Here is a 72,089-nt window from a genome sequence, read left to right as displayed (position 1 = left end):
GCTATATCTCTCCATTACTCTCCATTTCTCCTGTTTCTCTGTCATTCGTGTAAAACCTCTAGTCCGAGGACTTACATCTTTTTTATACCCACCACCGAAGGATGGGGGTATATTCATTTTGTCATTCCGTTTGCAACACATCGAAATATCCATTTCCGACCCTATAAAGTAATATATTCTTGATCAGCTTAAAAATCTAAGACGATCTAGACATGTCCGTCCGTCTGTCTGTTGAAATCACGCTACAGTCTTTAAAAATAGAGATATTGAGCTGAAATTTTGCACAGATTTTTTTTTTTTGTGCATAAGCAGGTTAAGTTCGAAGATGGGCTATGTCGGACTATATCTTGATATAGCCCCCATATAGACCGATCCGCCGATTTAGGGTCTTAGGCCCACAAAAGCCACATTTATTATCCGATTTTGCTGAAATTTGGGATAGTGAGATAAGTTAGACCCTCCGACATCCTTGGTCAATTTCGCCCAGATCGGTCCAGATTTGGATATAGCTGCCATATAGACCGATCCTCCGATTTAGGGTCTTAGCCGCATAAAAGCCACATTTATTATCCGATTTCGCTGAAATTTGGGACAGGGATTTGTGTTAGGCCCTTCGTCTTCCTTCGTTAATTTGGACCAAATCGGTACAGATTTGGATATAGCTGCCATATAGACCGATCCTCCGATTTAGGGTCTTATGCCCACAAAAGCCACATTTATTATCCGATTTTGATGAAATTCGGGTCAGTGAATTGTGTTAGGCCCATCGACATCTGTCTTGAATTTGGCCCAGATCGGTTTAGATTTGAATATAGCTGTCATATAGGCCGATTTCCTGATTTAAGATTTTGAGCCCATAAAATGCTCATTTATTGTCCGATGTCGCTGAAATTCGGGACAGTGAATTAAATTAAGCCGCTAGACATACTTTTGCAATATCGCACAGATCGGTCCAGATTTGGATATAGCTGCCATATAGACCGATATCTAGGTTTTAGGTTTTGGGGCCATAAAAGACGCATTTATTGTCTGATGTCGCTGAAATTTGAGACAGTGAGTTTAGTTAGGCTCTTCGACGTCCTTCTTCAATTTTGCCCAGATCGGTCTAGATTTGAATATAGCTGCCAAATAGACCGATCTCTCGATTTAAGGTTTTGGGCCCATAAAAGAGGCATTTATTGTCCGATTTCGCTTAAATTTGGAACATTGCTTTGAGTTAGGCTCTTCGACATTTTTATGCAACTTAGCCCAAATCGGTCCAGATTTGGATATAGCTGCCATGTAGACCGATATCTCAATTTAAAGTCTTGGCCCCATAAAATTTGCATTTATAATCCGATATCACTGAAATTTGACAAAGTCTTATGTTGGGCTTTTCGACATCCGTGTCGTATGTGGTTCAGATCGGTTTATTTTTAGATATATCTACTGTACTTATTAGTATTTGGTCCAAATCGGAACATATTTTAATATAACTGATATGGGACATAAGTTATAAATTTGTCACCGAATTTTGATGAAAGGCGGTTTACATATATACCCGAGGTGGTGGGTATCCAAAGTTCGGCCCGGCCGAACTTAATGCCTTTTTATTTTGTTCTTCTCCATTTCTTTCTGGGGTATCACAATCGGCCAAACAAACTTACGAGTGAACTCACGTATGGTGAGCTACCCATTCAACCTAACCTAACTAAGGATTCACTTCCGATTCTTTAGATCGCTGATGAGTTTCTTATGAACCCCTAAAGATTTAGTTACATGTAGCTCCAATAAAATTAGAGTATTTTTTAAAGTAAAAAAAAACACATAAAATTCAGAAAAATGTTAGAAATCTTTATTTGAATCGATAGTACGGTCCATATAATTTATTGATTGAAGATTATTTCATGCAAATGTTGGTCGAGACTGCGCCTCAAATAGTCCATCCGCTTAGTCCAATTTTGGCATACTATCTCCATTATTTCGGCAGGTATCTCACAAATAAATGCTGTCTTCTAATGCGTCAATTGAAGCGGGCTTGTCGGTATAGACATGAGCTTTAACATAGCCCCCCGTTAAATCACAGGATCTAGGCGGCCAATTAACCGCTACCGAAAGTGAAATAAAATGTTCACCGAACTCGCCTCCCAATAAATTCACTGTTACAAGTGCTGTGTGGCATGTGGCACCATCTTGCTGAAACCACATGTCATGCAAGTCAAGCTCTTGTATTTTGGGTAAAAGAAAGTTGGATATCATCTCGCGATAGCGCTTATCATTCACAATTACGTTACGATTCGAATCATCTTTGAAGAAGTACGGTCCAATAAACCTAACCTAACATACGATTCGTATCATCTTTGAAGAAGTACAGCCCAATGATGCCACCAGTCCATAAACCGAATCAAACTGTGACTTTTTCTACTCTCGACCATAGGATTGGGGGGTATACTAATTTCGTTATTCTGTTTGTAACTCTTCGAAATATTCGTCTAAGACTCCATAAAGTATATATATATATATATATTCTTGATCGTCATGACATTTCAAGTCGATCTAGCCATGTCCGTCCGTCTGCCCGTCCGTCTGTCTGTCGAAAGCACGCAAACTTTCGAAGGAGTAAAGCTAGCCGCTTGAAATTTTTCAAAAATACTTCTTATTAGTGTAGGTCGGTTGGGATTGTGAATGGGCTATATCGGTCCACTTTTTGATATAGCTGCCATATAAACCGATCTGGGATTTTGACTTCTTGAGCCACTAGAGGGCACAATTCTTATCCGGTTTGGCTGAAATTTTGCATGAGGTGTTTTGTTATGACTTCCAACTACTGTGCTGAGTATAGTTCAAATCGGTTCATAACCTGAAATAGCTGCCTTATAAACCGATCTGGGGTCTTGACTTCTTGAGCCACTAGAGGGCGCAATTATTATCCGATTTGGCTGAAATTTTGCATGAGGTGTTTTGTTATGACTCTCAACTGATGTGCTGAGTATGGTTTAAATCGGCCCATAGCCTGATATAGCTGCCATATAAACCGATCTGGGGTCTTGACTTCTTGAGCCACTAGAGGGCGCAATTATTATCGGATTTGGCTGCCATTTTCCATAAGGAGTTTTGTTATGACTTTCAACTAATGTGCTGAGTATTGTTCAAATCGGACCATAACCTGATATAGTTGCCATATAAACTGATCTGGGGTCTTGACTTCTTGAGCCACTAGAGGGCGCAATTATTATCCGATTTGGATGAAATTTTGCATGAGGTGTTTTGTTATGACTCTCCACTGATGTGCTGAGTATGGTTTAAATCGGCCCATAGCCTAGTATAGCTGCCATATAAACCTATGTGGGATCTTGACTTCTTGAGTCACTAGAGGGCGCAATTATTATCCGATTTGGCTGAAATTTTGCATGAGGTGTTTCGTTATGACTCTCAACTGATGTGTAAAGTATGGTTTAAATCGGTTCATAACCTGATATAGCTGCCTTATAAACCGATCTGGGGTCTTGACTTCTTGAGCCACTAGAGGGCGCAATTATTATCCGATTTGGCTGAAGTTTTGCATGAGGTGTTTTGTTATGACTTTCAACAACTGTGCTAAGAAAAGTTGAAATCGGTTCATAACCTGATATATCTGCCTTATAAACCTATCTGGGATCTTGACTTCTTGAGCCACTAGAGGGAGCAATTATTATGCGATTTAGCTGAAATTTTGGATGAGGTGTTTTGTCATGGCTTTCAACCTATTCAAACGCAGCAGTTAATGCTTCCAATGACCGACCCTTGAGCATACTGAAATGCTTGCTAATTCTCCATATTTTTCGTAGCTTCAAGAAGTATCTCTACTTGGGAAGCCAAGAACCTCCATTGTTTTCGCTTTCCCTTTTGCAATTTCTCGCGCTTTAATTTTTAATATCAAATTTACTTGTTCTTATTTCTAATTCCTACCAACCGTTGCTACCTCACAACTCAAGGTATGTAAAGGTTTTCGCTCCATCCCTACCCGACCACTCCCTACCACACCGATGCCAATGATGGGTGCATGTTTGTAAACCTCATTAGAATGCCACATACATGAACATAATTTGCTAAGACAATAAAGAGTAATAAAGTAAAACAGTTGCCATTTTTTTCAACGCTCCCCTCTCATCACCTACTCATACAGGATAAATATGAGGGAGTGTAGCTGGAAAAAAAAAATATTTGCCATAAAACACACAACAACAATGGAGATGAAGAATGTAAGGAGTCGAAAGGATAAAAAAGGAGGAAAAGTATGAAAGGAGGAAGTAGAAGAACGACTAAAACACACATTGCCATCAATGTTTGTTAACAGCAGCACTACAAAGGAGACGCACGTGATAATACACATAGCCACACATACATGGGCACTTACACACTCGTAAGCGTATAAAAGGATTACATTTAATGAAATAAAATGAGCAAAGAATTAACACAATAGACAGACATGACAGTACTTTTTGTTCCATTTTGTTGTCATTTTTACTTTTCTCGTAAAACTCATTCACTCTCGGCTAATATATGTGTGTGCGAACGTGTCAGTGTGTGGGTAAGAAACGCATCATAAGATTACATTTTTATGATGATGGCAACAATGGTGGCTGGCGGAAGTGTGCACGAATGTCGTGGTTTTGAATGTTGTAGTCTAAGTGCTTTTATATTGCCACCATTGCCAACGCCATCATTATCAGCTTCATGTGTGCGTGTGTGTGTGTGTGTGGCGTAACAAAACGCTCCTCTTCGTCCTTTATATTGAAAATTATTGCGAATTTTGAAATTATTTACGTTCTATGCCCATCTATAAATCCTTTTCAGGCATAATGATGTTGCCATTATGCACACAAGTTTAGCAATAAACATACATAAAATTATTATTGTTTGCATTTTGCCGCAAACAAAGCCTTTGTGTTGGTAAATGTATGTATGCGAGAGTGCGCATGTGTATGTGTGTGATATATGTTGGCCTCACGTTTAGTTGGTAAATTCTTGGTAATGGAATAAATCGAGTATAAATCATGAAAAAGCGGTTACAGGCGTAAGAGTTAAAAGCATTGGCATATATTTGCGCAAAAAGGAGGTGTAAGACTACCTTATTTTGGGCTCAATTTTGGCTTATGATAACAAAAAGATTTATACAAGAAAATGTTTGGGAAAAAATGTTTTTTTCGTTAAATTGTCATTCAAAGGATATATATTCCGTATCGTCTCGACATTTTGCGTCGATCTAGCCATGTCCGTCCGTCCGTCTGTCGAAATCACGAAGGCGGTCCTTAATGCCCTCAAGTTAGCCGCTTGAAATTTTGAACAGAAAATTCTAATTGATGTAGGTCGTTGGGGATGGTAAATGGGCCATATCGGTTCAGATTTGGTTATAGCCCCGATATAAACCGATCCACGAATTTGACTTCTTGAGCCCCTGGAAGCCTCGATTTCCATCTGATTTGGCTAAAATTTGGAAAAATACACGAATTACGACTTCCATCATCCGAATCGGTCTATAAACAGATATAGCTCCCATATAAACCGATCCCAGCGTTTGACTTCTTGAGCCCTCAGATGCCTTAATTTTCACCTGATTTGGCTGAAATTTGGAACTAATACCGATGCATTAAAATTTTGTCTTTAGACTGAATATAGGGGCTCAAGAAGCAAAATCGGGAGATCGTTTTACAATACATGGGAGCTGTATCAAGCTGAAGATAGATTCATACCATATTGGACACGTATGGTGAAGGTCATTGGAGAAGCTGTTGTACAAAATTTCAGTCAAATCGGATGAAAAATGCGCCCTCTAGAGGCTCAAGTAGTCAAGATCCCAGATTGGTTAATATGACAGCTATATCAGGTTATGCACTGATTTGCGCCATATTTAGCACAGCTGTTGGAAGTCATAACGAAAGATCTAATTCAAAATTTCAACCAAATTGGATAAGAATTGCACCCTCTTGAGGCCTGAGATGTCAAAATCCCAGGTCGGTTAATATGGCGGCTATATCCGGTTATGCACCGATTTCGACTATACTTAGCACAGTTGTGTGGAAATCATAATTAAACACATTTTTTACCCACCACCGAAGGATGGGGGTATATTCATTTTGTCATTCCGTTTGCAACACATCGAAATATCCATTTCCGACCCTATAAAGTATATATATTCTTGATCAGCGTAAAAATCTAAGACGATCTAGGCATGTCCGTCCGTCTGTCCGTCTGTCTGTTGAAATCACGCTACAGTCTTTAAAAATTGAGATATTGAGCTGAAATTTCTTTTTGCACAAATTCTTTTTTTGTCCATAAGCAGGTTAAGTTCGAAGATGGGCTATATCGGACTATATCTTCATATAGCCCCCATATAGACCGATCCGCCGATTTAGGGTCTTAGGCCCATAAAAGCCACATTTATTATCCGATTTTGCTGAAATTTGGAAAAGTGAGTTTTGTTAGGCCCTTCGACATCCTTCTTCAATTTGGCTCAGATCGGTCCAGATTTGGATATAGCTGCCATATAGACCGACCCTCCGATTTAGGGTCTAAGGGCCATAAAAGCCAAATCTTTTATCCGATTCCACTGAAATTTGGGACAGTGAGTTGTGTTAGGCCCTTCGACATCCTTTGTCAATTTGGCCCAGATCGGTTCAGATTTGGATATAGCTGCCATATAGACCGATCCGCCGATTTAGGGTCTTAGGCCCATAAAAGCCACATTTATTATCCGATTTTGCAGAAATTTGGGACAGTGAGTTTTGTTAGGCCCTTCGACATCCTTCGTCAATTTGGCCCAGTTCGGTTCAGATTTGGATATAGCTGCCATATAGACCGACCCTCCGATTTAGGGTCTAAGGGCCATAAAAGCCACATCTTTTATCCGATTCCACTGAAATTCGGGACAGTGAGTTGTGTTAGGCCCTTCGACATCCTTTGTCAATTTGGCCCAGATGGGTTCAGATTTGGATATAGCTGCCATATAGACCGATCCGCCGATTTATGGCGGATTTTGCTGAAATTTGGGACAGTGAGTTGCGTTAGGCCCCTCGACATCTTTCTTCAATTTGGCCCAGATCGGTTCAGATTTGGATATAGCTGCTATATAGACCGATTTCTTGATTTAAGGTTTTGGACCAATAAAATGCTCATTTATTGTCCGATGTCGCCGAAATTTGGGATAGTGAGTTAAGTTAAGCCCCTTGACATACATCTGCAATATCGCACAGATCGGTCCAAATGTAGATATAGCTGCCATATAGACCGATATCTAGGTTTTAGGTTTTGGGGCCATAAAGACGCATTTATTGTCCGATGTCGCTGAAATTTGAGACAGTGAGTTTAGTTAGGCTCTTCGACGTCCTTCTTCAATTTTGCCCAGATCGATCCAGATTTGAATATAGCTGCCATGTAGACCGATCTCTCGATTTAAAGTCTTGGCCCCATAAAAAGCGCATTTATAATCCAATTTCACTGAAATTTTACATAGTAACTTATGTTAGGCTTTTCAACATCCGTGTCGTATATGGTTCAGATCGGTTAATTTTTAGATATAGCTACTGTACTTATTACTATTTGGTCCAAATCGGAACATGTTTTGATATAACTGATATGGGTCATAAGGTATGAAATTTTCACCGAATTTTGATGAAAGGTGGTTTACATATATACCCGAGGTGGTGGGTATCCAAAGTTCGGCCCGGCCGAACTTAACGCCTTTTTACTTGTTTTCCAATATTTCAGCCAAAGATGTCAAAATTCCAGGTAGGTTTATATGTCAAAATCCCAGGTCGGTTTATATGGCAGCTATAACAGGTTATGGACTGCCAAATCTGGTGACAATCGCGCCCTCTAGTGGCCAGATAGATACATTTAAAAGGGGGAAGATAGCCGTCCAGGACAACAGAATGCCTACAGAAAAAACAAGTTAAAGTTCGGCCGGGCCGAATCTTATATACCTTTCATCATGGATCGAATTTGTCAAGTTCTTTGACTGACTTCTTCAAATCTTATGAACTGACCGATAGTTACCGTACTTGTCATGGCTGTTAGAAGCCATAGAAATATACCACCTCCAAAGTTTCAGAAAGTCAATTTGGGAGATCGGTTTATATGGCAGCTATATCAAGTTATAGACTGATAAGGACCATATTTGGCGCATTTGTCGGAAGTCATACTACTGTAAAACGTCATGTTGCAAAATTGCCGCCAAATTGGGTAAGAATTGCGCCTTGCAGAGGCTCAAGAAGTATAATAGGGAGATCGATTTATATGGGAGCTAAATCAGGTTATGTGCCCTTATGCTTTTTAACAACTATATTAAGTAGAGTCCAAATCGGTTTATAATCTGGTATAACACCCATATAAACCGAGTTGCCGATTTCACTTTTTGAGTCCTTACAAGATGCAATTTTTATCCGATTTGGCTGAAATTTTGCATGCGGTGTTCTGTTAGGACTGTCAACAACTGTGCCAAGTACGGTCAAAATCTGTTTATAATCTGATATAGCTGCCATATTAACCGATCTCCCTATTAGATATCTATAGCCTCGGTGCATATCGGTGCTTATAGTATTGGGTTGCCCAAAAAGTAATTGCGGATTTTTTAAAAGAAAGTAAATGCATTTTTTAATAAAACTTAGAATGAACTTTAATCAAATATACTTTTTTACACTTTTTTTCTAAAGCAAGCTAAAAGTAACAGCTGATAACTGACAGGAGAAAGAATGCAATTACAGAGTCACAAGCTGTGAAAAAATTTGTCAACGCCGACTATATGAAAAATCCGCAATTACTTATTGGGCAACCCAATATAAAAAAACTCATTATTTTACTGAAATATTTTTTTTATTCCATTGACAGTCACGGATTAGCAAGGCTAAATAACTCTAAAATTGCTATCGTGTCCTTATAGTGCTATTCTGTCTTCTAAATATTATTTCACATTTGAAAAACTACCGAATTCAAAATCTCAAACCCGAAGTCAGACATCATTAAGCCATAACTAAGCTACGAATTTTGACCCTGTATTATAGATTTAGCTATGACATAAGGTTGTCCGTGAACTGAATTAAGAAAAATATTGATTCATGACACGAGCTAGTATCCAAATCAGTACATCTCGTACACACACACACACACACATTTGTTTATTTCTAAGCCTTCGTACTGCGTTTCTAGTTCCTAAATACAATAGTGTTTGTGTATGTGTTTAATGTGGGAAATTTTTAACTTATTGAAATGTTAGACTTACAGTCAATCTACAAAGTTTACGTATACGTGTGTCTAGCTAAAAAAATGGGTGCATTACGTCCGCTAATATATGGTAAGGTTAAGTTAAAAAGTGGTTGTAGATATTAATCCGCCTAATGCGACTATGGGCATACACCTAATCCAGCAATAGGCTAGTTGTGAGCTCTAAATATTAGAAAATTAACCTCGAAAAAGAAAATCTAACTTAAGAATTTGGTGCTACTTACAAAATCCTTATTTGTTTTCCATGTCACGACCCTAAGTTGGTTCATATCTGGTATTGTGGCCCCACCTAAGTAGCGGAGTCTTTTAGGAGCGAAAGCCGGACAATGACAAAGAAAATGCTCCATCGTCTCATCATCTTACCCACATGACCTAAACATGCTATCACTTGACGCACCGATTTTGCATAAGTGAGTTCGTATCCTATGTGTCCCGGTTTGATACCAGCATGCTAAACTGTCCTCATTCTTGCTTCCACTAATATATAGATACATAATTTTTTTTACACTGAAATTCAACGAAATATAGATCATTAAATATGTAACAGGTTTCACGACATTAATTTTAACAAGTAAAAGCGGGCAAAGTTCGGCCGCGCCGAATCTTATATACCCTCCACCATGGATCGCATTTATCGAGTTCTTTTCTCGGCATCTCTTCTTAGGCAAAAAAAGATATAAGAAAAGATTTGCTCTGCTATAAGAGCGATATCAAGATATGGTCAGGTTAGGACCACAATTAAATTATATGTTGGAGACCTGTGTAAAATGGCAGCCAATTCGAATAAGAATTGCGCCCTTTGGGGGCTCAAGAAGTCAAATAGAGAGATCGATTTATATGCGAGCTGTATGAGGCAATAGACCAATTCAGACCATAATAAACACGTATGTTGATGGTCATGAGAGGATACGTCGTACAAAATTTCAGGCAAATCGGATAATAATTGCGACCTCTAGAGGCTCAAGAAGTCAAGATCCCAGATCGGTTTATATGGCAGCTATATCAGGTTATAAACCTATTTGAACCTTATTTGACACAGTTGTTGAAAGTAAGAATGAAATACGTCTTGCAAAATTTCAGAAAAATTGGATAGGAATTGCACACTCTAGAAGCTCAAGAGGTCAAGTCCCCAGATCTGTTTATATGACAGCTATATCAGGTAATGAAACGATTTGAACCATACTTGACACAGTTGTTGGATACCATAATAAAACACGTCGTGCAAAATTTCATTCCAATTGGATAAGAATTGCGCCCTCTAGAGGCTCAAGAATTCAAGACCCAAGATCGGTCTATATGGCAGCTATATCAGGTTATGCACCGATTTAAACCATACTTGGCACAGTGGGATATCATAACAAAATACTATGTACAAAATTTTAGTCAAATCGGATAAGAATTGCGCCCTCTAGAGGCTCAAGAAGTCAAGACCCAAGATCGGTTTATATGGCAGCTATATCAAAACATGAACCGATATGGGCCATTTACAACACCAACCGACCTACACTAATAAGAAGTATTTGTGCAAAATTTCAAGCGGCTAGCTTTACTCCTTCGGAAGTTAGCGTGCTTTCGACAGACAGACGAACGGACGGACGGACGGACGGACATGGTTAGATCGACATAAAATGTCGCGACGATCAAGAATATATATACTTTATGGGGTCTCAGACGAATATGACGAAATTAGTATACCTTCCATCCTATGGTGGAGGGTATAAAAATTGGTTCAGATTTGGATATAGCTCCTATGTATATGTTCGTCCGATTTGCAGTAATAATGCAATAAAATGGTAATTTGTTAACCGATGCTCTCGAAATTTGGAGGAGGGATTTTTTTATTACTCTCGATACTATGGGTAAATTTCACAGAAATCGGTTCAGATTTGGATATAGCTCACATATATATGTTCGTCCGATTTGCAGTACTACAGCAATAAAATGGTCATTTGCTATCCGATTCTCTCGAAATTTGGCGGGAAGGAGTTTCTTATGATTCTCGATATTATTGGTGAATTTCATAGAAATCGGTTCAGATTTAGATGTAGCTTTTATATATATGTTCTGCCGATTTGGAGTAATACAGCAATAAAATGGTCATTTGCTATCCGATTCTCTCGAAATGTGGCAGGAAGGATTCTTTTATGACTCTCGATACTATTAGTAAATTTCATAGAAATCGGCTCAGATTTGGATGTAGCTCATATATGTATGTTCGTCCGATTTCAAGCAATACAGTAATATAATGGTCATTTGTTGACCGATTCTCTTGAAATGTAGCAGGAAGGATTTTCTTATGATTCTCGATATTATTGGTGAATTTCATAGAAATCGGTTCAGATTTAGATATAGCTCTCATATATATGTTCGTCCGATTTGGAGTAATACAGCAATTAAATGGTCATTTATTATACGATTCTCTCGAAATTTGGCAGGAAGGATTTTCTTATGACTCTCGATATTATTGGTGAATTTCATAGAAATCGGTTCATATTTGGATATAGCTCCCATATATATGTTCGTCCGATTTGCTAAAATACAGCAAGAAAATGGCCATTTGTTATCCGATTCTCTCGAATTTTGGCAGGAAGGAGGAGGAATTCCACAATATCCATAAAGTTTGGTCGGAATCGGTTCAGATTTAGATATAGCTCCCATGAATTTGTTCGACAGATTTTGGCGAGCATTCAGAATTCGATGTAGTCCCCCTTTTGTGTTTATAGGGTAGATGTAGGGTATTATAAAGTTGGCACCGCCCGACTTTTGTCTTTCCTTACTGGTTTTCTAACATTTCTAATTGTTCTACAAAATTGACCAATGACTTGTACTTATTAGACCACACAATGTCCGTGTCGACTTTGGTCCAAATCGGAGCATATTTCGATAGAGCACATATGGGGGCATAAACTATGCATTTTTCACATGTATACATTTATTCCCGAGGTCGGCCCGTCTAAACATAACGCCTTTTCACTTGTTCCTAGATCTAAGGGCGCAAATAAGAATTATATCTGAATTTTTGTTATACAAATTGGCTAGATTAATAATGTGATTCAGCAATGTAGAAAGAGTCATATTAAGAAAATTCACGTCATGAACATTTTAGCTGGTTTTTTGTTGAATAAATGAAGTGTACGTATATTAAGTTGATTGACTGTAAGCGAAGGCCATTGCAAGGTTACTCGATAGCCTTAAGTAAAGATAACAGTTTTCAAAACTTTCTTCTCTGAAACACTTGTGGTTTAGCGTCTAGGCAAATTCGCAAAATTGTGTGCCTGATCTTCTTTACCAAATATTAGCTCAAATGTTTTTCAAACATAACCCCATAGAGGCTAATAACTCATATAAAAAGCCATTGAATTCTATCAAAATCAAATAATTTCAATTTAGCATTTCTTCTTAAAAGTTCACAAAATAAAAGAAAAATGAAACTCTTACTAGCCATATTCATTGCGGCGGCTGCAACTTTCCTTCATGCCACGAATGCCCAACGAGTTTGCGTTATCCGTGCTGGAAGCTGCAATAGCACAGTGAATGCCTGTGGCCGCTACGGCAACTCAAATTTGTGTATGCGCTTCCAGGATAATTGCTACTTACAAGCGAAAAATTGTGCAGATGCTGTTGGTAAGTTGAAATTCTTTAAGGAGATGAAACATTTTGAAAAATTACATATTTTATGACGTTTGTTTTTTTTTTTGGAATTCTAGGATATACTGCTGTGAACCTTTCCCGCTGCACCGGTATTAGCCTTAATCAACGTTCAACTTGCAACGGCTTATCATCTACAACAAGCGGTGGTGGCCTGCTATCTAATCTACTGAGTGGTAGTTTGTTTGGTAGTAGTTCGAATACCGTCGTAAGACCCATTATTATAAATAGAAATGGATAAATGTTGCATTTAGGGTACTAAGCATAAGACATTAAATTACAAATAAAACAAATTTTATAGAACTGAATAATTAAAGAATTTTACTATTTTCTTAAAAGGTATATCGATCTGAAGTGGGTAAAACTGGGAGAAAAGAAACTTTCTCTGAACATCCTTGAGCTTAAACTTGAATGGAATTGATTTCATTAATACGAAAGAAGTCTCTATGCAGTTCCTTCGCTGGATTAGCAGTACCAAAGCAAATTTTAGACAAGGATATCCACAAAGCTAGCGGAACTACAAACTTTGAAAAGATTAAAAAAATAATTGTTAACCCAAGTTTGATTTGAAGCCGCCATAGCATCGAGGTTTGCATGAATGCCTGGGTTCGAATCCTTCCCCTCCCCACTACGGCACATCGTTGGGACTTTTTTCCCCTCCTTGTGCTGACGACATATGCGGGGTACCATGCCGTGTAAAAACTTCTCCCCAAAAAAAGCTGTAGCACTACGGCACGCCGTTCGGACTCGGCTATAAAAAGGAGGTCCCTTATCATTGAGCTTACACTTGAATTGGACATCACTAATTGATATGTGAGAAGTTTGTCCTTCTAAATCCAAAACCAGTGTTTGGTGAGGACATAACAAAATGAGTGGTGAGAGTATATTCGCTACAAGAGAGCAAGAGAGTTTGGAAAAGCGTGTCCCCTAAAGATCACAAGGATGCCTTACCATCTGTGACCAGTCAAACCTAACCTAGCCGTAAGAAAACGCTCATGCCCTGTAATGTGATGCGTTAGGACATTTGCCTTCAAGTTTATAACGATGTCCTGAAAGTATAAATACATGGTTGAAATGGTGGGCTAGTATCCACCCTTGCAGATAATACCAAATGAATGAAGAGACAAGTAAAAAGGTGTTAAGTACGGCCGGGCCGCACTTTGGATACCCACCATCTCGGGAATATATGTAAACCACCTTTCATCAAAATGCGGTGCAAATTGCATACCTTATGTCCCATAGCAGTAATAGGTACAAGTCATTGTTCAATCGTGTATAACAAAATATTGGAATTTTTTAAAGCCATAACTAAAAATAAACCGATCTGAATCATATGCGACACGTATGTCGAGAAGCCTAACACAACGAACTGTCCCAAATCTCGGCGAAATCGGACAATAAATGCGCTTTTTATGGCCCCAAAACCTAAAACCGAGAAATCGGTTTATATGGCTGCTATATTCAAATCTGGACCGTTCTGGGCCAAATTGAGGAATGACGTCGAAGAGCCCAACGCAACTCACTGTCCCAAATTTCGACGAAATCGGACAATAAATGCACTTTTTATGGGCACAAAACTTAAAAACGAGAGATCGGTCTATATGGCAGCTATATTCAGATCTGGACCGATCTGGGCCAAATTAACGAAAGACATCGAAGAGCCCAAAGCAACTCACTGTCTCAAATTTCGGCAAAATCGGACAATAAATGCGCCTTTTATGGCCCCAAAACCTAAAACTGAGAGATCGATGTATATGGCAGCTATATACAAATCTGGACCAATCTGAGCCAAATTGACGAAGGACGTTCAACGCAACTCACTGTCTCAAATTTCGGCAAAATCGGACAATAAATGCTCCCTTTATGACCCCAAAACCTAAAACTGAGAGATCGGTCTATATGGCAGCTTTATCCAAATCTGGACCGATCTAGGCCAAATTGACAAAGGATATCGAAGGGCCTAAGACAACTCACTGTCCCAAATTTCATCAAAATCGGATAATAAATGTGGATTTTATGGGCCTAAGACTCTAAATCGGAGTATCGGTCTATATGGCAGCTATATCCAAATCTGGACCAATCTGGGCCAAATTAACGAAGGATGTCGAAGGGCCTAACACAACTCACTATCCCAAATTTCAGCAAAATCTGATAATAAATGTGGCTTTTATGGCCCCAAGACCCTAAATCGGCGGATCGGTCTATATGGCAGCTATATCCAAATCTGGACCGATCTGGGCCAATTTAACGAAGGATGTCGAAGGGCCTAACACAACTCACTGTCCCAAATTTCAGCAAAATCGGATAATAATTGTGGCTTTTATGGGCCCAAAACTTAAAACCGAGAGATCGGTCTATATGGCAGCTATATTCAAATCTGGACCGATCTGAACCAAATTGAGGAAGGGCGTCGAAGAGCCTACCACAACGAACTGTCCCAAATCTCGGCGAAATCGGACAATAAATGCGCCTTTTATGGGCCCAAAACTTAAAACCGAGAGATCGGTCTATATGGCAGCTATATTCCAATCTGGACCGATCTGGTCCAAATTGACGAAGGACGTCGAAGAGCCTACCACAATGAACTGTGCCAAATTTCGGCGAAATCGGACAATAAATGCGCCTTTTATGGCCCTAAAACCTAAAACTGAGAGATCGGTCTATATGGCAGCTATATCCAAATCTGGACCGATCTGGACCAAATTGACGAAGGATGTCGGAGGGCCCAACACAACTCACTGTCCCAAATTTCAGCAAAATCGGATAATAAATGTGGCTTTATGGGCCTAAGACCCTAAATCGGAGGATCGGTCTATATGGCAGCTATATTCAAATCTGGACCAATCTGGGTCAAATTGATGTGCTGCAAACGGAATGACAAAATTAATATACCTCCATCCTTCGGTGGTGGGTATAAAAATTGGATTCTGCTAATGTTGACTACGCCTGCACACTAAGAACCATGATTTGCGTCTGAAATTTCCGACCTATATATAAAATGAGGGTGCAGCATACGAGCTGGCGGATGTATTGGACTATAGACTAACAGGAAGTGCGTTGGATTGGGAGAGGCATTACAACAGCATCATAAGGTGACAAGTCCATCTATACATCTGCATTAATACGAAGTTTGAGTCGGAGACTGAAACAAATTCAGATTTACTCCGGTGGTTAAGGGACATTACTTTGAATAAACGAAGAAAATAAAAGAAAAGAAAAGAAAAGAAAAGAAAAGAAAAGAAAGTAAAAAGAAAAGAAAAGAAAAGAAGAATAGAAACGGACTTCCTAAGTTGAGACTAATAAACCGCTCCAAATCCCCGCAAACATTTTAAGGACCATGATTTGTGTATCTGCACCTGTAATATCCGCACTCTTTATAGAGAGGGTGCTGTACGCACTGGCGGATGTTTTCGAGAGGTACAGTGCAGGAGGCCACCGTAGCGCAGAGGTTAGCAAGTCCGCCTATGACGCTAAACGCCTGGGTTCGAATCCTGGCGAGAGCATCAGAAAAAATTTTCAACGGTGGTTTTCCCCTCCTAATGCTGGCAACATTTGTGAGGTACTATGCCATGTAAAATTTCTCTCCAAAGAGGTGCCGCACTGTGGCACGCCGTTCGGACTCGGCCATAAAAAGGAGGCCCCTTTTCATTGAGCTTAAACTTGAATCGGACTGCACTCATTGATATGTGAGAAGTTTGCCCCTGTTCCTTAGTGGAATGTTCAAGGAAAAAATTTGCTTTTATTTCAATCAAACATTTCTGCCATACAGGAAGTGCGATGGCTCAGGAAGGGCTCCAAATCAACATCGACTGGTGACGCCCTATATTATAGCTGCCATGAGACGGGGCATGCATTTGGCTGTGGCTTTGTGATTAGTCGGGGAATGAAACACCTTGTCTCCATGTTTACTCCGATGGATGAGAGGCTAGCTATTGGGTTGCCCAAAAAGTAATTGCGGATTTTTCATATAGTCGGCGTTGACAAATTTTTTCACAGCTTGTGACTCTGTAATTGCATTCTTTCTTCTGTCAGTTATCAGTTGTTAATTTAAGCTTGCTTTAGAAAAAAGTGTAAAAAAAGTATATTTGATTAAAGTTCATTCTAAGTTTTATTAAAAATGCATTTACTTTCTTTTAAAAATCCGCAATTACTTTTTGGGCAACCCATACGATTTGCCTAAAGGGCAAATTCTTCAACATCAGCCTTATTTGCAACCATGCCCCGACGGAATATGACCCAGGGAATATGACCCCAGCCCCGCCAATGGTCATCGTCTTAGGATATTTTAATACAAAAGAAATAAAGAGCGCTAAGTTCGGCCTGGCCGAATCTTATATGCCCTCCACCATGGATAAAATTTGTCGAGTTCTTTTCCCGGTATCTCTGTTGTGCTGTTTCAGGCTATAGACCGATGCTGTTTCAGGCTATAGACCGATTCAGACCATATTTGACACGTAAATTGAAGGTCATGGGAGAAACCGTTGTACAAAATTTCAGCCAAATTGGATAATAATTGCGCCCTCTAGAGACTCAAGAAGTCAAGACCCAGATCGGATTATATGACAGCTATATCAGTTTATGGACCGATTTGAACCATACTTAGCACAGTTGTTGGAAGTCATAATAAAACACGCCACGCCAAATTTCTGTCAAATCGGATAGGAACGGCGCCCTCTAGAGGCTCAAGAAGTAAAATAGGAAGATCGGTTTATATGGGAGCTGTATCAAACTATAGACCGATTCGGATCGCATTTGACACTTACGTTGGAGGTTATGGGAGTAGCTGTTGATCAACATTTCAGCCAAATTAGATAAAAATTAGGCTTTCTAGAGGCTCAAGAAGTCAAGATCCCAGATCGGTTTATATGGCAGGTTATGAACCGATTTGAACCAAACTCAGCACAGTTGTTGGAAGTCATAAAGAGACACGTCATGCCAAATTTCAGCCAAATCGGATAGGAATTGCGCCCTCTAGAGACTCAAGAAGTCAAGACCCCAGACCCCAGATAGCTGCCATATAAACCGATCTTGGGTCTTGACTTCTTGAGCCTCTAGAGTGCGCAATTCTTATCCGATTGGAATGAAATTTCGCACATAGTGTTTTGTTATGATATCCAACAACTTTGTTAAGTATGGTTCAAATCGGTCCATATCCTGGTATAGCTGCCATATACACCGATCTTGGGTCTTGACTTCTTGAGCCTCTAGAGTGCGCAATTCTTATCCGATTGGAATGAAATTTTGTACGACGGATGCTCTCATGGCCATCAACATACGCGTTTATTATGATCTGAATCGGTCTATAGCCCGATACAGCTCCCATATAAATCGATCACTCTATTTTACTTCTTGAGCCCCCAAAGGGCGCAATTCTTATTCGAATTGGCTGACATTTTACACAGGTCTCCAACATATAATTTAATTGTGGTCCAAACCGGACCATATCTTGATATCGCTCTAATAGCAGAGCAAATCTTTTCTTATATCCTTTTTTGCCTAAGAAGAGATGCCGGGAGAAGAACTCGGCAAATGCGATCCATGGTGGAGGGTATGTAAGATTCGGCCTGGCCGAACTTATCACGCTTTTACTTGTTTTTTTTTTTTTTTTTTAATGTGGAGGCAACAAATATTGTTTGGTGCAAAAAATGTTGTGCATATGTTTAGGAGACATATGAAGTAAATAAAACATAAGTTTGAAGGGGACATCTATTCATTGCATATTGAGAAATCGAGGGGTTTTTTCAATTTAAAAAATTATATTTTGAAGTACATATGGTACCAGTTTAAATTGACATATCTTGTTCAAGCTTTACTTTATACGCATCTCCAATGTGTCTTCTCAACAAAAAAGGAAGAAAACGTTAAGGTATTGAGCAACTTTTTTCAATAAAGTTTAATCAATGAAACTACTTTTTTGAGCAAGATATGCAAAAAATTCGCTTTTCACATTTTTATACCCACTACCATAGGGCAGGGGTATAACCATTTAGTCATTCCGCTTGCAACACTTTGAAATATTTGTTTACGATCCTACAAAGTTTATACATTTCGGATCGTCGTAAAATTCTAAGGCTATTTAATGATGTCCGTGTGTCCGTCTCTCAGTCTGTCCGTCCGTCTGTTGCAATCACGCTTCTATCATCTAAATCTTCTACAAATTGAGATATTGAGCTGAAATTTAGCACAGATACGTCTTTTTGCGGTACGTAGGTTAAATTTTTGAATGGACCAAATTGGACCATATTTGAATATAGCACCCATATGGACCGATCTGCCGATTTAGGGTCCGACTGCCATAAAAACTGCATTTATTATCAAATTTCGCTGAAATTTGAAATAGAGGATTATTTTATTCCTCCCGTCATCCGACTCACTTAAAGTTCAAGTCGAACTATATTTAGATGTAGCTGCCATATAGACCGATCTGCCGATTAGGGGTCTGAAGACCGTAAAAGGTGTTTTTATTATTCAATTGCGCTGAAATTTTAACCAGTGAGTTGTTTTAGGCGTTGTGACATCTGACTAGAGTATGGCATAGATCGGAATATATTTAGATATAGCTTCCACATAGACCGATCTGACGATTAAGGGTCTGAGACCGATTAAAGGTGCATTTATTATCCAATTTCGTTGAAATTTGAACCAGTGATGATTCAGATCCTACTTTGTTAGATATAGCTGCTATATAGACCGATCTGCCGATTTAGGGTCCGAAGCTCATAAAGGGTGCATTTATTATACGATTTCGCTGAAATCAATACATTGCTTTAAGCCTTCCGAGATCCGAGTTACATATGGTTCAAACTGGACTTCATTTAGATGTAACTGCCATATAGACCGATCTGCCAATTTAGGGTCTGAAACCCATAAAAGCTACATTTGTTATCCGATTTCGCAAAAGTTTGAAATAGAGAGATTTTTTAAGCCTGTCAACATCCGACTCACATGTGGTTCAAATCGGACTGTATTTAGATATAGCTGCCATTTAGACCGATCTTCCAATTCGGAGTCTTAATCTCATAAAAAAGAGGATTTATTGCCTGATTTCGCTGAAACTATGACTTGTATAAGAGTTCTCGGTATCTGAATCAAAAATGATTAAGACCAGTCCCTATTTTGATATAACTATGGATATGGTAGTGGAGTTATAATAAAATAGCATGATTAATATATCTCCAAAGTTCGGCAACGCCAAACTTAACACAGGGTGGGGGTATACTAATTTCGTCATTCTGTTTGCAATACATCGAAATATGCGTCTGAGACCCCATAAAATATATATATTCTTGATCGTTATGTCATTTTAAGGCGATCTAGCCAAGTCCGTCCGAGCCATTAGAGGGCGCTTGTGTCTTGAATTCTTGAGCCACGAAGTGTTTTGTTGTGGCGTACAACCGCTGTGCCAAGTATGGCTTAATTCGGTCCATAACCTGATATATCTGCCATATAATCCGATCTGGAATCTTGACTTCTTGAGCCTCTAGAGGTCGCAATTATTATTCGATTTGCCTGTAATTTGTACGAAGGATCCTCTCATGACCATTAACATACGTGTTTATTAAGGTCCCAATCGGTCTATAGCCTGATACAGCTCCCATATATAAATCGATATCTCTACTTTACTTCTTGAGCCCCCATAGGCCGCAATTTTTATTCGAATTGGCTGACATTTTACACAGGTCTCCAACATATAATTTAACTAGTCGAACCGGGCACGCTCCGATCCACCCTATATCTAAAAAAAAGAAAATCGGTTCAGCCAAGTATCATATAGTCATAATGGGTCTAATGGCGTTTTTGAGGGGTGGAGTGACCCCCTATACTTCGCCATGAATTTGTATGCCAGATTCGTTATCTACTTCCGAATACCTTTCATTAGAGCTCCGCATTGAATTGAACGTCCAATATGTCTGTTTGGGATAGTTGTGGGTTGGGCGGCCCGATGGGTACTTTGAATTGAATTTTACGTATAAGATTGTGGTCCGAACCGGACCATATCTTGATATCGCTCTAATAGCAGAGCAAATCTTTTTTATCTTTTTTTTTTGCCTAAGAAGAGTTGCCGGGAAAAGAACTCGAAAAATGCGATCCATGGTGGAGGGTATATAAGATTCGGCCCGGCCGAACTTAGCACGCTTTTACTTGTTTTCTTTTCAACTAGGGAAGTTTCGAAATATGGAATGTGGAATTCAAAAATAAACAAAAATAAATTCTATTGCAAGGTAAGCCCATAACCTTGAATTCAAATTCGCAAATGTTCTTCTTTCACAAATCGTAGTGACGTGTGACTGTTCATTTCTCTCAAATATTAACTCAAATGTTTTTAAGCTAACCCCCACCAAAGCTAGAGATTGTTGCTTATAAAAACCCAATGAATATAACCGGAATTAATTACTTTTAATTTAGCAATTTGTCTTCAAAGTTCAAACAAGAAAAGTGATATGAAATTGTTGTTTACCCTCTGTTTTGTGTCAGCAATAGCCCTTTTTCATGTGGTGAATGCCCAACGGGTTTGTGTCATTCGCTATGGAACCTGCAACAGCACTGTGAATGCCTGCGGTCGTTATGGAAGTTCTAATTTGTGTATGCGTTTCCAAAATAATTGCGCTTTACAAATCCAAAATTGCCAAGATAGTGTTGGTGAGTGGAAGGGCTTTGTAGAAAAGTCGAGAAATATTGAAAAAGTATTTTTTTATGACTTGTTTTTTTGTGTATTTTTTAGGTTATACTGCTGTTAATATTGCCCGTTGCTCTGGTATAGGCCTTAATCAACGCAGAACTTGTAATGGCTTAACATCTACGACGAGCAGTGGTCTATTTTCGAATCTGTTTGGTGGCAATTTATTTGGTAACTTGTTTGGTAGTAGTTCAGGTGCTGTAGTAAGACCCATTATTATAAACAGGAATAGAAGTGGTTAAATCTTGTATTTGGGAGACTAAGAATAAGATATGAAACGAATAATAAACAAGATTTTAGTTTTAAGGGGGTTCATTAATACTCCAAATGAAATTTAAAGTTTGGCCGATCCGAATTGGGGCATCATTTTATTCTACATACCAAACTTCTGTCAAACCAGCAAAAATTAAAGCTTCTAGGAACCGAACAAGGATGATCGAGTGACCGGTTTATATGGGAGCAGTATCTGGTTATAGACTGACTTGAACCGTGGCACAGTAATTGAAAGTCGTAACAGAATACCACATGCAAAATTTCAGCCAATTCGGACAAAAAATGCTGCTTATAACGACTCAAGAAGTCAAATCGGGAGATCGGTTTATATGGGAGCCAAATCAGGTTATAGACCGATTTGGACCGTACCAAGCATAGTTGTTGAAAGTCAAAATAGAACACCTAATGCAAAATTTCAGCCAAATCATACAAAAATTATGGCTTGCAGGGGCTCAAGAGTTTTAATCGGGAGATCAGTGAGTATGGGAGCTATATCAGTTTATAGATCGATTTGGAACGTACTTGGCGCAGTTGTGGAAAGTCATAACAGAACACCTAATGCAAAACTTCAGTCAAATCGGACATAAATTGCGTCCTTTAAGGGCTCAAGAAGTCAAATCGGGAGATCGGTTTATATGGGAGCTATATCAGCTTATAAACCGATTTGAACCAAACTTGGCACAGTTGTTGGATATTATGACAAAACACGTCGTGCAAAATTTCACTTTAATCGAATAAGAATTGCGCCCTCTATAGGCTCAAGAAGTCAAGACCCAAGATCGGTTTATATGACAGCTATATCAGGTTATGAACCGATTTGAACTAAACTTGGCACAGTTGTTGTATATCATGACAAAACACGTCTTGCAAAATTTCATTCCAATCGGATAAGAATTGCGTCCTCTATAGGCTTAAGAAGTCAAGACCCAAAATCGGTTTATATGACAGCTATATCAGGTTATGAACCAATTTGAACCAAACTTGGCACAGTTGTTGGATATCATGACAAAACACGTCGTTCAAAATTTAATTCCAATCGGATAAGAATTGCGTCCTTTATAGGGTCAAGAAGTCAAGACCCTTGATCGGTTTATATGGCAGCTAAATCAGGTTTTGGACCGATTTGAACCATACTTGGCACAGTTATTGGATATCATGACAAAACACGTAGTGCAAAATTTTATTCCAATCGGATAAGAATTGCGCACTCTAGAGGGTCAAGAAGTCAAGACCCAAGATCGGTTTATATGGCAGCTATATCAGGTTATGGACCGATATGGCCGATTTACAATTCCAAGCGACCTACACTAATAAGAAGGATTTGTGCAAAATTTCAAGTGGCTGGCTTCACTTCTTTGGAAGTTAGCGTGCTTTCGACCAATAGACGGACGGACGGACAGACGGACAGACGGACGGACGGACAGACGGACGGACATGGCTAGATCGACATAAAATTTCACGACGATCAAGAATATATATACTTTATGAGGTCTCAGACCATTATTTCGAGTAATTACAAACAGAATGAAGAAATTAGTATAACCCCCATCCTATGGTGGGGGGTATAAAAAGGAGGCCCCTTGTCATTGAGCCAAAATTTGAATCGGACTGCACTCATTGATATGTAAGAAGTTTCCCCCTGTTCCTTAGTGGCATGTTTATGGGCAAAATTTGCATTTTATATCCAAATCTGAACCGTTATGGCCCATTTGCAATCCCCAACGACCTACATGAGTGGTAAGTGTTCCGGCAAATTTTCAAGCGGCTAGCGTTCGACCGCTATCGTGATTTCGACAGACGGCTCAGAACGTCGAGAGGATCAAGAATATGCATGCTTTATGGGGTCTTATACGAATATTTCGAGGTGTTACAAACGGAATGACTAAATTAGTATACCTCCTTCCTATTTTGGTGAGTACAAAAAGTAGCCTTGAAAAGAGAAATCTAAGTTACAAAATCCCAAATTATTTTCCATACCACACCCCTGAGTTGGTTCATGCCTGGTAATGTGTCCCCACCTTAGAGCTGGTGTCTATTAGCCGCGAAAGCTGGGCAATGACATAGAACGTGTACCAACGCACAGTGAATCAAAAAAAAAAAAAAAAAAAAATTGGAAAAAATAAGGCATTTGGGACAGATGAAGTTAACATTTTAAAATTAACAAGTAAAAGCGTGCTAAGTTCGGCCGGGCCGAATCTTATATATCCTCCACCATGGATCGCATTTGTCGAGTTATTTTCCAGGCATCTCTTCTTAGGCAAAACAAGAAGTAAAATAGAGAGATCGATTTATATGGGATCTGTATCAGGCTATAGACCGATTCAGACCATAACACTGATAAGAAGTATTTGTGCAAAATTTCAAACGGCTAGCTTTACTCCTTCAAAAGTTAGCGTGCTTTCGACAGACAGACGGACGGACGGACATGGCGAAATCGACATAAAGTGTCACAACGATCAAGAATATATATACTTTATGGGGTCTCAGACTAATATTTCGAGTAGTTACACACAGAATGACGAAATTAGTATACCCCCATCCTATGGTAGAGGGTATAAAAATGATTAGAGCTTAGATGTTATCGTTGTATGGTGCAAAATTTCAAGGCCCAAGTGGTCCTGGCGCCCCTCGGTATCGCCATTAAATTGGCATTTGGAAGAATTGTTCGGACTGTTAAATCTTCATTTGTAGTCCCATTTCCAAATTTCTTTTTATACCCAACACCACCGCTGTGGTACAGGGTCCGTCCGTCCGGCTGTCCGTCAGTGAGTCCATGTATTCTTGTAATCAAAGTGCAAGTCGTATTTGTTGTCCGATTGTCACAAAATTTTACACCTGTCACTTGTTTGGCCCAAGGTCAAACGCTATTGAAAAATCGGTTCAGATTTAGATATAGCTCCCATATATATCATTCATTCGATATGACTGCTTAAGGCTGTAGAATCCACAATTTTCGTCCAATCTGCACCAAATTTGGCATTGGGTATTTTATTTGAGGTCTACGTATGTGTGCAAAATTTCATCAAAATCAGTTCAGGTTTGGATATAGCTCCCATATATATCTTCCATCCGATTTGAACTATTAAAGCTGTAGAAGGCACAATTTTCGTCCGATGTGCACCAAATTTGGCGTGGAGTCGTTTTTGTAAAGTCTCAATGTATGTGCAATATTTCATAAAAATCGGTTCAGATTTGGACATAGCTCATATATATATATCTTTCATCCGATTTGACTTTTTTGCATGAGGTGCTTTATTTGGCGTCTTCATATGTGTGCAAAATTTCATAAAAATCGGTTTAAATTTAGATATAGCTACCATATATATCATTCATCCGATATTGCCTTTTTAGGCTGTAGAATCCACAATTTTCGCCGAATTTTACATGAGAAGATTAAATTGAGGTTCCAGTACATGTGCAAAATTTCATTAAAATCAGTCCTAATTTAGATATAGCTCCAATGTGTATATTTCATCCGATATGGGCTTTTAAGGCAGTAAAAACCACCATCAATATAACTCCCATATAATCTTTTGTCCGATATGGCCTTTTAAAGATGTGGAAATCCAAATCTTTTGTCCTATGGTAGGAAAATCTTACAAGGTCCTAAATTGCTATTTCAATTGGTATCCAAATTAAAGTCTGACTAGATTTCGAGATAAGTCCGCTGCGCCTTCTCTAACTTTTTAATAATTTTTTAGGGTGCGGACACTTCGTCCTGAATGCGGATATCGCCATTGTAGCCTATGACGCTGAACGCTTTCAAATCCTGGCGAGAACATCAGACAGAACGGTGTTTATCCCCTCTTAATGTTGGCCCCTTTTCGGTTCCTGGTGGTAATATTGGGATGGTACCTCAGACACTTCGACACAAAAATGGATATGAAATTCGTGCTGCATTTCCAAATCCCTTTAAATTGAGCCCCATATTTCCATGGCCGTTAAATATGAACCGTTTGGAGAGTGTTTTGGGACTGGGGCGGCCACCGGCACTTTGCACGGAAAATAGATATCAAATTCGTATTTTATTTTCAACGAAAATGAAGTTCTGTTTAGGGGGTGCTTTAGGGGTACCCCAAAAAACTTGGCTCCAAAATTGGATATCAAATTCGTTTTCTATTCTCAAATGCCTTTCATTTGAGTCCCATATTATCGTAATGGGTCAAATAACCCATTTGACGTATCTTTAGGAGGAAAAGCGCCACCTAGACTTGAACGCAAATTTCAATATAATATTCGTAATCTACTCCCTTATACCTTTCATTTGAGTCTCATATAGCAATGGTCGGCTAACCACCCGTTTGGGGGTGGGTGACCTCCCATTACTTGGACCTAACGTTTTATGCCATATTTGTAAACTACTGTCTAATACTTTTCATTTGAGCCCCATATTGACATGAACTTCGAATATATCTGTTAAGAGGAGTTCTGTGGTGGGGTGGGGGGGGAAGTCCAGTTGGTTACTTTGACCCAAATTTTAATACCATATTCGTTTTCTAGTCTCCAATACCTTCCATTTGATACCTTTATTGTGCCCATTGGACCACTTTCGTATATGGGTGGCGTTGTTGGGGTAAGGGGGAGGGTCCGCCTCCACCTGATATCTAACAAGTAAGAAGGCGTTAAGTTCGGCCGGGCCGAACTTTGGATACCCACCACCTCGGGTATATATGTGAACCACATTTCGTCAAAATACAGTGAAAAATGCATACCTTATGCCCCATAGCAGCTCTTTAGATATCATCCGATTTAGACCAAATGCTTATAAGTACAAGTCATTGTTCAACCGAGAGATCGGTCTATATGGCAGCTATATCCAAATCTGGACCGATCTGAGCCAAATTGAAGACAAATATCGCAGGGCCCAACACATGTCATTGTCCCAAATTTCGGCGACATCGGACAATAAATGCGCTTTTTATGGGCCCAAAACCTTAAATCGAGAGATCGGTCTATATGGCAGCTATATCCAAACCTGAACCGATCAGGGCCAAATAGAAGAAAGATGTCGAAGGGCCTAAGGCAAATCACTGTTACAAATTTCAGCAAAATCGTAAAATAAATGTGGCTTTTATGGGCCTAAGACCATAAATCGGAGGATCGGTCTATATGGCAGCTATATCCAAATCTATACCGATCTTGGCCAAATTGACGAAGGATGTCGAAGGGCTAAACGCAACTCACTGTCCCAAATTTCAGCAAAATCGGATAATAAATGTGGCTTTTATGGGCCTAAGACCATAAATCGGAGGATCGGTCTATATGGCAGCTATATCCAAATTTGGACCGATCTAAGCCAAATTGACTAAGGATGTCGACTGGCCTAACGCAACTCACTGCGCCAAATTTCATCCAAATCGGATAATAAATGTGGCTTTTATGGTCCTAAGACCCTAAATCTGAGGATCGGTCTATATGGCAGCTATATCCAAATTTGGACCAATCTGAGCCAAAGTGACGAAGGATGTCGAAGGGCCCAACGCAACTCACTGTCCCAAATTTCAGCAAAATCGGATAATAAATGTGGCTTTTATGGGCCTAAGACCCTAAATCGGCGGATCGGTCTATATGGGGGCTATATCAAGATATAGTCCGATATAGCCCATCTTCGAACTTAACCTGCATATGGACAAAAAAAGAATCTGTGCAAAATTTCAGCTCAATATCTCAATTTTAAAAGACTGTAGCGTGATTTCAACAGACAGACGGACGGACATTTCTAGATCGTCTTAGATTTTTACGCTGATCAAGAATATATATACTTTATAGGGTCGGAAATGGATATTTCGATGTGTTGCAAACGGAATGACAAAATTAATATACCCCCATCCTTCGGTGGTGGGTATAAAAATTATATAGCCTATGTTTCCTTCCAGACAAACGTGCACAATCTGTGAAAATTGCAAGGTAATCGGTTCAGCCGACAAACAAACACTGGTCTATATGACAGATATCTTAATATAGCGCGATCTGTATCATATTTGGGTCTGAAGTTGGGAGGATTAAAACAGCGCACTATTCCAAATTTCAGCGAAATCGGATAAAAAATAAAGCCTTTACGGCCTTTAGACCCTTCATCGGGAGATCGGTCTATATGGCAGCTATATCTAAATATAATCCGATCTGAACCATATTTAAGTCAGATGCCGGGAGGCTTAAAATAACCCACTGTTTCAAATTTCAGCGAAATCAAGTAATAAATAAAGCTTGTATGTGGCTTTTATGGGCCTAAGACCCTAAATCGGAGGATCGGTCTATATGGCAGCTATATCCAAATCTAAACTGCTCTTGGCCAAATTGACGAAGGACGTCGAATTGTATAACAAATTTCAACCAATTCGGATAAAAAATGTGGCTTTTATGGGCCTAAGACCCTAAATCGGAGGTTCGGTCTATATGGCAGCTATATCCAAATCTGGACCGATCTGAGCCAAATTGAAGAAGGATATCGAAGGGCCTAACACAACTCACTGTCTCAAATGTTAGCAAAATCGGATAATAAATGTGGCTTTTATTGGCCTAAGACCCTAAATCGGCGGATCGATCTGTATGGGGGCTATATCAAGATATAGTCCGAGAATCTGTACAAAGTTTCAGCTCAATATCTCTGTTTTTGAAGACTGTAGCGTGATTTCAATAGACATACGGACGCACATACCTAGGTGGTCTTTCGAATCTTGAGAAAGTCGCTGATGGTTCCATCGTCGGTTCTCGTCACTGCACTGCCTGATGTTTCAACATGGGGATATTTGTATATCCTCGTCTTCCTAACGTGAAAAAGACAGCCTTGGACCCGTAGTACGCCATGCCTTTCGTTCTAGCCAAACTTGTCACTGGGATCTTTGGATCAATGCATATCCAAGACTTCCCAATTTGAAATGCTAGGAATCCACCATGCGTTCCATAGTGAATTTGCTGTCCCAAAACTTGATTAAGGCTGCCGCCTCTGTGAGCTACGGAATGTCAATCTTTCTTACCAGATCGAGCTTTGCGGCCTCCCAGGGAGTATGGATACTTCCGAGCTATTTGACGGTATCAATAAATTCTGTTGATGCAAAGCGCACAATCAAGATATTCCCTCCATACTCGCAGCTCACAATTTGTTTCAGTGTACCCCCTTCAGATTTCAGCACATAGGAGATACGGCCATTTTAAGTTTTTCAAGTGAAATTTCGACTTTTAATGGATTTTCAATGAAATTTGAATTTTTTGATAGAGTCATGGATTAAGGTAAATTTCAATCTAGGACGCATAGTTTAGAAGATACAGCCATTTCAAGTTTTCCAAGTGAAATTTTCGACTTTCAATGGATTTTCAATGAAATTTTGAATTTTTTGATGGAGTCATGGATTAAGGTGCATTTCTCTCTAGGACGCATAGGTTAGGAGATACAGCCATTTTAAGTTTTCCTAGTGAAATTTCGACTTTTACTGGATTTTCAATGAAATTTTGAATTTTATGATGGAGTCATGGATTAAGGTCCATTTCTCTCTAGGACGCATAGTTTAGGAGATACAGCCATTTTAAGTTTTTCAAGTGAAATTTTGAATTTTAATGGATTTTCAATGAAATTTTGAATTTTGTGATGGAGTCATGGATTAAGGTCCTTTTCTCTCTAGGACGCATAGTTTAGGAGATACAGCCATTTTAAGTTTCCCAAATGAAATTTCGATTTTTAATGGATTTTCAATGAAATTTTGAATTTTGTGATGGAGTCATGGATTAAGGTCCATTTCTCTCTAGGACGCATAGCTTAGGAGATACAGCCATTTTAAGTTTTTCAAGTGAAATTTTGATTTTTAATGGATTTTCAATGATATATTGAATTTTTTGATGGAGTCATGGATTAAGGTCCATTTCTCTCTAGGACGCATAGTTTAGGAGATACAGCCATTTTAAGTTTCCCAAATGAAATTTCGATTTTTAATGGATTTTCAATAAAATTTTGAATTTTTTGATGGAGTCATGGATTAAGGTCCATTTCTCTCTAGGACGCATAGTTTAGGAGATACAGCCATTTTAAGTTTTTCAAGTGAAATTTTGATTTTTAATGGATTTTCAATGAAATTTTGAATTTTTTGATGGAGTCATGGATTAAGGTCCATTTCTCTCTAGGACGCATAGTTTAGGAGATACAGCCATTTTAAGTTTTTCAAGTGAAATTTCGACTTTTTATGGATTTTCAAGGATGTATTGAATTTTATGATGCAATCATGGATTAAGGTCCATTTCTCTCTAGGACGCATAGTTTAAGAGATACGGCCATTTTAAGTTTTCCAAATGAAATTTCGATTCATAATGGATTTTCAATGATATTTTGAATTTTGTGATGGAGTCATGGATTAAGGTCCATTTCTCTCTAGGACGCATAGTTTAGGAGATACAGCCATTTTAAGTTTTTCAAGTGAAATTTTGATTTTTAATGGATTTTCAATGATATTTTGAATTTTTTGATGGAGTCATGGATTAAGGTCCATTTCTCTCTAGGAGGCATAGTTTAGGAGATACAGCCATTTTAAGTTTTCCAAGTGAAATTTTGATTTTTAATGGATTTTCAATGAAATTTTGAATTTTTGGATGGAGTCATGGATTAAGGTCCATTTCTCTCTAGGACGCATAGTTTAGGAGATACAGCTATTTTAAGTTTTTCAAGTGAAATTTCGATTTATAATGGATTTTCAATGATATTTTGAATTTTTTGATGGAGTCATGGATTAAGGTCCATTTCTCTCTAGGATGCATAGTTTAGGAGATACAGCTATTTTAAGTTTTTCAAGTGAAATTTCGATTTATAATGGATTTTCAATGATATTTTGAATTTTTTGATGGAGTCATGGATTAAGGTCCATTTCTCTCTAGGACGCATAGTTTAGGAGATACAGCCATTCTAAGTTTTTCAAGTGAAATTTTGATTTTTAATGGATTTTCAATGAAATTTTGAATTTTTGGATGGAGTCATGGATTAAGGTCCATTTCTCTCTAGGACGCATAGTTTAGGAGACACAGCCATTTTAAGTTTTTCAAGTGAAATTTCGACTTTTAATGGATTTTCAATGAAATTTTGAATTTTGTGATGGAGTCATGGATTAAGGTCCATTTCTCTCTAGGACGCATAGTTTAGGAGATACAGCCATTTTAAGTTTTTCAAGTGAAATTTCGATATATAATGGATTTTCAATGATATTTTGAATTTTGTGATGGAGTCATGGATTAAGGTCCATTTCTCTCTAGGACGCATAGTTTAGGAGATACAGCCATTTTAAGTTTTTCAAGTGAAATTTTGATTTTTAATGAATTTTCAATGAAATTTTGAATTTTTTGATGGAGTCATGGATTAAGGTCCATTTCTCTCTAGGACGCATAGTTTAGGAGATACAGCCATTTTAAGTTTTTCAAGTGAAATTTTGATTCATAATGGATTTTCAATGAAATTTTGAATTTTTTGATGGAGTCATGGATTAAGGTCCATTTCTCTCTAGGACGCATAGTTTAGGAGACACAGCCATTTTAAGTTTTTCAAGTGAAATTTCGATTTATAATGGATTTTCAATGAAATTTTGAATTTTTTGATGGAGTCATGGATTAAGGTCCATTTCTCTCTAGGACGCATAGTTTAGGAGATACAGCCATTTTAAGTTTTTCAAGTGAAATTTCGATTTATAATGGATTTTCAATGATATTTTGAATTTTGTGATGGAGTCATGGATTAAGGTCCATTTCTCTCTAGGACGCATAGTTTAGGAGATACAGCCATTTTAAGTTTTTCAAGTGAAATTTTGATTTTGAATGGATTTTCAATGAAATTTTGAATTTTTTGATGGAGTCATGGATTAAGGTCCATTTCTCTCTAGGACGCATAGTTTAGGAGATACAGCCATTTTAAGTTTTTCAAGTGAAATTTCGACTTTTAATGGATTTTCAATGATATTTTGAATTTTGTGATGGAGTCATGGATTAAGGTCCATTTCTCTCTAGGACGCATAGTTTAGGAGATACAGCCATTTTAAGTTTTTCAAGTGAAATTTCGATTTATAATGGATTTTCAATGAAATTTTGAATTTTTTGATGGAGTCATGGATTAAGGTCCATTTCTCTCTAGGACGCATAGTTTAGGAGATACAGCCATTTTAAGTTTTTCAAGTGAAATTTCGACTTCTAATGGATTTTCAATGAAATTTTGAATTTTGTGATGGAGTCATGGATTAAGGTCCATTTCTCTCTAGGACGCATAGTTAAGGAGATACAGCCATTTTAAGTTTTTCAAGTGAAATTTCGATTTACAATGGATTTTCAATCATATTTAGAGATACAGCCATTTTAAGTTTTTCAAGTGAAATTTCGATTTACAGTGGATTGTGATGGAGTCATGGATTAAGGTCCATTTCTCTCTAGGCCGCATAGTTAAGGAGATATAGCCATTTTAAATTTTTCAAGTGAAATTTCGATTTATAATGGATTTTCAATGAAATTTTGAATTTTTTGATGGAGTCATGGATTAAGGTTAATTTCTCTCTAGGGCGCATAGTTTAGGAGATACAGCCATTTTAAGTTTTTTTCAAGTGAAATTTCGATTTACAATGGATTTTCAATGAAATTTTGAATTTTGTGATGGACTAATGGATTAAGGTCCATTTTTCTCTAGGACGCATAGTTTAGGAGATACAGCCATTTTAAGTTTTTCAAGTGAAATTTCGATTTATAATGGATTTTCAATGAAATTTTGAATTTTTTGATGGAGTCATGGATTAAGGTCCATTTCTCTCTAGGACGCGTTTAGGAGATACAGCCATTTAAAGTTTTCCAAGTGAAATTTCTACTTTTACTGGATTTTCAATGAAATTTTGAATTTTGTGATGGAGTCATGGATTAAGGTCCATTTCTCTCTATGACGCATAGTTTAGGAGATACAGCCATTTTAAGTTTTTCAAGTGAAATTTCGACTTTTAATGGATTTTCAAGGATATATTGAATTTTTTGATGGAGTCATGGATTAAGGTCCATTTCTCTCTATGACGCATAGTTTAGGAGATACAGCCATTTTAAGTTTTTTAAGTGAAATTTCGACTTTTAATGGATTTTCAAGGATATATTGAATTTTTTGATGGAGTCATGGATTAAGGTCCATTTCTCTCTATGACGCATAGTTTAGGAGATACAGCCATTTTAAGTTTTTTTCAAGTGAAATTTCGATTTACAATGGATTTACAATGATATTTTGAATTTTGTGATGGAGTCATGGATTAAGGTCCATTTCTCTCTAGGACGCATAGTTTAGGAGATACAGCCATTTTAAAATTTCCAAGTGAAATTTCGACTTTTTATGGATTATCAATGAAATTTTGAATTTTGTGATGGAGTCATGGATTAAGGTCCATTTCTCTCTAGGACGCATAGTTTAGGAGATACAGCCATTTTAAGTTTTTCAAGTGAAATTTCGACTTCTAATAAATTTTCAATGAAATTTTAAATTTTGTGATGGAGTCATGGATTAAGGTCCATTTCTCTCTAGGACGCATAGTTTAGGAGATACAGCCATTTTAAATTTTTCAAGTGAAATTTCGACTTCTAATAAATTTTCAATGAAATTTTAAATTTTGTGATGGAGTCATGGATTAAGGTCCATTTCTCTCTAGGACGCATAGTTTAGGAGATACAGCCATTTTAAGTTTTTCAAGTGAAATTTCGACTTCTAATAAATTTTCAATGAAATTTTAAATTTTGTGATGGAATCATGGATTAAGGTCCATTTCTCTCTAAGACGCATAGTTTAGGAGATACAGCCATTTTAAGTTTTTCAAGCAAAATTTTGATTTTGAATGGATTTTCAATGATATTTTGAATTTTTTGAAGGAGTCATGGATTAAGGTCCATTTCTCTCTAGGACGCATAGTTTAGGAGATACAGCCATTTTAAGTTTTTCAAGTAAAATTTTGATTTTGAATGGATTTTCAATGATATTTTGAATTTTTTGATGGAGTCATGGATTAAGGTCCATTTCTCTCTAGGACCCATAGTTTAGGAGATACAGCCATTTTAAGTTTTTCAAGTGAAATTTTGATTTTTAATGGATTTTCAATGAAATTTTAAATTTTTTGATGGAGTCATGGATTAAGGTCCATTTCTCTCTAGGACGCATAGTTTAGGAGATACAGCCATTTTAAGTTTTCCAAGTGAAATTTCGACTTTTAATGGATATTCAGGGATATATTGAATTTTTTGATGGAGTCATGGATTAAGGTCCATTTCTCTCTAGGACGCATAGTTTAGGAGATACAGCCATTTTAAGTTTTCCAAGTGAAATTTCGACTTTTAATGGATTTTCAGGGATATTTTGAATTTTTTGATGGAGTCATGGATTAAGGTCCATTTCTCTCTAGGACGCATAGTTTAGGAGATACAGCCATTTTAAGTTTTTCAAGTGAAATTTCGATTTATAATGGATTTTCAATGAAATTTTGAATTTTTTGATGGAGTCATGGATTAAGGTCCATTTCTCTCTAGGACGCATAGTTTAGGAGATACAGCCATTTTAAGTTTTTCAAGTGAAATTTCGATTTATAATGGATTTTCAATGAAATTTTGAATTTTTTGATGGAGTCATGGATTAAGGTCCATTTCTCTCTAGGACGCATAGTTTAGGAGATACAGCCATTTTAAGTTTTTCAAGTGAAATTTTGATTCAGAATGGATTTCAATGAAATTTTGAATTTTTTGATGGAGTCATGGATTAAGGTCCATTTCTCTCTAGGACGCATAGTTTAGGAGATACAGCCATTTTAAGTTTTTCAAGTGAAATTTCGATTTATAATGGATTTTCAATGAAATTTTGAATTTTTTGATGGAGTCATGGATTAAGGTCCATTTCTCTCTAGGACGCATAGTTTAGGAGATACAGCCATTTTAAGTTTTTCAAGTGAAATTTCGATTTATAATGGATTTTCAATGAAATTTTGAATTTTTTGATGGGGTCATGGATTAAGGTCCATTTCTCTCTAGGACGCATAGTTTAGGAGATACAGCCATTTTAAGTTTTTCAAGTGAAATTTCGATTTATAATGGATTTTCAATGAAATTTTGAATTTTTTGATGGAGTCATGGATTAAGGTCCATTTCTCTCTAGGACGCATAGTTTAGGAGATACAGCCATTTTAAGTTTTTCAAGTGAAATTTCGATTTATAATGGATTTTCAATGAAATTTTGAATTTTTTGATGGAGTCATGGATTAAGGTCCATTTCTCTCTAGGACGCATAGTTTAGGAGATACAGCCATTCTAAGTTTTTCAAGTGAAATTTTGATTTTTAATGGATTTTCAATGAAATTTTGAATTTTTGGATGGAGTCATGGATTAAGGTCCATTTCTCTCTAGGACGCATAGTTTAGGAGATACAGCCAATTTAAGTTTTTCAAGTGAAATTTTGATTCATAATGGATTTTCAATGAAATTTTGAATTTTTTGATGGAGTCATGGATTAAGGTCCATTTCTCTCTAGGACGCATAGTTTAGGAGATACAGCCATTTTAAGTTTTTCAAGTGAAATTTCGATTTATAATGGATTTTCAATGAAATTTTGAATTTTTTGATGGAGTCATGGATTAAGGTCCATTTCTCTCTAGGACGCATAGTTTAGGAGATACAGCCATTTTAAGTTTTTCAAGTGAAATTTCGATTTATAATGGATTTTCAATGAAATTTTGAATTTTTTGATGGAGTCATGGATTAAGGTCCATTTCTCTCTAGGACGCATAGTTTAGGAGATACAGCCATTTTAAGTTTTTCAAGTGAAATTTCGATTTATAATGGATTTTCAATGAAATTTTGAATTTTTTGATGGAGTCATGGATTAAGGTCCATTCCTCTCTAGGACGCATAGTTTAGGAGATACAGCCATTTTAAGTTTTTCAAGTGAAATTTCGATTTATAATGGATTTTCAATGAAATTTTGAATTTTTTGATGAAATCATGGATTAAGGTCCATTTCTCTCTAGGACGCATAGTTTAGGAGATACAGCCATTTTAAGTTTTTCAAGTGAAATTTCGATTTATAATGGATTTTCAATGAAATTTTGAATTTTTTGATGGAGTCATGGATTAAGGTCCATTTCTCTCTAGGACGCATAGTTTAGGAGATACAGCCATTTTAAGTTTTTCAAGTGAAATTTCGATTTATAATGGATTTTCAATGAAATTTTGAATTTTTTGATGGAGTCATGGATTAAGGTCCATTTCTCTCTAGGACGCATAGTTTAGGAGATACAGCCATTTTAAGTTTTTCAAGTGAAATTTCGATTTATAATGGATTTTCAATGAAATTTTGAATTTTTTGATGGAGTCATGGATTAAGGTCCATTTCTCTCTAGGACGCATAGTTTAGGAGATACAGCCATTTTAAGTTTTTCAAGTGAAATTTCGATTTATAATGGATTTTCAATGAAATTTTGAATTTTTTGATGGAGTCATGGATTAAGGTCTATTTCTCTCTAGGACGCATAGTTTAGGAGATACAGCCATTTTAAGTTTTTCAAGTGAAATTTCGATTTATAATGGATTTTCAATGAAATTTTGAATTTTTTGATGGAGTCATGGATTAAGGTCCATTTCTCTCTAGGACGCATAGTTTAGGAGATACAGCCATTTTAAGTTTTTCAAGTGAAATTTCGATTTATAATGGATTTTCAATGAAATTTTGAATTTTTTGATGGAGTCATGGATTAAGGTCCATTTCTCTCTAGGACGCATAGTTTAGGAGATACAACCATTTTAAGTTTTTCAAGTGAAATTTCGATTTATAATGGATTTTCAATGATATTTTGAATTTTGTGATGGAGTCATGGATTAAGGTCCATTTCTCTCTAGGACGCATAGTTTAGGAGATACAGCCATTTTAAGTTTTTCAAGTGAAATTTCGATTTTTAATGGATTTTAAATGAAATTTTAAATTTTTTGATGGAGTCATGGATTAAGGTCCATTTCTCTCTAGGACGCATAGTTTAGGAGATACAGCCATTTTAAGTTTTCCAAGTGAAATTTCGACTTTTAATGGATATTCAGGGATATATTGAATTTTTTGATGGATTAAGGTCAATTTATCTCTAGGACGCATAGTTTAGGAGATACAGCCATTTTAAGTTTTTCAAGTGAAATTTCGATTTATAATGGATTTTCAATGAAATTTTGAATGTTGTGAAATGTAAAATTTTGAATTTTGTGATGGAGTCATGGATTAAGGTCCATTTCTCTCTAGGACGCATAGTTTAGGAGATAGAGTCATTTTAAGTGATATTTCGATTTATAATGGATTTTCAATAAAATTTTGAATTTTTTGATGGAGTCATGGATTAAGGTCCATTTCTCTCTAGGACGCATAGTTTTGGAGATACAGCCATTTTAAGTTTTTCAAGTGAAATTTCGATTTATAATGGATTTTCAATGAAATTTTGAATTTTTTGATGGAGTCATGGATTAAGGTCCATTTATCTCTAGGACGCATAGTTTAGGAGATACAGCCATTTTAAGTTTTTCAAGTGAAATTTCGATTTATAATGGATTTTCAATGAAATTTTGAATTTTTTGATGGAGTCATGGATTAAGGTCCATTTCTCTCTAGGATTCATAGTTTAGGAGATACAGCCATTTTAAGTTTTTCAAGTGAAATTTTGATTCATAATGGATTTTCAATGAAATTTTGAATTTTTTGATGGAGTCATGGATTAAGGTCCATTTCTCTCTAGGACGCATAGTTTAGGAGATACAGCCATTTTAAGTTTTTCAAGTGAAATTTCGATTTATAATGGATTTTCAATGAAATTTTGAATTTTTTGATGGAGTCATGGATTAAGGTCCATTTCTCTCTAGGACGCATAGTTTAGGAGATACAGCCATTTTAAGTTTTTCAAGTGAAATTTCGATGGATTTTCAATGAAATTTTGAATTTTTTGATGGAGTCATGGATTAAGGTCCATTTCTCTCTAGGACGCATAGTTTAGGAGATACAGCCATTTTAAGTTTTTCAAGTGAAATTTCGATTTATAATGGATTTTCAATGAAATTTTGAATTTTTTGATGGAGTCATGGATTAAGGTCCATTTCTCTCTAGGACGCATAGTTTAGGAGATACAGCCATTTTAAGTTTAATGGATTTTCAATGATATTTTGAATTTTTTGATGGAGTCATGGATTAAGGTCCATTTCTCTCTAGGACGCATAGTTTAGGAGATACAGCCATTTTAAGTTTTCCAAGTGAAATTTTGATTTTTAATGGATTTTCAATGAAATTTTGAATTTTTGGATGGAGTCATGGATTAAGGTCCATTTCTCTCTAGGACGCATAGTTTAGGAGATACAGCTATTTTAAGTTTTTCAAGTGAAATTTCGATTTATAATGGATTTTCAATGATATTTTGAATTTTTTGATGGAGTCATGGATTAAGGTCCATTTCTCTCTAGGACGCATAGTTTAGGAGATACAGCTATTTTAAGTTTTTCAAGTGAAATTTCGATTTATAATGGATTTTCAATGATATTTTGAATTTTTTGATGGAGTCATGGATTAAGGTCCATTTCTCTCTAGGACGCATAGTTTAGGAGATACAGCCATTCTAAGTTTTTCAAGTGAAATTTTGATTTTTAATGGATTTTCAATGAAATTTTGAATTTTTGGATGGAGTCATGGATTAAGGTCCATTTCTCTCTAGGACGCATAGTTAAGGAGATACAGCCATTTTAAGTTTTTCAAGTGAAATTTCAACTTTTAATGGATTTTCAATGAAATTTTGAATTTTTTGATGGAGTCATGGATTAAGGTCCATTTCTCTCTAGGACGCATAGTTTAGGAGATACAGCCATTAAGTTTTTCAAGTGAAATTTCGATTTATAATGGATTTTCAATGAAATTTTGAATTTTTTGATGGAGTCATGGATTAAGGTCCATTTCTCTCTAGGACGCATAGTTTAGGAGATACAGCCATTTTAAGTTTTTCAAGTGAAATTTCGACTTTTAATGGATTTTCAATGAAATTTTGAATTTTTTGATGGAGTCATGGATTAAGGTCCATTTCTCTCTAGGACGCATAGTTTAGGAGATACAGCCATTTTAAGTTTTTCAAGTGAAATTTCGATTTATAATGGATTTTCAATGAAATTTTGAATTTTTTGATGGAGTCATGGATTAAGGTCCATTTCTCTCTAGGATTCATAGTTTAGGAGATACAGCCATTTTAAGTTTTTCAAGTGAAATTTTGATTCATAATGGATTTTCAATGAAATTTTGAATTTTTTGATGGAGTCATGGATTAAGGTCCATTTCTCTCTAGGACGCATAGTTTAGGAGATACAGCCATTTTAAGTTTTCTAAGTGAAATTTCGACTTTTAATGGATATTCAGGGATATATTGAATTTTTTGATGGAGTCATGGATTAAGGTCCATTTATCTCTAGGACGCATAGTTTAGGAGATACAGCCATTTTAAGTTTTCCAAGTGAAATTTCGACTTTTAATGGATTTTCAGGGATATTTTGAATTTTTTGATGGAGTCATGGATTAAACTCCATTTCTCTCTAGTACGCATAGTTTAGGAGATACAGCCATTTTAAGTTTTTCAAGTGAAATTTCGATTTTTAATGGATTTTCAATGAAATTTTGAATGTTGTGAAATGTAAAATTTTGAATTTTGTGATGGAGTCATGGATTAAGGTCCATTTCTCTCTAGGACGCATAGTTTAGGAGATAGAGTCATTTTAAGTTTTCCAAGTGAAATTTCGATTTATAATGGATTTTCAATAAAATTTTGAATTTTTTGATGGAGTCATGGATTAAGGTCCATTTCTCTCTAGGACGCATAGTTTAGGAGATACAGCCATTTTAAGTTTTTCAAGTGAAATTTCGATTTATAATGGATTTTCAATGAAATTTTGAATTTTTTGATGGAGTCATGGATTAAGGTCCATTTCTCTCTAGGATTCATAGTTTAGGAGATACAGCCATTTTAAGTTTTTCAAGTGAAATTTTGATTCATAATGGATTTTCAATGAAATTTTGAATTTTTTGATGGAGTCATGGATTAAGGTCCATTTCTCTCTAGGACGCATAGTTTAGGAGATACAGCCATTTTAAGTTTTTCAAGTGAAATTTCGATTTATAATGGATTTTCAATGAAATTTTGAATTTTTTGATGGAGTCATGGATTAAGGTCCATTTCTCTCTAGGACGCATAGTTTAGGAGATACAGCCATTTTAAGTTTTTCAAGTGAAATTTCGATTTATAATGGATTTTCAATGAAATTTTGAATTTTTTGATGGAGTCATGGATTAAGGTCCATTTCTCTCTAGGACGCATAGTTTAGGAGATACAGCCATTTTAAGTTTTTCAAGTGAAATTTCGATTTATAATGGATTTTCAATGAAATTTTGAATTTTTTGATGGAGTCATGGATTAAGGTCCATTTCTCTCTAGGACGCATAGTTTAGGAGATACAGCCATTTTAAGTTTTTCAAGTGAAATTTCGATTTATAATGGATTTTCAATGAAATTTTGAATTTTTTGATGGAGTCATGGATTAAGGTCCATTTCTCTCTAGGACGCATAGTTTAGGAGATACAGCCATTTTAAGTTTTTCAAGTGAAATTTCGATTTATAATGGATTTTCAATGAAATTTTGAATTTTTTGATGGAGTCATGGATTAAGGTCCATTTCTCTCTAGGACGCATAGTTTAGGAGATACAGCCATTTTAAGTTTTTCAAGTGAAATTTTGATTCATAATGGATTTTCAATGAAATTTTGAATTTTTTGATGGAGTCATGGATTAAGGTCCATTTCTCTCTAGGACGCATAGTTTAGGAGATACAGCCATTTTAAGTTTTTCAAGTGAAATTTCGATTTATAATGGATTTTCAATGAAATTTTGAATTTTTTGATGGAGTCATGCATTAAGGTCCATTTCTCTCTAGGACGCATAGTTTAGGAGATACAGCCATTTTAAGTTTTTCAAGTGAAATTTCGACTTCTAATGGATTTTCAATGATATATTCAATTTTTTGATGGGGTCATGGATTAAGGTCCATTTCTCTCTAGGACGCGTAGTTTAGGAGATACAGCCATTTTAAGTTTTCCAAGTGAAATTTCGACTTTTAATGGATTTTTAAGGATATATTGAATTTTGTGATGGAGTCATGGATTATGGTCCATTTCTCTCTAGGACGCATAGTTTAGGAGATACAGCCATTTTAAGTTTTTCAAGTGAAATTTCGACTTTTAATGGATTTTCGAGGATATATTGAATTTTTTGATGGAGTCGTGGATTATGGTCCATTTCTCTCTAGGACGCATAGTTTAGGAGATAAAGCCATTTTAAGTTTTCCAAATGAAATTTCGATTTTTAATGGATTTTCAATGAAATCTTGAATTTTTTGATGGAGTCATGGATTAAGGTCCATTTCTCTCTAGGACGCAAAGTTTAGGAGATACAACCATTTTAAGTTTTTCAAGTGAAATTTCGATTTACAATGGATTTTCAATGATATATTGAATTTTTTGATGGAGTCATGGATTAAGGTCCATTTCTCTCTAGGACGCATAGTTTAGGAGATACAGCCATTTTAAGTTTTTTTCAAGTGAAATTTCGATTTATAATGGATTTTCAATGATATTTTGAATTTTGTGATGGAGTCATGGATTAAGGTCCATTTCTCTCTAGGACGCATAGTTTAGGAGATACAGCCATTTTAAGTTTTTCAAGTGAAATTTTGATTTTTAATGAATTTTCAATGAAATTTTGAATTTTTTGATGGAGTCATGGATTAAGGTCCATTTCTCTCTAGGACGCATAGTTTAGGAGATACAGCCATTTTAAGTTTTTCAAGTGAAATTTTGATTCATAATGGATTTTCAATGAAATTTTGAATTTTTTGATGGAGTCATGGATTAAGGTCCATTTCTCTCTAGGACGCATAGTTTAGGAGACACAGCCATTTTAAGTTTTTCAAGTGAAATTTCGATTTATAATGGATTTTCAATGAAATTTTGAATTTTTTGATGGAGTCATGGATTAAGGTCCATTTCTCTCTAGGACGCATAGTTTAGGAGATACAGCCATTTTAAGTTTTTCAAGTGAAATTTCGATTTATAATGGATTTTCAATGATATTTTGAATTTTGTGATGGAGTCATGGATTAAGGTCCATTTCTCTCTAGGACGCATAGTTTAGGAGATACAGCCATTTTAAGTTTTTCAAGTGAAATTTTGATTTTGAATGGATTTTCAATGAAATTTTGAATTTTTTGATGGAGTCATGGATTAAGGTCCATTTCTCTCTAGGACGCATAGTTTAGGAGATACAGCCATTTTAAGTTTTTCAAGTGAAATTTCGATTTATAATGGATTTTCAATGATATTTTGAATTTTGTGATGGAGTCATGGATTAAGGTCCATTTCTCTCTAGGACGCATAGTTTAGGAGATACAGCCATTTTAAGTTTTTCAAGTGAAATTTCGATTTATAATGGATTTTCAATGAAATTTTGAATTTTTTGATGGAGTCATGGATTAAGGTCCATTTCTCTCTAGGACGCATAGTTTAGGAGATACAGCCATTTTAAGTTTTTCAAGTGAAATTTCGACTTCTAATGGATTTTCAATGAAATTTTGAATTTTGTGATGGAGTCATGGATTAAGGTCCATTTCTCTCTAGGACGCATAGTTAAGGAGATACAGCCATTTTAAGTTTTTCAAGTGAAATTTCGATTTACAATGGATTTTCAATCATATTTAGAGATACAGCCATTTTAAGTTTTTCAAGTGAAATTTCGATTTACAATGGATTGTGATGGAGTCATGGATTAAGGTCCATTTCTCTCTAGGCCGCATAGTTAAGGAGATATAGCCATTTTAAATTTTTCAAGTGAAATTTCGATTTATAATGGATTTTCAATGAAATTTTGAATTTTTTGATGGAGTCATGGATTAAGGTTAATTTCTCTCTAGGGCGCATAGTTTAGGAGATACAGCCATTTTAAGTTTTTTTCAAGTGAAATTTCGATTTACAATGGATTTTCAATGAAATTTTGAATTTTGTGATGGACTAATGGATTAAGGTCCATTTTTCTCTAGGACGCATAGTTTAGGAGATACAGCCATTTTAAGTTTTTCAAGTGAAATTTCGATTTATAATGGATTTTCAATGAAATTTTAAATTTTTTGATGGAGTCATGGATTAAGGTCCATTTCTCTCTAGGACGCGTTTAGGAGATACAGCCATTTAAAGTTTTCCAAGTGAAATTTCTACTTTTACTGGATTTTCAATGAAATTTTGAATTTTGTGATGGAGTCATGGATTAAGGTCCATTTCTCTCTATGACGCATAGTTTAGGAGATACAGCCATTTTAAGTTTTTCAAGTGAAATTTCGATTTATAATGTATTTACAATGATATTCTGAATTTTGTGATGGAGTCATGGATTAAGGTCCATTTCTCTCTAGGACGCATAGTTTAGGAGATACAGCCATTTTAAGTTTTTCAAGTGAAATTTCGATTTATAATGGATTTTCAATGAAATTTTGAATTTTTTGATGGAGTCATGGATTAAGGTCCATTTCTCTCTAGGACGCATAGTTTAGGAGATACAGCCATTTTAAGTTTTTCAAGTGAAATTTCGATTTATAATGGATTTTCAATGAAATTTTGAATTTTTTGATGGAGTCATGGATTAAGGTCCATTTCTCTCTAGGACGCATAGTTTAGGAGATACAGCCATTTTAAGTTTTTCAAGTGAAATTTCGATTTATAATGGATTTTCAATGAAATTTTGAATTTTTTGATGGAGTCATGGATTAAGGTCCATTTCTCTCTAGGACGCATAGTTTAGGAGATACAGCCATTTTAAGTTTTTCAAGTGAAATTTCGATTTATAATGGATTTTCAATGAAATTTTGAATTTTTTGATGGAGTCATGGATTAAGGTCCATTTCTCTCTAGGACGCATAGTTTAGGAGATACAGCCATTTTAAGTTTTTCAAGTGAAATTTCGATTTATAATGGATTTTCAATGAAATTTTGATTTTTTTGATGGAGTCATGGATTAAGGTCCATTTCTCTCTAGGACGCATAGTTTAGGAGATACAGCCATTTTAAGTTTTTCAAGTGAAATTTTGATTCATAATGGATTTTCAATGAAATTTTGAATTTTTTGATGGAGTCATGGATTAAGGTCCATTTCTCTCTAGGACGCATAGTTTAGGAGATACAGCCATTTTAAGTTTTTCAAGTGAAATTTCGATTTATAATGGATTTTCAATGAAATTTTGAATTTTTTGATGGAGTCATGGATTAAGGTCCATTTCTCTCTAGGACGCATAGTTTAGGAGATACAGCCATTTTAAGTTTTTCAAGTGAAATTTCGACTTCTAATGGATTTTCAATGATATATTCAATTTTTTGATGGGGTCATGGATTAAGGTCCATTTCTCTCTAGGACGCGTAGTTTAGGAGATACAGCCATTTTAAGTTTTCCAAGTGAAATTTCGACTTTTAATGGATTTTTAAGGATATATTGAATTTTGTGATGGAGTCATGGATTATGGTCCATTTCTCTCTAGGACGCATAGTTTAGGAGATACAGCCATTTTAAGTTTTTCAAGTGAAATTTCGACTTTTAATGGATTTTCGAGGATATATTGAATTTTTTGATGGAGTCGTGGATTATGGTCCATTTCTCTCTAGGACGCATAGTTTAGGAGATACAGCCATTTTAAGTTTTCCAAATGAAATTTCGATTTTTAATGGATTTTCAATGAAATCTTGAATTTTTTGATGGAGTCATGGATTAAGGTCCATTTCTCTCTAGGACGCAAAGTTTAGGAGATACAGCCATTTTAAGTTTTTCAAGTGAAATTTCGATTTACAATGGATTTTCAATGATATTTTGAATTTTGTGATGGAGTCATGGATTAAGGTCCATTTCTCTCTAGGACGCATAGTTTAGGAGATACAGCCATTTTAAGTTTTTTTCAAGTGAAATTTCGATTTATAATGGATTTTCAATGAAATTTTGAATTTTTTGATGGAGTCATGGATTAAGGTCCATTTCTCTCTAGGACGCATAGTTTAGGAGATACAGCCATTTTAAGTTTTTTAAGTGAAATTTCGACTTTTAATGGATTTTCAAGGATATATTGAATTTTTTGATGGAGTCATGGATTAAGGTCCATTTCTCTCTAGGACGCATAGTTTAGGAGATACAGTCATTTTAAGTTTTTCAAGTGAAATTTCGATTTACAATGGATTTTCAATGAAATTTTGAATTTTTTGATGGAGTCATGGATTAAGGTCCATTTCTCTCTAGGACGCATGGTTTAGGAGATACAGGCATTTTAAGTTTTTCAAGTGAAATTTCGATTTATAAAGGATTTTCAATGATATTTTGAATTTTGTGATGGAGTCATGGATTAAGGTCCATTTCTCTCTAGGACGCATAGTTTAGGAGATACAGCCATTTTAAGTTTTTCAAGTGAAATTTTGATTTATAATGGATTTTCAATGAAATTTTGAATTTTGTGATGGAGTCATGGATTAAGGTCCATTTCTCTCTAGGACGCATAGTTTAGGAGATACAGCCATTTTAAGTTTTTCAAGTGAAATTTCGATTTATAATGGATTTTCAATGAAATTTTGAATTTTTTGATGGAGTCATGGATTAAGGTCCATTTCTCTCTAGGACGCATAGTTTAGGAGATACAGCCATTTTAAGTTTTCCAAGTGAAATTTCGATTTTTAATGGATTTTCAATGAATTTTTGATTTTTTTGATGGAGTCATGGATTAAGCACCATTTCTCTCTAGGACGCGTAGTTTAGGAGATACAGCCATTTTAAGTTTTCCAAGTGAAATTTCGATTTTTACTGGATTTTTAAGGATATATTGAATTTTGTGATGGAGTCATGGATTATGGTCCATTTCTCTCTAGGACGCATAGTTTAGGAGATACAGCCATTTTAAGTTTTTCAAGTGAAATTTCGACTTTTAATGGATTTTCAAGGATATATTGAATTTTGTGATGGAGTCATGGATTAAGGTCCATTTCTCTCTAGGACGCATAGTTTAGGAGATACAGCCATTTTAAGTTTTTCAAGTGAAATTTCGACTTTTAATGGATTTTCAATGAAATTTTGAATTTTGTGATGGAGTCATGGATTAAGGTCCATTTCTCTCTAGGACGCATAGTTTAGGAGATACAGCCATTTTAAGTTTTTCAAGTGAAATTTCGACTTTTAATGGATTTTCAAGGATATATTGAATTTTTTGATGGAGTCATGGATTAAGGTCCATTTCTCTCTAGGACGCATAGTTTAGGAGATACAGCCATTTTAAGTTTTTCAAGTAAAATTTCGATTTACAATGGATTTTCAATGAAATTTTTAATTTTTTGATGGAGTCATGGATTAAGGTCCATTTCTCTCTAGGACGCATAGTTTAGGAGATACAGCCATTTTAAGTTTTTCAAGTGAAATTTTGATTTATAATGGATTTTCAATGAAATTTTGAATTTTGTGATGGAGTCATGGATTAAGGTCCATTTCTCTCTAGGACGCATAGTTTAGGAGATACAGCCATTTTAAGTTTTTCAAGTGAAATTTCGACTTCTAATGGATTTTCAATGATATGTTCAATTTTTTGATGGGGTCATGGATTAAGGTCCATTTCTCTCTAGGACGCATAGTTTAGGAGATACAGCCATTTTATGTTTTCCAAGTGAAATTTCGATTTTTAATGGAGTTTCAATGAAATTTTGAATTTTTTGATGGAGTAATGGATTAAAGTCCATTTCTCTCTAAGACGCATAGTTTAGGAGATACAGCCATTTTAAGTTTTTCAAGTGAAATTTTGATTTTTAATGGATTTTCAATGAAATTTTGAGGCATTGTAAGTTTTTCAAGTGAAATTTCGATTTATAATGGATTTTCAATGAAATTTTAAATTTTTTGGTGGAGTCATGGATTATGGTCCATTTCTCTCTAGGACGCATAGTTTAGGAGATACAGCCATTTTAAGTTTTTCAAGTGAAATTTCGTTTTTTAATGGATTTTCAATGAAATTTTGAGTTTTTTTGATGGAGTCATGGATTAACGTCCATTTCTCTCTAGGATGCATAGTTTAGTAGATACAGCCATTTTAAGTTTTTTAAGTGAAATTTAGATTTTTAATGGATTTTCAATGAAATTTTGAGTTTTTTGATGGAGTCATGGATTATGGTCCATTTCTCTCTAGGACGCATAGTTTAGGAGATACAGCCATTTTAAGTTTTTCAAGTGAAATTTCGTTTTTTAATGGATTTTCAATGAAATTTTGAGTTTTTTGATGGAGTCATGGATTATTGTCCATTTCTTTCTAGGACGCATAGTTTAGGAGATACAGCCATTTTAAGTTTTTCAAGTGAAATTTCGACTTTTAATGGGTTTTCAATGAAATTTTGAATTTTTTGATGGATTCATGGATTAAGGACCATTGCTCTCTAGGACGCATAGTTTAGGAGTTACAGCCATTTTAAGTTTTCCAAATGAAATTTCGATTTTTAATGGATTTGAATTTTGATTTGAATGAAATTTTGAATTTTTTGATGGAGTCATGGATTAAGGTCCATTTGTCTCTAGGACGCATAGTTTAGGAGATACAACCATTTTAAGTTTTCCAAGTGAAATTTCGATTTTTAATGGATTTTCAATGAAATCTAGATTTTTTTGATGAAGTCATGGATTAAGGTCCATTTCTCTCTAGGACGGATAGTTTAGGAGATACAGCCATTTTAAGTTTTCAAAGTGAAATTTCGATTTTTAATGGATTTTCAATAAAATTTTGAATTTTTGATGGAGTCATGGATTAAGGTCCATTTTTCTCTAGGACGCATAGTTTAGGAGATACAGTAATTTTAAGTTTTCCAAGTGAAATCTCCATTTTTAATGGAATTTCAATGAAATTTTTATATTTTAGGTGGAGTTTCGGATTTAGGGCCATTTTTCTGTAGGACGCATAGCTTAGGAGATACAGCCATTTTAAGTTTTTCATGTGAAATTTTAATTTTTAATAATTTTTTATGAAATTTGGATTTTTCGATGGAGTCTCGGATTAAGTTCTATTACGCTGAACGCGTTCGAATGCTGGCGAGAACTTCGTACAAAGCGGTAGTTATCCCCTCCTAATGCTTGCGACATTTGCGAGGTACAATGACATACACGGCCATATAAAAAATTTCCCCCAAAGAGGTGTCGCACTGCAGGACGACGTTCGGACTTGACTATAAAAAATGACCCTTATCATTGATTTAAAACTTGAATCGAAAATCACTTATTGATGTGTGAGAAGATTGCCCCTGCTTGGTTCCTGGTGTTTTTAAAAATTAGGGTAATGAGAAGTGCTCTTATGTGGAGGGATGGCACCACAGACATTTCGACTCAAATATGGATATCAAATTCGTGCTGCACTTCCAAATCCTTTTAATTTGAGCCCGATATTGCAATGGTCGCTGAATATGAAGCGTTTGGAGGGTGTTTTGGGGCTGGGGCGACCAACGCCACTTTGACCTAAAAATAGAAATCAAATTCGTTCTTTACTTCCAAATACCGTTGATTTGAGCTCCATATTGCCATAGTCGGAAATGAAGTTCAGTTTAGGGGTGCTTTAGAGCGTACTCCTAAACACTTGGCACCAAAATTGGATATCAGATTCGTTTTCTAATCTTAGATACCTTTCAATTGAGTCCCATATTCTCATAATGGGTCAATAAACTTATTTGACGTATTTATAAGAAAAAAGCGCCACTTAGACCTGAATGCAAATTTTAATATCATATTCGTATTCTACTACCAAATACCTTTCATTTGAGTCGCATATAGCAATGGTAGGCTAATTTGCCCATTTGAGGGCATTTGGGGGTGGAGTGACCTCCCATTACTTAGACTTAACTTTATATGCCATATTTGTAATCTACTGTCAAAAATCTTTTATTTGAGTCCTATATTGATATGAACGGCGAATGTGTCTGTTTAGATGAGCTTTGGGGTTGGGGCGGACCGCTGGGTACTTTTCTTTTGATAATACCTTTCGTTTGATACCCATATTGTGCTTATCGGCCAACTTTCGATTTTGGGTAGTCTTTTGTGTAGTCAAATGGGGGCCCATTTGATATCTAAAAATTATATAGCCTTTGGTACCTTTCAGAGCAACCTACACAATTTGTGCAAATTTTAAGAAAATCGGTTTAGCCTGTTTGAGTCTAGGGAACCAACAAACAAACCGAGTCCCACATAGTCATAATTGGTTAATATGCCCATTTGGGGAGTTTTCTGGGGGTTAGTATGACCTCCTATACTGCAATCTGATTTTGTATGCCAGATTCGTAATCTACTCCCGAATACCTTTCATTTGAGCCTCGTATTTATATAAAAGTTCAATTTGTCTGCTTGGAGCAGTTTTGGGATTAGGGCGACTTCCTTGGTACTTGGACCCAATTTTTATACCCACCACCGAAGGATGGGGGTATATTCATTTTGTCATTCCGTTTGCAATACATCGAAATATCCATTTCCGACCCTATAAAGTATATATATTCTTGATCAGCGTAAAAATCTAAGACGATCTAGACATGTCCGTCCGTCTGTCTGTTGAAATCACGCTACAGTCTTTAAAAATAGAAATATTGAGCTGAAATTTTGCACAGACTCTTTTTTTTTGTCCATAAGCAGGTTAAGTTCGAAGATGGGCTATATCGGACTATATCTTGATAAAGCCCCCATTAAGACCAATCGGCCGATTTAGGGTCTTAAGCCCATAAAAGCCACATTTATTATTCGATTTTGCTAAAAATTGGGATAGTGAGTTGTGTAAGGCTCTTCGATATCCTTCGTTAATTTCGCCCGGATCGGTCCAGACTTGGTTATAGCTGCCATATAGACCGATTCGCCGATTTAGGGTCTTAGGCCTATAAAAGCCACATTTATTATCCGATTTTGCTGAAATTTGGGACAGTGAGTTGTGTTAGGCCCTTCGACATCCTTCTTCAATATTATTAATATCCCTCGTTAATTTCGCCCGGATCGGTTCAGATTTGGATATAGCTGCCATATAGACCGATTTCTCGATTTAAAGTTTTGGGCCCATAAAAGGCGCATTTATTGTTCGATGTTGCCGAAATTTAGGATAGTGAGTTATGTTGAGCCCCTCGACACATTTCTGCAATTTGGCACATATCGGTCCAGATTTGGATATAGCTGCCATATAGACCGATCTCTCGGTTTTAGGTTTTCAGGCCATAAAAGGCGCATTTATTGTCCGATGTCGCCGCAATTTGGGACAGTGAGTTGAGTTAGGCCCTTCGACATCCTTCTTCAATTTCACTCAGATCGGTTTAGATTTGGATATAGCTGCCTTATAGACCGATCCGCCGATTTAGGGTCTTTGGCCCATTAAAGCCACATTTATTATCAGATTTTGCCAAAATTTGGGAAAATGAGTTGTGTAAGGTTCTTCGACAACCTTCGTCAATTTGGCTCAGATCGGTCCAGATTTGGATATAGCTGCCATATAGACCGATCCTCTGATTTAGGGTCTAAGCCCCATAAAAGGCACATATATTATCCGATTTTGCTGAAATTTGGGACAGTGAGTTGTGTTAGGCCAATCGATATCCTTCTTCAATTTGGCACAGATCGGTCCAGATTTGGATATAGCTGCCCTATAGACCGATCCCTCGATTTACAGTTTTGGGTCCATTAAAGTCGCATTTATTTTCCGATGTCGTCTAAATTTGAGATAGTGAGTTGTGTTAGGTCCTCCGATATCCTTCTTTAATTTCACTCAGATCGGTTCAAATTTGGATATAGCTGCCATATAGACCGATTTCTCGATTTAATGTTTTGGGCCCATAAAAGGCGCATTTATTGTCCGATGTTGCCGAAATTTGGGATAGTGAGTTATGTTGAGCCCGTCGACACATTTCTGCAATTTGGCACAGATCGGTTCAGATTTGGATATAGCTGCCATATAGACCGATCTATCGGTTTTAGGTTTTCAGCCCATAAAAAGCGCATTTATTGTCCGATGTCGTCGCAATTTGGGACAGTGAGTTGAGTTAGGCCCTTTGACATCCTTCTTCAATTTCACACAGATCTGTTTAGATTTGGATATAGGTGCCTTATAGACCGATCCGCCGATTTGAGGTCTTTGGCCCATTAAAGCCACATTTATTATCAGATTTTGCCAAAATTTGGGAAAATGAGTTGAGTTAGGCCCTTCGTCATCCTTCTTCAATTTCACTCAGATCGGTTCAGATTTGGATATAGCTGCCATAGAAACCGATCACTACATTTACTGTTTTGGGTCCATTAAAAAGCGCATTTATTGTTCGATGTCGCCAAAATTTGCGACTGTGAGTTGAGTGAAGCCCCTCGACATATTTCTGCAATTTGGCACAGATCGATCAAGATTTACATATATCTGCCATATAGACCGATCTCTTGGTTTGAGGTTGTGGGGTCATAAAAGGCGCATTTATTGTCCGATTTCGCCAAAAATTTGAAACGGTGAGTTGTGTAAGGCCCTTCGACATCTCTCTTTTATTTGGCCTTGATCGGTTCAGATTTGAATATTGCTGCCATATAGACCGATCTCTCGATTTAAAGTCTTGGCCCCATAAAAGGCACATTTAAAATCAGATTTTGCTGAAATTTTACACAGTGACTTATGTTAGGCTTTTCGATATCTTTGTTGTATTTGGTTCAGATCGGTTTATTTTTAGATATAGCTACTAAAAATACCAATATTTTGTTATACACAATTGAACAATGAGTTGTACTTACTAGCACTTGGTTCAATTCGGATCATATTTCAGTATAACTGCTATGGGACATAAGCTATGTAATTTTCACCGGATTTTGGCGAAAGATGGTGGATAACCAAAGTTCAGACCAGCCGAACTTAATGCCTTTTTACTTGTTTCAAATTGCTTATGTGTTGTCATTTAATTCTAAAAAACAAAAATGGCATAAACTGTCTTGGAGAGCTTTATGCATTAATAGGTTAATGTACTTTTAATTTCCATTCAAAATATTCTACCATCTATTTTTGAACATCTGAAACTTTAAACTCAGACAGGGTCAAAATTCTTATTGTGGCTGTTCCATAACCATACACATGACACAAGTGCACGTTTTAATTTATTTTTATACCAGGGAATTATTGACATGTGGAAGATGGAATTTGAAACACAAACAAGGTTAGGTGCGAACCTTGAAATGAAATTCGCTAAAGTTCACCTTTTCGTCACTCGTGGCTGTTGTTTATTTTTCTTTCCCAAAAATTTACGCAAATGTTTTTAATCCAAGACCCATACAGGCTTAAAATTGCCTATAAAAGGCCATTGAATGCTACCGGAATTAATTACTATTAACTTAGAAATTATTCTTCAGAGTTCAAAAGCGAAAAGTGCAATGAAATTATTATCTATCCTCTGTTTTGTGTCAACAGTAGCCCTCTTCCACATTGCGAATGCCCAACGAGTTTGCCGTGTTAACCTTGGCACCTGCAAGAGCAGAGTCAATGCCTGTGGTCGTGTGGGAACTACCAATTCGTGTGTGCGCTTCCAAAATCTTTGTTCGCTACAACTCAGTAGATGCCGAAATAGAATTGGTGAGATCCAATGCCTTCAAGTTTAAAAGAGTTAAAAAAATTCTACGAATATATGTTTAAATGTCGTCCTTTTTTGTATTTCAGCTTATTCTGCTGTCAACCTTGCCCGCTGCACTGGAATTGGTGTAGGGCGACGCAGTACCTGTAGACGAGTAGTATTTGGGTAGGTAGCGCCGTAGGACCCATTGTTATAAATGCAAGTGGTTAAATGTTATCTTAGGGTGATTAAAATGTTCATCTATTAATAAACAAAATTGGATCCTGTTAAAAATGTATACCTGTTAATTCTATTTATTATATACGAGTTGTTTGAATAAAAAACGAAATCAACGTACAACACTTCAATAACCAACACCATGGATAAATTAACCATCCTCTTTTATTGCAACTCCACCACCATATCCATAGCAATATGCAAATGGGGGCTGGTCTGGATCATATTGGATTCAGGTCCCGATAACTCTTCTACAAGTCACAGTTTCAGCGAAGTCGGGCAACAAATCCGCTTTTTATGGGATTAAGAGCTGAAATTTGGAAGATCGGTCCATACAACAGCTATATCTAAATCTATTATTTAAAAATGAAATTGTTGCGCTGTTAGTTTGTCTGTTCCGTATAGACTCCAAAACGGCTGAACCGATTTTCATGAAATTCTCACAGATGGTGAGAACTAGTGTACTGTTGTTTTTTGATATCCGAAGGGGGGACGGACCCTCTCCCATAACCTAAGTTTCTAAAACGCCGGATTCCGGAAATACGTGCACCGATTTAAGCGAAATTTTGTATTCCACCTTGCGGTATCCCAAAAACACGAAATTGATATAAAATTTTTGAGTCCAATAACCTGGGGGGACGCCCCATCCCAAAACCCACCCGGGCGGACATGTTTACCGATTGGGACAATATGGGTATCAAATAAAAGGTATTTAGGAGTAGAGTACGAACTTGGTATATAAATTTCGCTCAAAGTGCTCGGAGGGGTTCCTCACCCCCCAAAAAATCCTCAACAGGACTCTTTTATCGCTTTGGGCAATATGGGTACCAAATGAAAGGTATTTAAAAGTAGAATACAAATGTGACATAAAAATTTATACCTTGGTGTCTGAGGGGCCTGCCCAACCCCCCGCACGGACATGTTTACCGATTGGGACAATATGGGTATTAAACCAAAGGTATTTAAGAGAAGAGTACAATTTTGCTATAAAAATTTCGCCCCAAGTGTACGGGGGGTCCCCCACCCACAAATAACACCCCAAGAGATCTTTTTCACCGCTTTGGGCAATATGGGTATCAAATGAAAGGTATTTAAAAGTAGAGTACAAATCTGACATACAAATTTATTCCTTGGTGTCTAAGATATATGATATATGGGCGTCCACTTCACCCCCAAAAATACCCCCATGCCGGATATATTTAACGACCACAGCAATATAAGACTCAAATGAAAGGTATTTGGGAATAGAGCACGAAAATGATATCCACATTGAGGCGTAATATTTGAAAGGCCGTAGCAGCACCCCAAAATAGGACCTATTTCCTGCCAGTGTTAGTATAGGGCTCAGATAAAGAAGAGAGTGAAAGAAGGCTCAGCGGAGCGAGTCATGTCCAGCTAGTATCTAAATGTAGCCTGATATGGACCATGTGCTGGTTGGATAACGGCTTAATGCAAGTCAAATTTCAGGAAAAACGGATAATAAACAGAGCTCTTATGGGCTTCAGATGCTTAACCGACAGATCGGTCTATATGGCTGCTATATCCAAATATAGTCCGAACTGAACCATATGTCGAGATGTATAAAATGTCAACAAAATCGGGTAATAAATAAAGCTTTTATGGTGTTAAGACTCTTAATCGCAGATCGGTCTATATGTCAGCTATATCTAAATATGGTCCGATTTGGCCTATGCAAGAACTTAACCTGCGTGCAGCAAAATAACGTATCTGTGCCGAATTTCAACCCAATATCTCAATTTTTGAAGGCCGCGGGGTGATTAGATCAGACCATAATAAACACGTATGTTGATGGTCATGAGGGGATACGTCGTACAAAATTTCAGGCAAATCGGATAATAATTGCGACCTCTAGAGGCTCAAGAAGTCAAGATCCCAGATGGGTTTATATGACAGCTATATCAGGTTATGAAACGATTTGAAACTTAATTGAAACAGTTGTTGAAAGTAAGAATAAAATACGTCATGCAAAATTTCAGGTAAATCGGATAGGAATTGCGCCCTCTAGAATCTTAAGAAGTCAATTCCCCAGATCGAATTATATGACAGCTATGTCAGGTTATGAGCCATACTTGCCACAGTTGTTGAATATCATAACAAAATACTTCGTGCAAAATTTCATTCCAATCGCATAACAATTGCGCCCTCTAGAGGCTCAAGAAATCAAGACCCAAGACCGGTTTATACGGTAACTATATCAGGTTATGTACCGATTTGAACCATAATTGGCACAGTTGTTGGAAGTCATAACAAAGCAAGTCGTGCAAAATTTCATTCCAATCGCATAACAATTGCGCCCTCTAGCGGTTCAAGAAGTCAGGACCCTAGATCGGTTTATACGGCAGCTATATCAGGTTGTGGACCGATTTAGGCCATACTTGACGCAGATGCTGGAAGTCATAACAGAGCACTACATGCAAAATTTAAGTCAAGTTGGACGAAAATTACGACTTGTCAAAAAGTCAAATAGCGAATCGGTTTATATCAGAGCTCTATCAGGTTTTAGAACGATTTGAACCGCACTTGGCACAGTTGTTTCAAGTCATAACAGATTTTTGCATGTGTGACATGCAAAATATCAACCAAATTGGATACAAATTGCGGCTTTCAGGGGCTAGGATTTCGCATTAATTTAGCATGACAGGGTATGGTTTATAACCTGGTCCCAAATAGGTTAATAACCTGATATAGCTTCCATTTAAAACGGTCGCCCGAATATCTTGCCGCATTGCGATAATTCTTTTGGGGAGAAGTTTTTACATAGCTTCTATCCATGGCCTATTCTTCTGATGTTTTCACCAGGATTTGAACCCAGGCTTTCAGTATCATAAACGGACATGCTTAACTCTGAGCTAATGGGGCCTCCCAGAAGTCTCCTATATCGGTCTATAACCTGATAAAGCTCCCATATAAACCGATCTTCCGATTTGATTTCTTGAGTCAATGAAAGCCGAATTTTTCATCAGATTTGGCTTAAATTTTGCACATTGTGTTCCGTTATGACTTCCAACAACTTTCCCAAGTTCGGTTCAAATCAGTCTATAACCTGATATAGCTTCCATGTAAACCCAACTCCCTAATTGACTTCTTGAGCCTTTGAAAGCCGCAATCTTTGTCCGATTTTCTTAAATTTTGAGCCTAGTGTTCTGTTTCGACTTTCAAGAACTGTGCTCAGTACTGTCCAAATCGTTCTATAACCTAGTATAGCTCAAATATAAGCTCGATCTCCCGATTTGACTTCTTAAGCCCTTACAAGCCGCAATTTTTGTCCGATTTGGCTGAAATTTTGCATGTAGTGTTCTGCTATGACCTTCAACTGTTCCAAGAACGGTTCAAAGCTGTCTATAACCTGATATAGCTCCCATAAAAACCGATATCTCGATTATGCTTGATCCGTTCGTAGAAGCTTTAATTTTTGCTGGTTTGACAGAATTTTGTTGTATAGTATAAATATTTGCCCTTAAACTAGGTTAGGTTGAAAGAGGGTGCAGATTTTTATCTGCCCCATGCCACTATGGACACCAAAGCCCCATACGCCAAAGCCCCATGCCACTATAGACATAAACGGCGTATTGTGCTCTCTAAATACAAAAATAGTAACCTCGAAAAAAAAAATCTAAGTTAGGAATTCCGTGCTACTTACAAAATCCTTAATCGTTTTCCATGCCACGCCCCTAAGTTGGTTCATGTATGGTATTGTGTCCCAACCTAAGTGCCGGTATCTGTTAGACGCGAAAGCCGGGCAATGACAAATTAATGCTCCAACGTCTCATCATCTTCCCCTCATGCTCCACATATGCATTCACTTGCCTCACCGATTTTACATGAGTGAGCTTGCAGTCCTATATGTCCCGTTATGATACCAATATTTGCTTTCAGCAATAGTCTCATCTTCTCATGATCTGGATTCCCCTTTAGGATTTTCGCCGTCCTACCGACCGTTTCGCTGTTCCACAATGTTGCATGCGCATTTGTCGCCCAAGCCCTTAACTCGGACTGCGTCGATCAGAAAGACTTCGGGTTAACCAAGTTTATTGGCGCAGTTCTCTGGCCTTCACCGTCAAATCGTCTGCCCTTTCATTCCCTCTTACTCCGTTATGGTCCGGCACCCAAACTATCCGCATAGTTTGGGTGCCATCCTCAATGAAGGCGTTAATCTCCTTCTTACACTGCAAGACTGTTCGTGACCTTACCGTTGTGCTTGTTATTGCCCTTATGACAGTTTTACTGTTCGTAAAGATGTCCACACTCGACGTCCTCGCATTAGAACCACACCACCTCACGCATTCCATGATCGTCCGGATCTCCGCCTTTAAGACCGTATTATGGTCAGCCAGTCTAAAACAGATCTCAGTCTCTGTCTTCTAGCTTTGATCCATCCGTTTAACATGATCTTCCAGATGGCAATACTAGGGTTCCGTCAACCCAAGAGTGTGCCGTTGGCAGCAGTGCACTCGACCTCAAGGTTCATCTCAGATATCCAATCGGAATTCCTCGAATATACCGCGATGGTATGAGCTGCTCCCATCTTCATCAATTCATTCTCCCGTAAGTCTCATAGCCGCAGTGGCTGCCTCACACTTACGACGGGACCAACACATATAGCAGCTAAATATTTGCCACGGATGTCCAGGAACTTAATAATGGTAACTGTGTCGAATTTCAGCGAAATTGGACTATGCATGCGGCTTCTATGTATGCATTATCCTATATCTCTGAATTCGCCAGTGCTGAAAGCCTGGGTTCGAATCCTGTCGAAAACTTCAGAGAAAATATTTCAGTGGTGGCTTTTCCATTGTAACTACTCGAAATATTCGTCTGAGACCCCATAAAGTATATATATTCTTGATCGTCGTGACATTTTATGTCGATCTAGCCATGTCCTTCCGTCTGTCCGTCCGACCGTCTGTCTGTCGAAAGCACTTTAACATCCGAAGGAGTAAAGCTAGCCGCTTGAAATTTGGCACAAATACTTCTTATTAATGAAGGTCAGTTGGTATTGTAAATGGGCCATATCGGCCCATGTTTTGATATAGCTGCCATATAAACCGATCTTGGGTCTTGACTTCTTGAGCCTCTAGACTGCGCAATTCTTATCCGATTTGAATGAATTTTGGCACGACGTGTTTTGTTACGATATCCAACAACTGTGCCAAGTATGGTTCAAATCGGTTCATAACTTGATATAGCTGTCATATAAACCGATCTTGGGTCTTGACTTCTTGAGTCTCTAGAGTGCGCAATTCTTATCCGATTGGAATGAAATTTCGCACGACGTGTTTTGTTATGATATCCAACAACTGTGCCAAGTATGGTTCAAATCGGTTCATAACCTGATATAGCTGTCATATAAACCGATCTTGGGTCTGTACTTCTTGAGCCTCTAGAGGGCGCAATTCTTATCCGATTTGGCTGAAATTTTGCATGACGTATTTTATTTTTACTTTCAACAACTGTGTTAAATAAGGTTCAAATCGGTTCATAACCTGATATATCTGCCATATAAACCGATCTGGGATATTTTTTGAGCCTCTGGAGGTCGCAACTATTATCCGATTTACCTGAGATTTTGCACGACGGATTCTCTCATGATCATCAACATACGTGTTTATTATGGTCTGAATCGGTCTATAGCCCGCTACAACTCCCATATAAATTGATCTCTCTTTTTTACTTCTTAGGCCCCCCAAAGGGCGCAATTCTTATTCGAATTGGCTGACATTTTACACAGGTCTCCAACATATTATTTAATTGAGGTCCGAACCGTACCATATCTTGATATCGCTCTAATAGCAGTGAAAATCTTTTCTTTTATCCTTTTTTTTGCCTAAGAAGAGATGCCGGGAAAAGAACTCGACAAATGCGATCCAAGGTGGAGGGTATAGAAGATTCGGCTCGGCCGAACTTAGTATAAATTTTGTATAAATTTCTAGCAGGATCCATGGTGGTGGGTTCCCAAGATTCTCCCCGGCCGAACGTAGCACGCTTTTACTTGTTCTTACTCATCAACGTTCTGCTGAGTCAAACATCAACTCCGATCTTCTCATTTGTGGTTGATAGTAATCTCTGTCATTCGTACTCATTCGACCATAAAGCGAGTCTTCGAGACATTGATGACAAGAGCCGCGTTATGGACGATACACTCTGCCTGGATATTCTGGCCATTTCTGAGTGGAGTTGAATCAATCGAATAGATTTTAATGCACGGAAGACTCAGCGCTGTTTGTTGTCACACACAAACGATTCGCTGACCCATTACCATCATCTCTGTCTATCAACGGTTTTGATGTTGGTTTTGTTGAGCATTCTGAAGCTGTTGATATACTGGGCATGAAAATACAGAGTGATGTCCTTTGGGCTAAACATGTATATGAAGTGTCGAGATAATCATTCAAGGGCTTAGGTTTCCTTAAACGGTATAAGAACTACTTCACTCCGTCTGATCTTCTTAACATCTATACCACTTTCATAAGGCAAACAAGTAAAAAGGCGTTAAGTTCGGCCGGGCCGAACTTTGGATACCCACCACCTCGGGTATATATGTAAACCACCTTTCATCAAAATTCGGTGAAAAATTCATATCTTATACTCATATACCTCATACCGATCTGAACTATATACGACACGATGTCGAAAAGCCGAACATAAGTCACTGTGTCAAATTTCAGTGAAATCGGATTATAAATGCGCCTTTTATGGGGCCAAGACTTTAAATCGACATATCGGTCTACATGGCAGCTATATCCAAATCTGGACCGATTTGGGCCAAGTTGCATAAACATGTCGAAGAGCCTAACACTAAGCGCTGTCCAAATTTCGGCGAAATCGGACAATAAATGCCTCTTTTATGGGCCCTAAACCTTAAATCCAGAGATCGGTCTATATGGCAGCTATATTCAAATCTGGACCGATCTGGGCAAAATTGAAGAAGGACGTCGAAGAGCCTAACCAAACTCACTGTCTCAAATTTCAGCGACATCGGACAATAAATGCGTCTTTAATGGCCCCAAAACCTAAAACCTAGATATCGGTCTATATGGCAGCTATATCCAAATCTGGACCGATCTGTGCGATATTGCAGAAGTATGTCAAGGGGCTTAACTTAACTCACTGATCCAAATTTCGGGGACATCGGGCAATAAATGAGCATTTTATGGGCCCAAAACCATAAATCAAGAAATCGGTCTATATGGCAGCTATATCCAAATTTGAACCGATCTGGACCAAATTGAAGAAATATGTCAAAGGGCCTAACACATCTCACTGTCCAAAATTTCAGCAAAATCGGATAATGAATGTGGCTATTATGGACCTTACACAATAAATCGGAGGATCGATCTATATGGCAGCTATATCCAAATCTGGACCGATCTGAGCCAAATTAACGAAGGATGTCGAAGGGCCTCACACAATTCACTGCCCCGAATTTCATCAAAATCGGATAATAAATGTGGCTTTTGTGGGCCTAAGACCCTAAACCGGAGGATCGGTCTATATGGCAGCTATATCCAAATCTGAACCGATCTGGACCAAATTAAAGCAACATATCAAAGGGCCTAAGACAACTCACTGTCACAAATTTCAGCGAAATCGGACCATAAATGTGGCTTTTTGGGCCTTAGACCCTAAATCGGAGGATCGGTCTATACGGCAGCTATATGCAAATCTGGACCGATCTGAGCCAAATTGACAAAGGATGTCGAAGGGCCTAACACAACTCTTTGTCCCAAATTTCAACAAAATCGGATAATAAATGTAGCTTTTATGGGCCTAAGACGCTAAATCGGCGGATCGGTCTATATGGGGGCTATATCAAGATATAGTCCGATATAGCCCATCTTCGAACTTAACCTGCTTATGGACAAAAAAAGAATCTGTGCAAAATTTCAGCTCAATATCTCTATTTTTAAAGACTGTAGCGTGATTTCAACAGACAGACGAACAGACGGACAGGCGGACGGACATGGCTAGATCGTCTTAGATTTTTACGCTGATCAAGAATATATATACTTTATAGGGTCGGAAATGGATATTTCGATGTGTTGCAAACGGAATGACAAAATGAATATACCCCCATCCATCGGTGGTGGGTATAAAAATGGAGTACAACTCACAAGTATGGGCTGGAGCTTCAAAATTATCCCAGGAGGTATCTTCACGGTGGACCGTGTATAGAGCAGAGCGTTGGCGTTAATTGGGGACAGTAGGATATCCAACTCTATTGCCTCCCTTGAACATTGTCCCTATGTGGGTTTGTTTTACGCTGTTCTATCGGTACTTTGATGGGGTGTGTTCATCTGATATTCGTCCTCTTATACCTGATGTTAAGATGTATGTCAGAAATACTAGACATTCTAGGAACTCACACCCGTTTGTAATTGATTGGCCAGCGGACCGGACAATGCATTACAGAGAGTATTCTTATTTCGCCCAAACTGTTCGTAAGTGGAATCGACTTTCGGTTAATGTTTTTCCCACCCACTATGACATCCACAGATTTAAGACAAATGTCAATAAACACTATTTTGTTAATTTTCATTAACTTTGAACTCAGAAAGGGTCAAATTTCATATTTTTCTTGTTAAATAACACATGGCACACGTGCACGTTTTAATTTATTTTTATACCAGGGAAGTATTGACATATGGAAGAAGGAATTTGAAAAACAAACAAGGTTAGGTGCTAACCTTGAAATGAAATTCGCTAAAGTTCTTTTTTTCGTCACTCGTGACTGTTGTTTATTTTTCTTTTCCGAAAATTTACACAAATGTTTTTAATGCAAGCCCCCCCACAGGCTTCAAATTGCTTATAAAAGGCCATTGAATGCTACCGGAATTAATTACTTTTAATTTAGAAATTATTCTTCAAACGAGTTCAAACGTGAAAAGTGCAATGAAATTATTATCTATCCTCTGTTTTGTGTCAGGAGTAGCCCTTTTCCAGATTGCGAATGCCCAACGAGTTTGCCGTGTTAACCTGAGCACCTGCAACAGCAGAGTCAATGCCTGTGGTCGTGTGGGAACTACAAATTCGTGTGTGCGCTTCCAAAATCTTTGTTCGCTACAACTCAGTAGGTGCCGAAATGGAATTGGTGAGTTGCAAGTTTAAAAGAGTTAAAAAAAATATTTCAAATTCACATTTATATGACGTTTGTGTGTTTAGCTTATTCCGCTGTCAACCTCGCTCGCTGTAATGGAATTGGCCTAAGTCGACGCAGTACCTGTAGAACCATCACAACTTCGACAACCAGTAATCTTCTGTCCAGCTTATTTGGTTCAAGCAGCATAGTAAGACCCATTGTTATAAATGCAAGTGGTTAAATGTTATCTAAGGGCGATCAAGATGTCCAACGATTAATATACCAAATTTAAGGACTTAAAGGCTTTATTATTTACTCAAATAGAATGTATCAATAAAAGTTTATGAAGTGCGGCCGATCATGTAAAAATGTTAAAATTTCAGTTCTTTGAATAAATGGCAGCAGTTCATTCTAGTTGAGCGACCGGTTTATGTGGGTGCTGCATTTACTTATGGTCCTTTTTAGACAGTAATTGGTGTGGGCTTCTATTAAAAACAGATTTAAACCGATTTCGCCAATTTCCAATCCCCAACGGCGCCTTTATATTGGAAATATCTGTGAAAAATTTTCGTTTAAACGCTAAAGCAATTTGGACAGACGGACAGAATATCAAACGGACGATGATGACAAGATCGACTTAGAACCAGGTCTGCGAAGTTGAGCAATTTTACTCGACTCCGAGTCCGAAGTCGACTACGAGCACTTAATAAATTTAAATTTTTTTTTTACAACATTTAAAAAAAATTAAAATTATACAAGTAAAAGGCCGGTCCGAATCTTATATACCCTCCACCATGGATCACATTTGTCGACTCATTTTCCCGGTATCACTTTTTATGCAAACAAAGGATAAAAGAATGCTATACCATCTGAGCTATATCAAGTTATAGTCCGATTCGGACCATAATTGAACTAAAAACCACTAAGGAAGGGCAAAAGTCGGGCAGTGCCGACTGTATAATACCCTACACCGACCCTATAAGTCCAACTCTGAACCATTTTTGATGGACCTCGGCGAACAAAAATATGTTCAAACTGTAATAACTACGGTTGACATATGACAACATTATTGCAAATTACCGAAAATCTGACAAACATATGTATGGGAGCTATAACTAACACTAAACCTGAACCTGAACTGACTTCCATGAAATTAACCAGTAATGTCGAGAGTCATTAGATAATCCTTCCTGCAAAATTTCGAGAGAATCGGGTAACAAATAACCATATTATTGCAGTATTACTGCAAATCGGAAGAACATATATATGAGAGCTATATCTAAATCTTAACCGATTTTTACGAAATTCAACTGTGATATCGGGAGTCATAAGAAAATCGTTCCTGCCAAATTTCGAGAAAATCTGTTAACAAATGACCATATTATTAGAGTATTACTGCAAATCGGACGAACATATATATGGGAGCTATATTCCAATGTGAACCGATTTTTTCCAATTTCAATAGGCTTCATCTCTAGGCTGAAAAACACTCCCATACCAAATTTGGAGAAAATCGGTTAACAAATGACCATTTAATTGCAGTATTATTGCAAATCGGGCGAGCTATATTCAAATCTGAACCGATTTTTATGAAATTCAACTGTAATATCGGGAGTCATAAGAAAATCGTTGCTGCCAAATTTCGAGGATCTATAAACAAATGACCATTTTATTGCAGTATAACTGCAAATCGGACGAACATATATATGGGAGCTATATACAAATCTGAACCGATTTTTTCCAATTTCAATAGGCTTCGTCTCTAGGCCGAAAGACATGCTCATAGCAAATTTGAAGACGATCGGATAAAAATTGCGACCTGTAGTTTGTACACAAATTAATATGGACAGACGGACAGACAGACAGATAGACGGACATAGCTACATCGAATCAGAAAGTGATTCTGAGTCCATCGGTATACTTATCAATGGGTCTATCTCTCTTCCTTTTGGGTGTTACAAACTATTGTAATTTACTAAGATATAATACCCTGTACCACAGTAGTGGTGTAGGGTATAATAAAACGAACAAGTAAAATGGCGTTAAGATCGGCCGGGCCGAACTATGGATACCCACCACCTCGAGTATGTATGTAAACCACCTTTCGTCGAAACCCGGTGAAAAATGGATACCTTATGTCCCATAGCCGCTATATCGAAATATTATGTTCCGATTTGGACCAAATAAAATAATATTGGTCTTTTTAGTAGCTATATCTACAAATAAAACGATCTGAACCATATACGACACGGATGTCGAAAAGCCTAACAATAGACACTGTGTCAAATTTCAGTGAGATCGGACAATAAATGCGCCTTTTATGGCCTCAAAACCTTAAATCGAGGGATCGGTCTACATGGCAGCTATATCCAAATCAGTACCGATCTGGGCCAAATTGAAGAAGCATATCGAAGGGCCTAACACAACTTTCTGTCCCAATTTCCAGCAAACTCAGATAATAGATATGGCTTCTATGGGCCTAAGACTCCAAATCGGCGGATCGGTCTATATGGCAGCTATATCCAAATCTATACCGATCTGGGCCAAATTGAGGAAGGATATCGAAGGGCCTAACACAACTTTCTGTCCCAATTTCCAGCAAAATCGGATAATAAATGTGGCTTTTATGGACATAAGACCCTAAATCGGCGGATAGGTCTATATGGTGGCTATGTCTAGATATAGCTCGATATAGCCCATCTTCGAACTTAACCTGTTTTGGACAAGAAAAGAATTTGTGCAAAGTTTCAGCTCAATATCTCCATTTTTATACCCTCCACCATATGGTAGGGGTATACTTATTTCGTCTGCCTGTAACAAATCGAAATATGCGTCTGAGACCTCATAAAGTACATGTATTCTTGATCGTCATGTCATTTAAAGTCGATTTAGCCATGTCCGTCTGTCTGTCCGTCTGTCCGTTCGTCCGTCCGCCCATCTGTCTGTCTGTCAAAAGCACGCTAACTTTCAAAGGAGTTAAGCTAGCCGCTTGAAATTTTCCACAAATACTTTTTATTGGTGTAGGTCGGTTGGGATTGTAAATGGGCCTAATCGGTCCATGTCTTGATATAGCTGCCATATAAACCGATCTTAGGTCTTGACTTCTTGAGCCTCTAGAGGGCGCAATTCTTATCCGATTTGACTGTAATTTTACACGTAGTGTTTTGGTATCACTTCCAACAACTACGCTAAGTAGTGTTAAAATCGGTCCATGTTATGGTATAGCTGCCATATAAACCGATCTTGGGTCTTGACTTCTTGAGACTCTAGAGGGCGCAATTTTTGTCCGATTTGACTGAAATTTAGCATGTAGTGTTTTGGTATCTTTACCAATAACTGTGTTAAGTATGATTCAAATCGTTTCATAATCTGGTATAGCTGTCATATAAACCGATCTTGGATTTTGACTTCTTAAGCCAATAGAGGGCGCAATTCTTCATCCGATTTGGCTGAAATTTTGCATGAGTTGTTCTGTTATGTTTTCCAACAACTGTGCTTAGTATGGCGCAAATTGGTATATAACCTGATATAGCTCCCATAGAAACCGATCTGACTTCTTGAGCCTCTAGAGGGCGCAATTCTAGTCCGATTCGGCTGAAATTTGGTACAACGGCTTCTCTTATGACCTTCAACATACGTGTTTAATATGTTCTGAATCAATCAATGGCTTGATACAGCTCCCATATAAACCGATCTCCCGATTTTGCTTCTTGAGCTCCTACAAGGCGCAATTCTTATCCGAATGAACTGAAATATTACACAATGACTTCTGCAATGTTCAGCATTTATTTATCGTCCGAATCGGACTATAACTTGATATAGTTCCAATAGCATAAAAGTTCTTCTTCCATATTCTTTGTTTGCCTAAAAAGAGATGCCGCGCATAGAGCTCGACAAATGCGATCCATGGTGGAGGGTATATAAGATTCGGCCCGACCGAACTTTGCATGCTCTTACTTGTTTATAGATACTTCTTTTTTGTAGTAATACTAATCTAGTCATTCTGTTTGTAACACCTCGAAATATTGATCTAAGTATATATATTTTTGATCGTCTCGGCATTCTGAGTCGATTTAGCCATGTCCGTCCGTCCGTCTCTAGAAATTATGATAGCGGTCGAACGCGTATCGCTAGTCGCTTGAAATTTTGTACGAATACTTACTATTGATGTAGGTCCTTAGCGATTCCATATTGGCCATTTCGGTTCAAATTTGGATATAGCTCCCATAGAAAGTTGTCCCTCGACTTCACTTCTTAAGCTGCTACAAGCAGCAATTGTTAATCGATAGGGCTGGCAACTGTTCCAAGTACGGTCCAAACCTGATATAGCTCCCATATAAACCATAATCTCCCGATTAGTCTACATCTCCATGGTTGTGGGTTCCCAAGATTCAAACTTAACACATTTTAACCTGCTATAATTTACCAATACCCTAGAATTTAACAATGTTTGTGTTTGCCATATTGGCGAAATTAACTTGTCAACAATTATGGTTACAGACATTTTCATGACGGTTCATAAATTAGTCTATGAATTTGTCTCCACATTTAATACACATGATTTTATTCCATCTACTGTGATGTCATTCTATAACATTTTCGATGTATCAACACCAATTTAGCCCAGTATGTATGTGCTCTCATCCCCCAACGCAGCGGTAAATGGCAATTAAAACCGAGAGCAATTTAACCCAAGTCCTTACGCAGATGTAACTAAAAAAGCCACAAACAAATTGGATAAATCTGTGGCGTCGACCCATCAACATCTTCAGACACACAGAAACAGAAGCACCACACGAAGTATAGCGAATCCAGTCAACAACATGTGTGGTGTGATGTGTGAAAAGCAAATTGGAGATCTGGAAAAACAAAGGAGCGTATGAAACATAGTAGCAGTCGTCGATGGGGGCCTGTGGTTGGGAGAATGGCTTAAAAGCAAAACAAAATCATATCAAGAAATCAAAAGTATTCCAGTAGAAGACATTAACAAGACTGTCAGCCAAACGTCGAGCTAAACATTATCTATGACACCCATTGTGAAGAGTAAACATTGAGGGCCGCTCTTGGCCCAACTCCCCACGACATGTAAATGCCATGGGTAGAGGCACCCAACCAACCAAACAACTGAGACGGGTTTGTTAACACTAAACGGGCAAATAATGCTGAGATATGAATTTCTGTACGAGTATGCATGGTTTTAAAAATGAGCAAATTTGCTATGGAATGGGTCGCATGTTTTGAAAAATGGTTGCACAACTTTGTTTTTTGAAATTTTGACTTTTTCACCAAGATGTTGGCCAGCTTTGGGATTATTTGGTCCATAGTGCACTCATTGGAAAAAGCCTGCTGATAATAGCAGACAATGCCTGCTGACTGTTAGTAGTGAATTTTGCAGCGCAAGATCTTAAATCGAGAGATCGGTCTATATGGCAGCTATATCCAAATCTGAACCGATCTGGGCCAAATTGAAGAAATATGTCGAAGGGCCTAACACAACTCACTGTCCCAAATTTCAGCAAAATCGGATAATAAATGTGGCTTTCATGGGCCTAAGACTCTAAATCGGAGCATCGGTCTATATGACAGCTATGTCCAAATCTGAACCAATCTAGACCAAATTGAAGAAAGATGTCGAAGGCCTCAACACAACTCACTTTCCCAAATTTCAGCAAAATCGGATAATAAATGAGGCTTTTAGGGGCCTAAGACCCTAAATCGGCGGAATGGTCTATATGGGGCCTATATCAAGATATAGTCCGATATAGCCCATCTTCTAACTTAACCTACTTATGGACAAAATAAGAATCTGTGCAAAGTTTCAGCTCAAAATCTGTATTTTTAAAGACTGTAGCGTGATTTCAACGGACAGACGGACGGACATGTCTAGATCGTCTTAGATTTTTAAGCTGATCAAGAACACCCATCCTTCGGTGATGGGTATAAAAAAGATATAAAGAAAAAAGAGTAAAAAATAAATAAGAACCCACCACTATGGATTCTGCTAAAAATTGATACAAACTAAATTTAGTTGAAGGGCATAATTTTATTCTACAAACTTCTGTCAAACCAGCAAAAATGAAAGCTCTAGCAACCGAAAAAGGATGATCGAGAGACCAGGAGCTATTTTACATGGAGCTATATCAGGTTCTTTACCGATTTGAACCGTATTTGGCACACTTGCTGGAAGTCACAACAGAATACTAAGCGCAAAATTTCAGCCAAATAGGATGAAAATTGAGGCTTCCAGGGGCTCAGGAATTCAAATCGGGAGATCGGTTTACATGGAAGCTATATCAGGTTCCTGACCGATTAAGATTGTATTTACTTTAGAAGATGAAGACCATTTGCAATCCCAGCCGACCAACACCCATGAGAAGTAAAATGCAAATTTAGCCATGAACATTTCATTAAGCAACATGGGAAAACTGCTCGCATATCAATGAGTGCTGTCCGATTCAAGTTTAAGCTCATTGATAGGGGGCCTGCCGCAGGGCGATACCTCTTTGGGGAGAAGTCTTGGAATGGCATAGTACCTCATTGATATATTTTTTTTTTTTAAGTGTTCTCGCCAGGATTTGAACCATTGCGTTTAGCGTCATAGGCGGACAAGCTTATCCCTGGCCTCCCATAAGAAGTAAGTTTTTATGGCAGCTATATCAAAACATGGACCGATATGGCCCTTTTAAAACGCCAACCGACCTACACTTATAGGAAGTATTTGTGCAAAATTTCAAGCGTCTAGCTTAATTCTCGATTTTCGTAAGGAACTCGATTTTTTGCATGGCCAGCATGGGCATGAATGAACACATTTCGAACCGAACACTGATTTTGGTAATAAAATTCAATGATTTGCAAGCGTTGCTCGTTAGTAAGTCTATTCATGATGAAATGTCAAAGCATACTGAGCATCTTTCTCTTTGACACCATGTCTGAAATCCCACGTGATCTGTCAAATACTAATGCATGAAAATCCTAACCTCAAAAAAATCACCCTTTACATGTATGCTCGACAATGCAAGTAAATCACGATTTCGCCACAATATAATTTGCCACAATTATGTGACACAACGCAAACATAGACACTGCCAGGATAATGCGACTCTAACACGCAACAGCGAAGCCTCGTCGATGACAGTATTGAGATACACACACACTCCAAAAATCCTTAATTCGGCGGGTGGTACTAACAACATAAGCAAGAGCAGCATCCACAGCAGTGAGTCGGTTCAAGCCACAAGGCAAATATCCTAAGATGCGTGTTTACAATGCGTACAATATTTGCCAGGATGTGGATTTTCAGCCCAGTGTCTGGTCTCACAACATCATATGCTTCCATCTGTTACACCATGACAAACTCATTAGTGTTGGCTTTTTGGAAGAGAGAGAGGAGAGAGAGAGAGGGAGAGAGAGAGTGGGGAGAATGATGGCGCACATGGACTTGCCTAAACAGATGGGTATAAAGTACAATACAGCAAACACTGATAACTCGGTTTGCGTAAATTCGATGGTTATCTTAAAATTAGACATAAAAGGTAGAGAACAGACTTATAATATTTCATTGACTTTCACATAGTACGCCCTCTGTAGTTGGCACATACCGATGTGCTCTCTTTCTTGTACATGGAACACAATAAGCTGAGGTTCCAATCATCGGTTATGCGTTCTTCTAGCCAAATTGCGCAGACAAGCTGATACATATGACTTATCAGAGTGTTGCCTCCGGTCTAAAATAGTTCATCCGGCAAGCCATCGGCTCCTGCTGCCTTATTGTCTTTTAGCCGGGTTACTGCTACATGGACCTCGTTTTGGTAAGATTCTGCACATTCTACACCATTATCAGGGATTGGTTTCACAGTATACTCATGGCGACCATCATTGGATACCAGCAGCTGGGAAAAGTGTTCTTTCTCTCATCTGTATCAGAACCCAGATTTCCTTCTTTGTCTCTGCAGGAAGATGTGCCTTTACTAAAGCCATCGAATTGATGTTTAATTCTTTGGTAGAATTTTCAGACTTCATTCTGGCTTCTGAGCATATCGATTCGCTCAAACCCCATTTTTCCATTTCCCTCTTCTTCCTGTGAAGCAGACGTTTTTCCTCTCTCCTTTTCTCCCAATACTTTTCCCACTCCAAGCGGATTGTTGGATTCAGTAGCTTTTTGGCACTCCTGGTCCTGCGAAAGAGGCATTTCTCTTCTCTCCTTTTCAACCGAGCCATCTGTTCGATGTTAAATTTTTTGGAAAAATTTTCAGACTTCATTCTGGTTCTTGACCATCTCGACTCGCTCACACTCACGTTTTTCCATTTCCCTCTTCTTCCTGCGAAAAGCCGTTTCTTCTCTCTCTCTTTTTCTCCCGAGCCTTCGGTTTGATTTTCAATTCTTGGTAAGATTTTCTGACTACACTCTGGCTCCCGAACATCTCGATTCGCTCACACTCACGGTTTTTCCATTTCCTTCTTCTTCCTGCGGAAGAGAGTTTTCTCCTCTCCCCTTTTCTCTCGACACCTCTCCTTTGCCTGCGTGTTGCTACTGACTGTAATGTTGCCCTGTATGCCACATTCTTGAATTCAGTGGGTTTTTTGCACTCCTGGTCGTATCATGGGTTCCTTGGGGAAGGCTTTTGGATGTTGCGAATCTTTCCAAGGAGAGGGAAATGGTCTGCCATTGCGCTGCTATCGAGATTGGAAGTGCATTCTTCAAGCAATTGGGTCGGACGAGTGGAGTATGCCGTTGGCACCTGTTGTGTTTGCAGCTTTCCGGTGTCTGAACGGCGTGCCGCAGAGCGACGCCTCCGAAATGATGTTTGCCCCTTGGGTCGACCGTACATCTAACACGCAGGTTGAATGCATTCCACCTATCACAACATGATCTATTTGGTGTCTCAAGTTTTGATCGGGTGACAGCCATATGGACGTGTGAATTCTTCGATGGAATCTGGTATTGCTAACTACCTCGCCGCAGCGAAGTATTTTAGCCTCAATCCTTCATCGGAAGATTCTTCGTGTAGGCCAAATTTTCCGACTGATGGGTCAAAGATATTTTCCTTCGCTATATTCGCGTCAAAATCTCCCAGAACGATTTTAAAAGGGGCGGGATAGGGGTTAAAATTCTTTATCTAGGCGCCCGTAGAAAATATCCTTGGCCTGTCTCCTTTTCTTCCGTGCGAACATGGGCTCAAATAAGGCTTATGTTGCAGAATTTGGCCTTTATGCGTGTTGGGGCTAGCCTCTCATACACTGCAGTAAAAGTGAACACAGGGTGTTTCAGTCTCTGACTATCCACAAATTCTCAGCCAAATTCATTCCTCGTTTCATGGCAGCTGTAATATAGGGCGGTGTTGTTGTCGAGCCCTTCCCGAGCCATCGCACTTTCTGTACGGCACTAATGTCTGCCCTGTATTTCTCCAAAACATCCGCCAGTGCGTACACCTCTCAATAAAAGGTGAGGACATTCCAGATGCAGATACGTTAATCATGGTCCTTAAAACGATTGCGGGGGTCGTTAATATATGGGGGATACGTTTTTAATCTTTTCTGTTTTTTAACCACCACCGAAGGATGGCGGTATATTCGTTTTGTCAAAAACGGCTGAACCGAACATTGAAATGTTCACAGATTGTCTAGGTTGGTCTGGAAGGAAACATAGGCTATATAATTTTTTGATATCGAGAGGGGGGGCGGACCCTCCCCCTTACCCCAAAGTACTACCCAAAAATAAAAGTGATCCGAGCAAGACAATATGAGATTCAAATGAAAGGTATTCAGGCGTAGAGTACGAATTTCATAATAAAAGTTGGGTCCAAATACCTGGGGTGGGGGGGGGGGGCGGCCCCGCCCTAAAATCCCTTAAAAAGGTTTATTTGACGGTCATGATAATATGGGACTCAAATGAAAGGTATTCGGGAGTAGATTACGAATATGGTCAGGAAGTAGGAATAGGCTTTATAATTTATTGATAACGAAAGGGGGCGGACCCTCCACCGTTACCCCAAAAACACCACCCAAAATCAAAAGTGGACCGATAAGGACAATAAGGGTATCACATGAAAAGTATGCGGGAGTAGATAACGAATGTGGCATACAAATCATGTCGAAATAAAGGGGGTTACCCCACCCCATAAAAAAACGCCTAAAATGGGCACATTAGCCAATCACGGATGTATGGGACTCGGATTGTTTGTTCCGTATAGACTAAAAAACAGCAGAACCGATTTTCTCGAAATTTTCGAATATTGTGTGGGTTGGTCTGGAAGGAAACATAGGCTATATAATTT

The sequence above is a fragment of the Stomoxys calcitrans genome, chromosome 4, assembly GCF_963082655.1.
Source record: "Stomoxys calcitrans chromosome 4, idStoCalc2.1, whole genome shotgun sequence".
Taxonomy (NCBI): Eukaryota; Metazoa; Arthropoda; class Insecta; order Diptera; family Muscidae; genus Stomoxys; species Stomoxys calcitrans.
Note: the sequence above shows the minus strand (reverse complement) of the source record.